The sequence below is a fragment of the Adiantum capillus-veneris genome, chromosome 6 (genome assembly GCF_014529385.1).
Source record: "Adiantum capillus-veneris isolate H3 chromosome 6, ASM1452938v2, whole genome shotgun sequence".
Taxonomy (NCBI): Eukaryota; Viridiplantae; Streptophyta; class Polypodiopsida; order Polypodiales; family Pteridaceae; genus Adiantum; species Adiantum capillus-veneris.
This window is the reverse complement of record NC_140936.1, coordinates 10,462,865-10,534,953: the sequence shown is the minus strand read 5'-3', so window position 1 is coordinate 10,534,953 and position 72,089 is coordinate 10,462,865. Positions and strand designations below refer to the sequence as shown.

Below are 72,089 nucleotides of genomic sequence, written 5' to 3'. Positions count from 1 at the left end.
CAAACTTGCTAGGAACCATCTTCTCACTAGGATATACTTACCTATAAGTCTAATCTCACCAGATTTTAACCCTAGTTATCTCGAATACAGTCGCGATAGACTCACATGTCATAATCTAAAAGTCTGTGAAACCTAAGTCTATGAGTATCTGTGCATAGCTAATCTCTCCCTCATTTCATAAAGTACTTGATTGTTGAAAACAGACACTGTTTGTGCTACTTACAAGCAAAACAAGCTCGTGGAAGGATCGATCGTGAACAGCTCGAAGATGTGAATGCGTAGCGTGGGCACGTAGCTCTTGGAAAGGCTACCGCGATGGTGTGGTCGCTTCGTGAATCCGGTGAGGGAGATGCGCGTAGCGAAGAGGATAAGATCACACTCTCTCTCCCTCTCTCTCTCTCTCAGACTCGTACGACACAGGATTAATCATTCAAATGTTATTTAAAAAATGGTTATAAGGTGACCTTTATACTCTAGTCACCTTAGCTCAAAATGTACATGGGGTTATAATTGAGTTCTACTCATCATAATTACAAAGTGGAAATGCATCTAGGTCCCGATCGACTAATTAATCTTTACATAATCCAGACAAGTGGATCAAAATGATAAGACGTCTTTGACATAAAAATGGGAATTTGATAGGCTTTACAAGGTGGACTCATTACAAAAGTTGGACAAGTTGGGCTCCAACACTCCCCCCCTCCTAGTTCATGTCTACCACAACATGACTGGGCTTTGTCTTCAATGTCTTTGTCTTTCTTCCTAGTTTATTTGATGTAGAAACGCATCGTATCTCATAGATTCGCTCGCCATTAATGGGCCAAATTTTTTTGACTTGTACATGAAGAAGCCGGTGTAAAATGCTTCTTTGAATGTCTGGAGATGGTAGCTAGGCAAAAACATGAGCCGTCTGAAGTATGCGTACAAAAATAGCTCTGTAGCTGGCCCACTTAAATCATATGATAGCTCCGATATGTTTCTTTTCGTATTCATGAACTCTGAACTCCAGCTCTTTGAAAACGCTGTGAGACAGGCCAAAAACGTCCGAGCTATTTTACAAAGCATTTTGCAGGACAGGTCGGGAGAGCCTCCGAATTTCGCAATGGCGCCCTGAAGGGTTTTCACCATGTAAGAACCGGATATTCTCTCTCCTTCGGCCGGTCCTGGCAAAACTGGATAGTTCAGCCATGTGGGATTTCTGCTTTGTAAGGCTTTATGTTGGCTGTAAGTATAAGTTCTCGGTGTTGGGCAAAACGTTCTATCATCTCTGAGCTCAGGTGGTGCATTGACTAAGTGGATTAGGTTGTTAGGATGATCCAAAATCCACTGATGCCTCCACTTTGGCTGGCTATCTACGATTCTGCTTTGCTGTTCCTGAACCTGTAATTCTCCTTCAAATAGTGGCACTTGTTCTTCCTTTGCTAGCTGCCGTTGATGTGTTAGTGTTTCATATTTCAGTAGAGCATAGGGTAACATCGGGGCATTCCACTCTTCCCGTAGCTCTGTTGTTGTCTTGCCTGATCTGGAGAGTCCTTGTAGCATCTCCTTCTCTAGTTTCATGGCCTTGTACCACATCATCTCTGATTGCTTTTCCATTTCTTCGGCCAGCTTCTATTCTTCAAATTTTGTGACTGAATCTTCGTCTTCTTCTTGGTTGTTGGATCCAGCTTGATCATTCTGTGTATCTGGGGCCCCATGGTCCTCTGATCCTTCCTCATAGTCATCATCACCCCCATATAGTTCTGCCAGTCCAGCAATATCCGTGGCCGCTTGCACCAGGTGCACCCGCACCTGCCCTTGGGGTTTCTTTGCAGTTTGGAGACTTGCAATTTGTGCAGCCATTGTTCGATTATTGATTTGGAATGTTTGAAATTCCATCTCCTTTTGGGTTGCAGCCTCTTCTAACTCTTTTACTCTGTTGTGCAAATGTTCATTTTCTTCCTTGATGGACTTGGAAACGAGGCTTTATATTTCACTGTCATGAGCTGGTCCTTATTGTTGTTCACTTTGTAAGTCCGAGATTTGCCTTTGCAATTGATACTCAGCTCTAAGCGCACTTTCAGCTATCATTAATCTATGTTTTCTTTCCAATTGCAGCTCTCTCTTCAGTGCTGCCACTTCTTCTTGCGGTTGGACCACCAGTGTTGCTGGTAGCAATGTTTTTTTTTCTTTGCTCTTTCTATCTCCCTTGCCTGTATGTCTGTTATACTACTCTCAAATCCTTCACTTCAATTTGTAAGTCATCGATTACGACTTGCAAATTTTTGACTGTCTCTAGGGCATCTTGCTTTTCTGCCATCAACCTCTGGATTTGTTCATCTCTGTCATTGACATCTTCAAGAAACACATTGATTGTATCTTCACAAACGGTATTGAAACTTTCTGACTCCTATAAATTTTCCTTGAGGAGGTTTCTGCTTTTGAGACCCAAGATCTCAGCATCTTTAATGCTGATCAGTTTAAGGTTGTCATCTCTTTGCTCCTGCAACTTCAGAACCTCTTGATGGGTTGTTTCCAATTTCCTTTTGTTTGTCCTGTTCTGATCGGCTAACAACCGTCTGTGCAGTCTCGTTTGGTTTAGTAGAGTCTCCATTGACTGTAAATCCAGGTTTATAGTAGCTTCCAACTCAATTTCTTGAGAGGAGGAAGCTTTTTCTCTTGTCAGATCTACCTCTATGTGCTTGCCTTTATCAATGTTTGATATTGTTCCAGTGTTTAGATGGCCATCTGTCCTTTCTTCTTCTTCTCCATTGGGTGGTGTAGGAACTCTCTCATCATGATGTGAGCTCTCTGCATGCGGAGGAGATTCAACAGGTGGAGTTGATTGCCTTTCACTTGTCTCTGGCCTTGGAGATGGAGGTGGTGTTTCCTCATCTCGTGTAGTTGGCCTCAATTGATCTCTCAAGGTTTGGAGATCCTCCTGTTCAAGTGGCAGTTCTAGCTCATCCGTAGCATTCCTCTCTTGGATGTATCTCTCAAACCAGTCCAACTCAAAAGCTGGGTTGTGTTTATTCTTTGTTCTTAATGTGTAAGTGCTACTAGAGGGTCTCCAAGTGGCGCCTACATCGCCTCGTAGAGATCTTTCTAGTACAAAGGCTTCTAGCATTCTTTCCATCTTTGCTACCTTCTGCAATCTGGTGTTGTTCTTCATTTCCGCTTTCCGCTTCTTTAATCTCAAGTCTTCTTCTTCAGCTTTTCTTTCTTCTTCCATCTTTTCCTGTGTACTTCTGGTGACTCTTTCCAGCCTGCGTCCTCCAATGGTGTTAGTAGAGTCCGGTACTCTCCTTTGTGGTCTGTCTTCAATATTCTCTCTTAACATCAGCCAGTCGTTCTGTTGAGGAGTAGGTGGTAGCTGATCTGCCGCTCCTATAGCACGGTATATCATTCTGGTGAGTACTTCTCCTCCTGCAATGTAATTTGTCTTGTCATGCTGTAGCCTTGTGACTTCCTCAAATAGATATGATGCATGATCTATATAGAAATCATGTGTCATTCCCATAGCCCAGGTCATTGTTGTTGAGATGACCCCGTGTGGTGTAGTGTATCTAGGCGGTCTCTTTCTGTAGCTCAACAAACATTGACTGTATACCTGTGTCAGTTCTCTTACTTTCGGGTTTGCTATGAGTTCAAAAGAAGGCAGTTTGGATCTTTGCAGGTAGACTGTTAGATTCTTCCTTCTTTCTCTCATGTTGGCTCCCTGATCAGACAATTTTAATGTTTCTTTGATGATTTCCTTGGTGATCTGAATCTTCATCATCTCATTATCCATGCGTGCAACCCTGCAAGTTCTGTCTTCTTGGATAGTCTCAATTAGTTGTTGTACCCTCTTGAAATCTATCCCCATAGGTGGTAGGGAAACAAAGTTCCATAAGCCAACTTTCTTCAGCCATGACCTTTGCGGTGATCTTTTTAGGTAGTTTTCTGCCTCCTTGGGGATCATTATTGTATCCACTAAATTTCCTTTGTCATCCACATAGGAACCTTGGTAGATTTGGAAAGCTACTGCCTGTTGCACTTCTGCACATATCCACGTGGCTGCTGGCTTTAATGAATTGGGTAGAAGTGTATAGGGTATTGCACCCTCCATTGCCAGGTTCTTGCCTTTTCTTTTTCCCAGAGAAGCGTCCATGGATCCTGTATTCACAAGTAACGGTTAATGTACAAACATAGTACTTCTTTTCTAAATTGATTATCATTTAAGCATGTATCTAGGTGAGCCTTCTTAATCCCAAGATGAGTTAAGGAAAAATGTTAGCAGATAGGCAAGCTCTTTCAGTGTCTGACTCTGACGGCTTCAAATTAACGTTGTTGATGAAGGAGAACATGTCCAAATGCCTTGAAATTTTGTATGGTGTATGTGCATAGGGCATGTAAGGTCACCCTATAGTAACAAATTGAAAATTAGCTCATTTGCAAATTCTGCCCGGTCTATCGCGATAGACAGGCTATCTTTTGACAGGAGATATATTTTCCACATGTGACTCCACCATTTGGTTCCTCATGTCTTGTACATGATCTGATCCCATTTCCATCTCAAGTGGATATCAAGTGACCCCCTTTTGGATCAACTTTCATTTTTTTTCAGATTCCCTCCAAGGAGATGTTGGTCTATCTCCCTCATTTTGTGTTGTTTTGGGCTCAAACTTAGTGGGTAGCCCTCTTGCATCATGCTGAAGGCAACTGTTGATTCTATTTTTTTATCAGATGGCCCTGTGTCATTCTGCTTAGTCTATCGCGATAGACTAGGACTTAGTGTCATTTTGTTATATTTTGGCTCTGTAGTCATTTGTATGCCTTCTCCTAGTTGATGTAAGGTCCCTTGACCCCTCACATGTGAATTTTAATTGTCTACCCTTGAGGTGTCCTGTTCTGACTCTGAGCTGCTGTCAAGTCTATCTCTTCTTGTCATATGAGTCCATCTTGTCTCGAAATTGGTGTACTGCCTCCATATGCTTCCCCAAGTCTATCCTTGTGATAATTTTTGAAACGTCTCCCCCCAAAGATAGAGTAGTCGGTCTATCGCGATAGACTCAGTTATTTGGTCAAGATAGAGCAAATTTGCACTTTGATTTGATATCTGGGGTCATTAGTCCTTGTTAGTACCCTTTATGAAGTCACAATCAAAATTTTACGTGTCTAAGTGTACGAGCAATCCTATCGCGATAGACTCAACATCTAGTCATTTTTACAAGTTTTTTGATGTTAGTTGACCACAATGGTGTTAGTAGGCTCTCCTATACACACACATTAAGTTTTAACCAATTTGGAAAAGTGTACTCCCTGTTTGCAGCACTTAGTTGTTTCTGGAGTCGGAGTAGACCACTTAGGTGATGGTCGCCGTTCTTTTTGGTCATTGTATGACTCAAGCTGACTTTCCTTTCCTTTTGACCTTCTGTCAAAGCAGTCGGTTGTTCTTTTGGTGCTTACATCACCAAGAATGACCATTTGGACGTCTTTCTGGCCTGTTGCTATCGTTTGCCCTCGTGGAAGAGCTTTTTCTTGAGTGGCCACATTCCAACTCGTAGTTGACCTCTTTTGGATGTACCCTGTCAAATTTGGTGTCATTTGGTCACTTGGTCGGCCCGTTAGAGTATCGTGACGCTTTGCGCAGTTTTTGTCAGATAGGGACTTTAGGCTCAGTTTTGACTGAATTTTTCATGGTCTAACCATTCAGTTGGTTTGTCGAAGTTATTGGCTTGCTACCTATGAGTTTTGGCTCATTTCCGATCACTTTGGGTCAGTTGCCCTTCTGCAGGCCCTGTGAAATTAGGGTTTTTTGGGAGGCTTCCTTCGTGCTTTCCAAGGTCATAGGCTTGATCCCTAAGCTGTAGGCATTGTGCCTTTCAATTTTGGTTCCATTTGGTGGCCTCTAGGTCTTCCTAACAACCGGTCTACAGTATGTGTGCACAGGTTGTGATGGTGGTGTTGGCAAGATTTTGCGACTAAGTGAAGTAAACAACACTTAGAGTCAGTGTTGACAAGCATACCTCTCATATCTAATGTAGATCTGGTGACCGTACGCGATGGATGATCTCCTGGAAGTCTCAGATGTTGTAGGGAGCTCTCTCTCTCTCTCACAATGGAAAATGACTCAAATGAGAGATTTCTAGCCTAGCCCCCCTATATGTAATCGAGACTCCGACACGAAATTTTCCCATCTTTTACCTGTGGCCATAACTTTTTGCGAGATGCAGTTTAGGCTCGCAAATTTCCTGATTTGGACCTCGTTTGCTCCAGTTCTACAATTTTTGCAGATTTCTCCTTTTGGAGGTCTCGTCATGACGGTGGTCATTTTTGCCCTGTCAAATTCGCACTCCATATTTTTTCTGTGTCTTCTTTACCTCGCTCTGATCAGGCGTCTCTTCTGTTGTGTTTTTATCTAGATTATGGATTTTTTTTAAATTTTCTGCTAGAAAATGGCTAAAATAAAGCAAATAAATCCCAAAATAACCCGAAAATAGCAATTCTAACCTATAAAAATATCAATAAATAGCAAAACCCTTTGTAGCTCACTTTTCTCTCGTCTATGTACATTCTCGCTCTCAATAGTCAACCTTGGCCTATTTTTTGCTACTTTTTGACGGTTTTTGGCCAGTTTTGACTCGCTTTATAGTATATACTCATCCCTAGGGGCTCATATATGATCATTTGGTCCCCAATTTTGATTGATTACGAAGGAATATTCTTTTCCCAAAAATTACACAATAAAACGCAAAAATGGTTGAAAAAACAATAACAAACATTGCCCTCTAATATATGTTGTGAGTTCGCATTTGGAATGCCTCCCCCCCTCCTGGTTGGAGTCCTCCCGAACGACAGGGTATCGTCAAGGGTATGTGATGTGCATAGGCGTGAACTCGTGCTAATGCAGACCTCGTAAGGTAGCCCTATATGCATGCACAGTCAATGCATTTAGAAAAAATTTATGCGGTGTAAGAGGAAGGTATAAGCGATTCGCTTATTGCCATTCATTGTTGAGGTTTCCTGTGGTAGCCTGAGTTGGCTGGCAGATTTTCTTGGCGATAAGAAGTTGTAATTATGCCGCTGTTTGTTTGATGGTTTTCCAAGGTTTTTGAACTTGTGTTTGTGCTTCCGTTGAAGTCGATATTGTTGTATTCTTTGTTGCATGTTCTGGTTGAACATTCTTTCGTTTCCATATCTTTTTGATGACTTTGGTTGTACAGATCCTCGTGGTTGTTGTTGTGGATGTTGCGTGTTTCCGCGTGATGGCTGTATGATCTAGCTTGTCATTGACAGTTGTAGACAAATGTTCGTTGGTCTTCTTCGGCATCCATACCTGTGTTGTTGGCTCATTCTGAATGGGTAATTTTGGACACCATACCAATATAGTCCGTTGCGGATTTTGTTTGTTAATAATTGTTCTTTGAAGCTTTGCTGGCTTTTGGTGTTTTGTCCTTTCTTATGTCAACTCCTTTATAGGAATTAAGCTGTCTTGCTTGAGCCAAACTTGATATTTCCGCCCTTGATGAAATTGTGTCTCGGCTAGATCTGTACGTCGTACCCAAACTTGTCTGGTTCCCTGCATGATTGTTGGTTTTTGATAATACATTTCTTATTGTTGTTGATTAATGCGTTGCGGATGTATTGACTCCTGTCTCCACATTGACATATATCTATCATATGATAAGAAGGGTTCTGAAAAGTTTTGATTTCTGAACAATGCTTCATTAGTATCCAAATCAATGAAAACCCTGTTAGCTTTCATCCACGACACTGCTAAGATACACGGCGTTGTTGATCTAATTGGTGGCAACACATGGAACTTATGAGTGTACTTGTGCCCCTGCACTGTGATTGGTAACATAATAGACCACAACGTGGTCACCTCATCACCCGATGCTACTTTCAACCTGTGTGTATCTAGAAATTTCGTCATTGGTCCAAGTTTCTGAAAGAGCTCAAAGCTGATGACACTCAACTTTGCCCCAGTGTCAAGCAATGCATAGATTTTGACTTGTTTTGTGCCTGCATATGCTTTTATGTAAGGACTACACCACGTATTTTATAAATTGTCAATGGTGCTCTCGTCCTGAGCCATCAAGTCTGTGATTGTCTTTGCTAATTCTTCGCTTAGTATATCCGCTTCGATTGTTTGGAATGTTGAAAGAGGATATTATTCAATCATCATTGGTGTGACCATGTTTATTGTCCTTAGAAACTGCTTTTGCTTAGCAATGCGTTCCTTGGCTTCTTGTTGTGCTTCGTCCTAAATTCGTTGTTGTTCCTGTCTATAGGCTTTGCCGTAATGCAATTGAAACAACATTCCAAGAGTTAGAGATAGATGATACTTTTTCAAACGACACCCATTTCTTTTCCATCTAGTGTCGACAGTTTTATTGCTCCGCTAGACGAGATTTCTTGGATCAAATAAGGCCCCATTCCTCTTTTCTTTAGCTTCTTGGCATGCTGTTTAAGGGTGTATACCAAGACATAGTCGCCCGTTTTAAAGTCCTTGTTTTTGACATGTTTGTCAAAAAACTCTTTCTGTTGTCTTTTTTTTTTGCATAAATGGTTGCTACTGCATTGAGTCGTAACTCATCTAATTTTTCAAGGTCATCTAACCGTTCTGAAAGCTCATGGCCCGTCCAGTCCAACTGTTTAGCTACCCTTAGTGTGGGAATCAGAAATTCAATAGGCAATATTGCATTTAACCCATACACCATATTAAACGGTGTAGCATTGAGGGTTGTTTTATATGCAATTCGATAAGCCCACAATGCTGAATATAGCATTTGATCCCAGTCCGTCCTTGTTTCACTAACCAGTTTCGTAAGAACTGTACACAATATTTTGTTGGTCGCTTCCACTTGGCCATTGGCTTGTGGATGATAGGGTGCAGATTTGCGATGAATTACCATAAACTCAGTCAAGAGATGTTCGATAACTTCATTTACAAAGTGTGTCTCTCTATCACTCACCAGTTCAATTGGAAGGCCATATCGTGTAAACACATATTCATATAAGAATTGTGTCGTGGTTCTAGCATCTGCTTTCGTTGTGGCTTTTGCTTCCACCCATTTGGTCATATAATCAGTGGCCACTATGATGTATTGTGCTTGTGAACGATAAGCTGGTGGAGTAATAGGACCAACAAAGTCCAATCCCCATTTAGCGAATTCTCGAGCTCTCATCATTGGTCTTAAAGGCATGTCATCTCTTTTAGCTGGCACCTTAGTGCATTGACATTCATCACACCTTTTCACGAATTCTTCTGCATCTTGAATCATGGTCGTCGGCCACCATATGCCTGCAACCATAATGATTTTTACGGTTCTCTCCGCTGAAAAATGACTTCCTGATATGCCTGCATGAGCTTGCTCCAATAATGGAAAGTAGTCATTTTCATGAGGAACTAATCTCAACTGGTCATCAGTTCCTCTTTTATACAATTAGTCATTAATGACGGTGTACCTATTCGCTTCGATTTGTAAAGCCTTTTGTCTGGCTTTAGACCAATCTCCTGGTAGCTCCTTAGTAGTCAAATATTCCCCAATAGCATGACTCCATGCGGGTGCTATTGTCACTTGGTATAATGTGGCATAATCCACAGTGGTATTGGATGTGCAAAATTTGCACTTCTTGATGTAATTAGCTACATCGCCTGCCATTCCAGGCCAATACACTCCAAGTCTTCTTAATCGTTCATAGGTCATTTGATTTCCTCGATGGAATCCCCCTGTCTGTGTATGGGCCTCCTCTAGATACGCGTCTTACTCCTCTGGGCCTATACACAACCTTAGAGTTCCATCGTTTCCATGATGATACATTCTTCCCGCAAGCATTGTGTAATTTTGTGCTTGTCTAACGTCTTCCACCGTGTGTCTGTCGTCAAGATTCATTCATTTGTCAACAACGGAATAATCTGCTCTGACCATTTTGGTACCATCTCTATATTAAACAGGTATGCGTCTGGGAGATCATCATCTACACCAGTAGCCTTTTCGCCATGTAGTAATCGAGAAAGGTGGTCTGCTCTTTGATGAGTTTTTCCTTTCTTTACTACTACCGTAAAATCAAACTCCAGCAACACAATGAACCATCTTACAATTCGTCCCGTGTTACAAGGTTTGTTTCCTAAGTACAACAGTGTCTGATGATCCACAAAAAATGTGAATTTGTTCGCAAGCAAATAATGACGAAATTTCTTTACCGCATATATCATACCCAATCCTTCTCTTTCAATGGTGGTATAATTCTTCTCTGCACTGTTGAGTTGTCTACTAGCATAACTGATGGGAAAATCTGTATTACCCTCCCTTGGTTGTGCTAATATACAACCTATTGCAAATACCAAAGCATCTACATGTACATGGAAAATCTTTGACCAATCTGGTGCTTTTAGAATTGGTGCAGATACCAGTACATCTTTTAGTCTCTAGAATGACTCCTCACATTCGTCGGTCCATATGAAGATCATGATTAGACTATACAAGGGTTTTGCTATTACAGCATACATGTAGATAAAACGTCGGTAGTATCCACAATGTCTCATAAATGATTGTACCTCTCGTACAGTGTTTGGTCTTGGCAATTCTATGATCACCTTTACCTTGTCTTCATCAGTGGTAATTCCATTAGCCGATACTATGTGGCCTAGGATCTTACCTTGTCGTACCATGAATACACATTTTTCTGGGTTGAGGCAAATCCTATACGTTCTGCATTTCTCGAATACCTTTCTAAGATGATCTATATGGTCTTCTCTCAATAGAGAATAGACACACAAGTCATCCATGTAAATATCCAAGAATATTCGCAAGTATTCTTTAAAAGCATGTGTCATTAATCTCTTAAATGTGGATGGAACATTGGTCAAGCCAAATGGCATTACCTTAAACGCATATATGCCCCATTTTGTTGCAAACGCTGTTTTGTATTGATCTTCTAGTTTGACCCCCAATTGGTTATAACCAGAGAATCCGTCCATAAAGCTATAGGCCTGCTTGCCTGCTACTCGTTCCAGAACGTGTTCCGTGATAGGGAGAGGATAATTGTCCCTTATTGTTGCTGCATTTACCTTCCTGAAATTCACACACACTCGTAATTTTCCGTTTTTCTTAGGTACCACCACGATCAGCGACACCCCGTCTGTGTGCTCTATCTCATAAATAAATTCAGCCTCCATAAGTTTGTCTATCTCTTCCTTGATCCTTTTGGCGAATGTCTCATTGTACGTGTATGGGCGTTGTTTGCTTGGCTTTGCATCTGACTTCAGAGGGATTGAATGTTCACAAATGTTAGGATCCATCCCCTTCAGATCTTTGTATGACCAGGCAAATACATCACGAAATTCTTTAAGCGTTTTGATCAGTAAGTCCTCTTCTTCCTGGCTTAGATCAGTAGCAATGTAAGCAGGTCAAGGACTTTCTCCCAGCTCTGCTAGGTCTATTTTCTTGGCGTTCTCTAGCCCATCATAGGACTCGTTGGATTTAGGCTCTCTCATCGGTTGTTGGACCACCAATTTTCTTTCTTGAATGGTGTACTTATAATAGTGAGGAGGTACATCTATCTTTTTACTCCCATCACTAGCGTTCGATCCATCACTACTTTCCATTTCAGTTGTCCATACATTTTTCAGCTTTTGTTTCAAATCATTGTATTTCTTTTTCCGCTCAACTTTCGTTATAATTGGATCTCCAAGACATCTAATATTTCTATTGCAACTCCTTTTTTTGCCTTGCTGGTTTTCTTAAGTTTCAACAGTCTTGCCTTAAAACCTGGGTCTTCAGCAACCTTAAGAAATCTTCCTGACACTTTATCCTTAGCACAATCAACAGCATGAATGTTCATAAGGAAATGTTTCTTACTCCTGAACTCAGGCATAGGTCTAAGCCTAGTTGCTAGACTGTTATGGTGTCGCCTACTCTTGTATCTTTTTTGGCGTCTCACACTTTGGTTCGGGAAGTTGTAAAAGACGTCGTTGTCTTGATCCTGATGGTCATCTTCCTCCATATTTTCTGTCTTCTCGTCATCCGCATTATCTTCGTTTTCACATTGATCAGAAGAATCATAAAATTCTTCTTCATCTTGCTCGATGTTTTTTGTGGGATTGTCCACATAACCCACTATCTTAATATCAAGTTTCGTTTCCGTTTGATTAACCCTCTTATTCTCGGTGTCTCCTTCGTTCTCGTCTTCCTCCACAATTTTGCTCAACATGTAGTATGGTACGATATCGTAGCCATTCTCGTCACAAAATTTTGTGGGAGTGACTTCATTGACGCATACATCTAATGTAGCCAAAATTTGAGACCATTCTAGGGGTTCGAGCTTCTCTTCAGGGAAGGGTTCTCGTATATAGGCATCGTCTTTCAATACCCTCTCTAGTGTCCTTTCATTGTGGTCGAATTCACTACATTGAGACGCTCCACACATCCATATCTCCTTTTTCTTACAGAACCACGCTGGGACTTCTGATCCACTAATGGTGGCTGAGTCGAATTCTTCCACAGGTGTTCTCGTGACATCATGGTAGCTATGATTCCTCATATTTACACTTGTAGTGGTTTCAGCATGTCTTAGATACAAATAATCATACCCCCAGTCCTGCACCATCTTGAGTTGCCTCATGAACGGCCTACCAAGGATAATTTCATAATTGTTTTTCTTGCCGAAATCTACTATGGCATATGTATGTTCGTACTCTATGCCACATGAAGATACCACAATTGCCTCAAGCAATCCTATAGGCCTTTCTATGTGCCCATCCGCTAGTTGCAATTTCATTCTAGTTGTTCGTATTGCCGGTTTTTCCCATTTTTCCCATAGTAATTTGGTAGCAATGGCAATGCCAGCTCCACTATCAAGTATGGCCTTAGTCTCTATGCCGTTATACTCGACTGGTAGAGTTGTGTTGCCCACTTCCGTCCACATTTTCCCACTTCCGTCCACATGCTTGGCCTAATTTTTAACAATTCTGCCAATGTGATTGTACACTTGACCGGAGTGGACAACAAGTCTGTCAAAATTTTAGTGTCCAATTGATTTGACCCTCCTATCCTTTGAGAAGGTACCCTTAGAATTTCTGACCTTGTCTCGTAGTCTCCCATGTATGGCGGCAAAGTTTTGAGTGATGCTAGTCTGCTATCTTCGGATGCAACTGAACCATCATCCCCTTGAAATGATTTAGCGTCTAGATCCCATGGAGGCTTATTCAAGTTCAACTCCGAGAAAGGCGCTGACTCGACTATTTTTGTCTCATATTTTTCTTGAGCTTTTCTCACCGTTTCCCATAGCTCTTCAGGTCAATTTTCTTTCACAATGGGTGTATATGGTGGAAAATCTTTCAGTGATTCATCAGTGCTATTAGGCACGATTCTTGCATCCTCTACATCAGGCAAGGATTTAACGTTTTCTATCTTGTCAGGTACCCTTTGTTTAGTTTTGATAGGTGTTTCATTGTTTGGTGGTTTGATTATTCTATCTCTCACTTCCATAGGTGGAGGCTCTAGTAAGGCTTGTGCAGTTTCAATCAACTGCTTGCACATCTCTAGTATCTGTTTTTCTATCTCTGGATATGGATATGTCATCCACCTTTACTCTAGAGTCTATTTGTTCTTCAATCTTGCTTCATATGCTTGCAAGATTGCATCTAAGGGTTCATTGACCTTATCTACCAATACAGACCCTCCTGAGCTTGCACTCCTTGGTCCCTCCGTCGATTTTAGAGAGTCAGACTCTCTTTGCTGTTTAAGTTGCTCTCGAGCCATTGTTAGCTCAGCTTCTACAGCTTTCTCTTTTCGCTCTTCGTTCTTTCCAAGGATTATCACGACTGACACTAGACTTGTCAGTCTTGATTTCCTCTTGATTTTCATCGTTACTATTGGCTGATTGTCATCTTTCCTTGTTTGGGCTCTCATCAAATCCTTAACAGGAATCGTTGTTTCGTTTTCTGACCCTCCACTAAAAGGCAGTGCTCCCAGCATATTCAAAGTAGTCTTTGATCCTTTGCTTAGGATCTTAGGGAAATCAGGAATCAAGTGAGTAATTCCACACTCGGTGCAATATGCATTGACCCTGATGATTTCATCATGAGGACAGTCTCTCAGCCAATGGTCTCCACCACACTTGTAGCATGGTCCCTTAGGCTGTTGAGGTGCTCCTTGAGCTCCTCTTTGTTGGTGTGCATGCCTCTGCCCGCTCATGCCTCCGTTCTCTATGAACAACAATGTTCATTCATCCAAGCTATATCTTCCTTCTCCCGCTACCTGTGCAGCAGTTGGTGGTCCTGTATTTCCTATCATGCTCCATGGTTCTAGTGTGGAGTTTTCTTCCGGTGGATAATAGACAGGATTTATAGCATATCCATTGGGATCTTCGTAGTATGCATGCATAGGCACCAAAGCCTTCTCTTCAGATTCTGTTACTGTTGGTGTGTATCCTATGCCGATTGGTCGTAATCCTAGTAGAGGTGGCTGTTGTCCCAACACTGGTTGTGGTCTTTCTACACCTACAGGTCCTGGTAAGTTGCCTACTTGATACCTAGGCATCGGTGGAACTTGAGGAGATGCCACCTGAGCTTGGGGAGCGTAAGGTCTCTCTCTCACATATCCCTTATTATAATAACATTCCTCCATCCCATGGTTTGTCCATTTTTGTTCAATAGCACACCACTTGGGTTGTTTAGCCTGGGGTTTGGTGTACAAGTTAAATCTTTTTTAGCACTTCCTCTACAAGCTACTCCTGGTTTATAGCTACTTCACCTTTCGGTGCTGTCTTAGAAGACTTGCTTCCGCTCTGTTGTGAAGATGAATCGTCGTCAAGATCCTTGAACTCACCCTCTTTGTAGACCGCACAATTGTCCACAAGGTAAAGAGCCTCCTTAGTTAACTCATTTAACGTCGTGCTCCTCTTCATATGCAAGTCCTTCTGGACTTCTGCATTCCTCAGTCCTTGGATAAATATAAGCATAAATCTGGATTGAGTTGGCAGTTCTTCCACACGGTAGAACTTAACATATCTTTTTAGTCTTAGGGCTGCCTTTCGCACAGATTCTCCGTCTTTCTGTTTGAATTTATGGATTTGTGAGACCGTATTATGAGCTATCCCCCTTTGTGAGAATTCCTCGATAAACTCGTCAAACACCTCCTCCATAGACTCGAAGTCTCTACGCTCCACAGAGTCAAACCAAGTAGTTGCATCATCCTCTAAGGTTAATCCAAACCCTGCAAATTGTGTAGGGAAGTCTAACATCTCTTCAGCTCTAATTACACGCAAAAAGGTTTCTACATGATCTCTCGGATCCCTGTTTTCCGTGTATTTCTTGTTTACCCATTTTTGCACTTGAGAAGGTCTAATTCTACGATGGTCTACAAATCTCATCATTGGATCTCCACATCCTAGTCGATATACCTCCTCTGGTCTTCTGTAGTGGCCAGGTTCCTCTCCCAGTGGTGCTCCTAAGCCATAATTTCTAACAGTTCTTGCAAGAGATGGTTCATCTCTCCGAACTCGTTCTAAGGGTGGTCTTCCAGGCTCTGTTGACACTTGAGTCTTTGGCTTACTCTCGTGCAGCTTGATAACCATCTCGGTTTCGGTCTTGTTCTAATGTAGCACTCTATCGAAGCCATGCCTGCAATGATGGCTGGGTTGCTGGTTGGCTTTGGTTGTTAAATGGTTGTTAAATGTCTGCTGTCGGGTAGAATGTGAGGTCGCGTCATAATCTTCTGAAAAGGGATTTGTCGACTTACTAGGGGTGTGGTGGCTCTTGGCACTTCTTCTGGGGCATATGTTGATGCTTCTGGAATTGTTGCCTTTTCTACCTCCTCTGGGAGAATAGGTTTGTATTCTCGCCCGTACCTATCAACAAAAACGATATCCTTCCCCATAGCAATTTCATAAGAGAATAAGTAAAGAACCTTGTCTTTGCTTAATTCGCTTGGGTAGGGTTCTTTGCAACAAAAGTAAGAGACTATTCCCTCGCTCTCGTGCTTATAAATTCCCACATTCTCATTATAGGTTGAGATCCTGGTTTTTTTCTTATCATACATAAAAAGCGTTCCAAGTCGATCAATGTTTGGTGGCGGTTCTTGAGTTTCTGAAACCATTTTTTCTTTTGCCACATTATCTCCATATCTGTTGTAATCCTCAGGGTTACTAACTATCAGATAGTGGTTCCCCTTTTCGTCTCGGAATCTATCTCCATCATCATAGACTCGAATTATCTCCAGTCTCTGAGCCGGTCTTTCTTCAATACAAATACACTTGCGTCCTCGATAGTCAGAATAAACTAAGGCTCCCCTCAAGTTTGTTCCTTCTAAGAAGATTATAGTGAACTTGGTATCGTTTAAAGGATTTAGGGAGGTGCTTCCCCCTAGCATTGGTCCTTCTCCGTAGAAACCTCCTGGCTGTTGACTCCCCATCATGAAGAAGAACTTGTCCGACGAAGTGTCAGTATCACTACCCTCCTCAATGATCGGTGCTAATGGGTCTAGTCTTGTTTGAGTTACACTCTTTTCAGTGGACGCGGTGATTACTTGACTTTTGACACTTTTAGCTCCTGACGTAAAAAATGCTCCTGACCTTAAATACATAAGAATGAAAGCTGGGTTGCAAACTTAAAGCTTACCTAGACTCCTTCTTGTGCGGCTCTGTGATGATCTCCTTCTGGGATCTACACAAGTATGGTTAGTCTGTTCACAAGGGTTTTCCTTGAACCAGGAAAAATCTTTCAATTATGTACAACAACCACTTTTTATTTTATTTTATTTTTTAATGACAACTGGTCAGTCTTCTTGTGGTCCAATTTCAAATGTGGAATGATGGCTGGGATCTATGTGAAGAGTATGTCCTAGCAGTATAGTCACAATTTGCAAAAATTGTCTGAATCACCCCTTTCTGAGTCTATCGCGATAGACTGACAGATTACTCAGCATAAGCCAATTTAAAATTGTGACTTTACCTTTGAGTTCCCCTTACTCTCTACAGTCTATCCCTCAAGTTTTATGAAGTTTGGACACTTGGTTTGGGTTTTGGGCCAATTTCAGTGTTTTTGTTAGAGCCTGATTCTCTATTTGGGCCTTAGATTCACTTTCAGTGATCTAAACACCTTGAAATTTGGTGTGTATGCTATTTAGGCTCTGCTTAAGCTCTCCCTAGGAGGAATTTGAAAAATAAGGTCCTTAGCCCCTACTTCCCGAGTCTATCGCGATAAACTCAACAAGTTCTCCAGTGTTGGCCTTTTTCACAAGTTATCTCCACAGTTGGTTCCCCCACTCCCTGTATAGTGCATTGACAAGTTTGTGCACTGTTTGGACATTTGGTCAAAGCCTTCTTGCCCCTGTCTCTGAATTCAGACTCTAAAACACCAGTTTTGAAGTTTTGTGGTCAAGATGGTGTTCAAATTCACTCAATTTTTGTGAGCACCCTTGTAGTGATGTGTTAAACCTGTGGTATGAAGGGTTTTTTCCAGTTGTTGGTCTATCTCAAAATTCACTAGTCTATCGCGATAGACTCACCAGAGAGCAATTGGGATGTGATTTTTTTACTGTTTTTGGACAGTTGTGTCCCCTATGCCCATATAAGTCTATCCTATGAGTTTCACTGAATTTGGACTTATTTTGACCTTGGACTCAAGCACTTGACAAATTTCACTTTTCTATGGCAATTCACAACTCAAATGCACTTAAAGTGATGTAAATTTGATGACACTTCATCTTAAGCTTGTGAATATCAGTTGTACCACATGACACAATCAATTTACCCCAAACTAGTGGTTATATCTCTTCTTGGCCTCTCTAGGTTCACTTAGTGTTTTCTTATGACAATCACTTGTTTCTTTTTGTTGGTTTTGGTCGCAGTTTTAACGTTTTCTCAAGCGTTGGATCATAAATCCAAATGTCTACTCTTTTCACCCCCTTAAAGAGTATATGGTGTGGGTTTTGCTTTCAAGGCAAGCAAACAGCCTTATTGTTTCTTCTTTTTGTTTGTTTTGCATTTTTACAGCGTTTTTCTACACTATTTCTACACAACCATAACAAGCACTCAAAACCATAAAACCATAGCTCCACATTATCCTACCTAACTAAATCTAACTAGTCACAGACCCTCGGCAAGACACAGGCTTCCTGGCTATCCACTAGACCTCAGGATACCCTATCCTGGATCTTGTTCTAAAAGTTTAAGCTCTCTCTAGTCAAAACTAAAGTAAGCTAGCCATCACACGAGTGATGTAGATCTCCCTACTTAAGGTCTTGTGTCCCCGACAGCGGCGCCAATGTTTTAGGGCAAACTACTCCCCTGTTCATGCTCACAAGCACGACACAGACAACATACTTATCATCCGATGACACGACTAACCCGTAGGTGCACAGAGGCAATCTCGTTAGCTTGTCAGGCTGAGACCAACCTACACATAGGCACTTCTATGATGCATCAATCAATAACCCTTGTTGACTGCAACCCACTATATCCCTAAACGCTCATAACACCGTTTACACATCAAATGAACTCGGGATCGCTTCAAACTTGCTAGGCACCATCCTCTCACTAGGATATACTTACCTATAAGTCTAATCTCACCAGATTTTAACCCTAGTTATCTCGAATACAATCGCGATAGACTCACAGGTCATAATCTAAAAGTATGCAAAACCTATGTCTATGAGTATCTGTGCATAGCTAATCTCTCCATCATTCCATAAAGTACTTGATTGTTGAAAACAGACACTGTTTGTGTTACTTACAAGCAAAACAAGCTTGTGGAAGGATCGCTCGCGAGCAGCTCGAAGATGCGAATGCGTGACATGGACGTGTAGCTCTTGGAGAGGCTACCGCGATGGTGTGGTCGCTTCGTAAATCCGGTGAGAGAGATGCACGTAGCGAAGAGGATAAGATCACACTCTCTCTCCCTCTCTCTAAGACTCGTGCGACATAGGATTAATCATTCAAATGTTATTTAAAAAAATGGTTTTAAGGTGACCTTTATACTTTAGTCACCTTAGCTCAAAATGTACATGGGGTTTTAATTGAGTTCTACTCATCATAATTACAAAGTGGAAACGCATTTGGGTCCCGATCGACTAATTAATCTTTACATAATCCAAACAAGTGGATCAAAATGATAAGACGTCTTTGACATAAAAATGAGAATTTGATAGGCTTTACAAGGTGGGCTCATTACAAAAGTTGGACAAGTTGGGCTCCAACAATAGCTCTAGCATAACATAGAAGGTTTAAATGTGAACTTTTTCTTACATATTCAGAAAAGGTTGGCGCAAGTGTTTACTTGTGGAATGCAACGAGAGATGGTCATTTTTGGCTAGGACTGAAAACCGTTGGTCTATGTTTTGAGTTCGGGTTCATTCATTGCCATGGAAATTGAATTGAATGGGAGTGAGTCCCGACCAGGTGGTGGAAATCGGCTTAGTCCGGGTAGGCTTCATGCCGGCGAAAAAAGGAGAAAGAAAAATAGATCCATGAAGAGGTCAAGATAAGGAAGGAGGGTGTGATTTAATTAAGGAACTCTTCTAATTGTTTGGTAAAAAAGAACCTAAGTCGGCTATTCCGCAATTGTCCTCATCAGCCACGGACCTTCTACTTCTCAGATTATTGATTTAAAAAGAATTTAAAATATATTATTTTTGTAAATCTTTCCCACACAAAATTTAAAAAAATAAGAATTGAAAATTGTGTCAAGGCGTCGCCTCCACACGGGACGCAAGAGATAGGATACCCAAGTCATAGGACGAAAATAGGGATATGTTTGGAGAAGTATATGTGATTTCTTGAAAGATAACTATATAATTTTACTAACACTAACGAAAAAGGAAAGTAAAATATTCTATAAAAAAAAAAGGTGGGAACAACCTGACAAATACACACTTTCAATGGTATGCAACAGTTTGCATATTGTTTTCAAATGCTTGAAATGTATCCTTGGTTTGACATGTTTGAAATACTGTTTTTTGGTATCATAGTACTACCTTGGAAAGGTGCATTTACTAAACAATTCAGTGGGAGGATGGATTCACAGAGGGTTAATTGTTGGTCAAAAAGTTGAACTCAATTTTATGTTTTTCATTAAGTTTAATCAAAACTGGAAAAGGGATCTCAATCTACGGAATGAGATTAAGCTTGTGAATGAGGGTTTTGTGTAGTTATTAAATATAATCATCTTAAGGGAACGCTCGAACGGCTGTGCTCGGTTATACTTGAGAAAAAAGCGTCAATAACCTTAAACCAAGGGTCAATTAGAGAACTCCCACCAGTTGACCCTAGAAGGTTGAATTTGAATTTACTCTGATGATTTTGATTGGAAAGTTGGATCGATAAGCAAAAGTGCTTCGAGACTAAGGAATCCATATAAGAGAAGTGAATGATTATCACCCTCTTGAGTTGACACCGAAGAGCAGGAGTCGTTTTGTCTTGGTATCAGTCTTAAGCGGGAGGGATGTCGAAGATCACGGTGTATCTATTTGGAGATGGTACCGCCAGTGGTCCCTAGCATGGCCCTCACACTTATAAATTTTTAGTTGTTAAAGCATTGACAAAGATTGAGACATTACAGTTCACTATGACAATCTCTCCACTCATTTGTGAATGTTTTCCATCACCTACATCGCTATTTTGCCTCATCATGTCAACTATATTCCAAACAAAATTCGCTTCCAAATCCAAGTCCATTAAAACAAAAAGGTTCCTTTCTCTTTCGTTTTGACTCTCTTTTTTCTTTTAAAAATGCAAAAGCCAAAATCAACAATCTAAAAATCCCAAATCAGCCTTAAATTAAAAGCTCTCTCTCATTGCTACATTTTTCTATCCCTTTTCCCCTCCCTAGAGTAATGAATATGACATTATTAGAAGCATCAATCTACAATAAATTATAAAATCTCATTTTCTCTCTCTACAAAGATATAAGAGCAAAAAAGGTCAAGTGAGAAGAAAAGAAGAAGCCGACTAGAATTTGGTTCCAAGAGACATCACTAATCCAGACGACAAGTCAAAGAAATAGTAATTTTTGAGAAACCAAAGACAAACATGCAAAGAAGTGTTTACTCATTCTATTTTTTAGATAACAATATATTTGCTCTTTGTGTCCCAATTCAATGCGAAGGCAGCTAACGAAGCACTGTAGTTGTTTTGGGGCCCCAGCGGGGACGGGCGGGGGCCGAGGGGGCAATGAAATGGATATCTCAGAAAGCGGGAGTATGAAGGAGCGGTTTAGATGGGGTGTGTTTTTTTCGGGTGAATGCATATCCCACTTAAGGAGCATTCCATCTCCTGTGCCCAAAGCTACTACCCAACAGAAAATGTGGCTGTTTTGTCTCGCATGGCAGCTTCATCAGCGGCAGCCAATCGTTTTTGAAACACGTCCCACTCGTAATGGCATCTGTCGCGCACCTGCCATGGTCATATCACCCAAATTTATCCAGTTCTTTTGCTTTCTTGATTGTGTGTTCTACTCACAAACATAATGAACAGCAAAAGAGAGAAGCATACCCCTTCCCAAGGAGCTCTACCATTCACAGATTCTCCCTACAGTGAAAAAACATCCTTGCTTCAAATCATGATAAAATATCTCATTACATGGCAATGTGCACGTTCATGCAAAGTTCAAAATACAATGAGCGTAGAAGCCTCAACAAGGGATGGAAATGGCAACAAGACCCAACAGTGCTGCCGTAGCCGCATATTTTAGGACCCAGGCTCAATACCCAGCGGCATCGTTCAAGTAGCAGTTGTATCTCCACAAAAAAAAAAAAAGGAGAAAAGGGCTTACCTGAGAACCCAAGGAGGGCACAAACTTGTGGACTATCCATTGAGCATCCACAACCCCAACCTTCTCAAATGCAGGCTGCAAAACTTTCTCATGTTATTTAGATGGAGAAAACAAGGCTCAAGGGCTCGATGTCTTAGGCCTCCATTGAGGATAGGAAACATACCTTGACACACCTGCCCAACTCAAAATCCAAGCCCCATCCATGGATTAGATCATTCTGGAAAATAAAAAATGGTAAACATTGTTTTCGGATTATTAACCAGACACAGACCAAGTTTGAAGGTGTGATATCGTACCTGGATAAGATGCCACACACATTTCCATGCCGACTTTGAGAACACCGGGGCCATAATCTCCACAAACCTGCACTAGCTCAGATTCTATGAGCTTTGGAAAGAGACGGCAAGCGCATATTGCTTGGGTAAGCACAAATTCACCTTTAAAGGAAATGCAAGGTATAGACTCATGTAGTCACCCATAAGAGAATATAACCATCAGATCCATTATGCATAGTATTGACTAATCCCACTAACGTCATCACTGCCTAATAGTGAGTGTAGAGCCTGGTACCAATATATGCTCTCTCTCTCTCTCTCTCTCTCTCTCTCTCTCTCTCTCTCTCTGGATAGTTTTCTACGACGCTAAAACAATCTCTCTCTCTCTCTCTCTCTCTCTCTCTCTCTCTCTCTCTCTCTCTCTCTCTCTCTCTCTCTCTCTGTGTGTGTGTGGGAGGCTTGGAGAGGATGGGTTCGCAGGTTCAGTTCCAGGAACCTCGGACAAAGTTATGGCTCTTTGATACTTTGGTAGCCGTTGTATGGGGTGCAGGTTTGGGGACCTTCTGTAGGCCACGATGGTTGGAAAAGTATGGAGAGGCCCTTGGTATCTATGATCTCTCGACTGATTAGAGCCAAGGCCTCCATACCACACGATATCATTCGACCGGAGCTAGCTACTCCCCTATGGAGATTGAGGCGCTTACCAGATCAGTCTCCTTTGTACACAGCCTATGGGATACTACTAGAGACAGATATGCTAGATTGGCCCTTGAGTCTTCCACACAATTAGCTCTACAGGGGGACACATCATGCTGGTATGCACAAATAATGTAACGTGCAGCGGATGTGAATGTTGAACTTTGCTCAAGATGACTGCTCCGAACTGTGCTCAAGGGTTCCTTTTACTTACGGAAGGGAGAGCCTTCCGTTCCTTTAGTGAGAGAGTGCAATGGACACAAACAAAGTGGTGAACACTGTGAATGAAGGTGCTGAGACTGAGAGATAGAGAGAGAAGAATACGACATCAGAATGTTGTCAAACCCTCCTCCGAAGGCCCCACTCTCTATGGAGAGAGCGGTCTATTGTTGATTGCACAAATCTCTACAATGCTTGGACTTGCCGATGATGTCGACGACGATGAGGACGACGACAAGACGGGCTGAAATCTGAAAACGCTACCGGCTGAAATCTGCAAATCTTTATCTGCTGAATTCTGACACTATGTCGTTGACGATGTCGATGGCGACGATGCGACGACGACGCGCTGAAAACGCAGATGCTGAAATCTGTGTTTTCCGGGCTGAAACTGCAAACTTCGATGGATCTGACCGTGCGGTGAGGATCTGCTGCAGGAAGGTGAGATCAGCGAGGTCTGGGACTTCTTCTGCGATGTCTGACTGCTGAAAACTGAAAACGCTGGTCTTACGGAGGTTCCGTCACGATGAATCTGCAAAACACCGAGGCTGATCTGCAAATAAAAAACGCTAGGACTAGTTCTGTCCTGCGGGAGAAATCTGCTAACGCTAGAGCTGATCTGCTGTGTTGCTGTGGAATCTGCTAACGCTAGGACTGATCTGCTATCTTGTTGTCACCGAGGCTGATCTGCAATGCAAACACCAGGGCTGATCTGTCATGCAAAAACGCTAGGCTTTCAGATGGGCTGAAAACGCTAGGTCTGTTGGTTGCGGGGAAGGTGGTCTTGCTGAGAAGGTTTCTGTTGAACGCAAAGTTCTTGCTGCCTCTTCTGCCAAAAAGTGCTAGCGCTAGGTTTGCTTATATACTTGGCTACTGAATTTGCCCTACCTAGTTCCCAACAAAAGTCACTTAAAAATAATAAGTGAAAAATGTCTAAAATAGGGAAAATAGGTCTATGCACTGTAAAAATGCTCCTGATGGATTCCTATGGAAATCTGATGATCATGCTGTGTGCAACCAGAGGATATGCATCTAATCTAAGTGCTTGGACATGCACGGTCTGCAAGCAGACTCACAAAAGTGCCAAAACACTTCCTATTCTAGAATGATTGAACTGAACTGAACCCTTGTCATGAAGTAGCTTGTTCACGTACACATAGGGTTAGATGTGCACGTGACAAATAAAATCATGGTTTCAGACACATGGCTTCACCATGGACAGGCTATCTCCTTTCCAGTACTCTCTTCAGGCACCCTCGATGTCTCTGACACAGGTGGAGATTGCTAGACTCATTCGTCATGACCTGATTCAGCTTGACACCAGGAGGACATGGATAGAGCCGGCACAAGAGTTGGACACGAAGATGGCTTTCTATAGAGAGCATCTTCTCCATCTCACAGGAGATGGGTTTGTGATTTGACCAACCTATATAGACACACATCTATCTCATGGTCTGCGTTGTGCCATTGGTTAGATACGCACATCCTCACATCAGCTCGAGATTGAGACTAGTAGATTCAGAGGGATACCAACAGATAACACAATATTCCGCTTATGTCATCTAGAGCCAAAGACAGAGCTACATTACATATGTCATTGCACAATGTACTATGAGATACGAGGCCGTTTCCATTGTCTATTCAGAGGGGGGTTCGGGCCTCTATCTAGGGTCATGAGTTATGAGGATCAGAGATGTCTTGGACTGTATCTACTTGAGTTACACAGGCATAGAGACACTTTACTGAGGAGAGTTGGAGAAGACGGTCCCAGAGACAAATTATAGATTTCTTTACACTAGATATTGGACAGCTAGAAGAGCAGCCACCATTGCAGAGCTCTGTCCGCACTCACACTACCACTACTGGCACTATCATAGACCGAACACTGGAACTAAGGATATCCACACAACCACGAGTAAGGAGAGGAGCTACACAGCATCGATGGAGACTACAACAAAGGATTTGAGCCATACTTTCTCGGTGTCCAGAGTACAAATGAGGATGGATCCTCGCCATTGCCCCCCCCTTCTTCCATTGTACTACACCTTCTGTACCTTTTGTATTAGCTGGCGCATCTATAGAGTCCCACCTTGTAGTAGTTGTATTTTGTTTTAGATCCTTTTTTGTATCCGGACATGGTGTCAGATTCACTATGTTGTAACAGCTTGGTCTCATAGGTCATTTTGGCTTTTTGAAGACGTTAATATATCATTCATTTCATTTCTCTCTCGTATTGTTCATATTGTTCGGAGAGATGAGCAGGCTAGATATATGTGGGTCAAAGTGAGAGCGGAGATAGGGAGGCCTCTCTACATTGCAATATGTTATTTTGCTCCCAGCACATCTCATTATGCATCACCTAGGTGGCAGTCACCCTACATGATATTGGATGAGGACATATGGGAGTTCTCTAGGGATCGTAGTTGCCACGGAGTTTCGAAACGTTTCGTTTGAAACGAGTTTCAGAAGTTTCGAAACGGTTTCGTCCGAGAAAGAAACGCCAAAACAAAAGTTTCGTGCAAACTAAAGAAATGTACGTAAGTTTCAGTGGTATAAGCTGAGATCTATGTTTTAAGCATTACCTTACAATTAGACATGAAAAAGAGGGAGAGTAGGACTAACTTTCATATTAGAAGCAAGACAGAAGCTACATTCATGACATTGAGGATTTCATGACCGAAACAAAGAGCAAGAGGCTTCAAGGTTTACATGTAACATGAGCCTTGACTTTACCTTTGAAACGTCCAAACTCATACAGAAACGTTTCGTACGTTTCACGAGTGAAGAAACGAGTTTCTTGGCAACACTGCTAAGGATGGAGATGCCATTCTTCTGGGAGACTTTAATGCCAAGACAAGCCAGTCTCAGACAGCTTTCTACGATACCTCAGAGAAAATGTTGAGAGAATTGGACATCAGTGAAATGGGATTGGCCAGGTTTTCGTAGGATGAAGAGCACACTAGATATGGGAGATATCTGACAGATTTGGGAGCTTCACATGGACTGACCATCTTGAATGGCCTCCAGAGATTTCCAGCATCAAGTGGATTCATTTGTTTTCCTCATAGACATGGGGCTAGCACAATGGATTATGTTTTGGCTCAGCTCAGTTTCATACCAGTTATAGTCGGGCCCACGCCTATTGGGGTAGCAGTAGATCTTCCCTCCTCACGTTTTACCGTCTCATTCCAGTTCAGCATAGCTCGACTGGCACAGACATCTACGCATACCAGATGCACTTTTACTTCGGAGACTCATTCTGTCTACTTAGATGGTATCTACAGATGCCTATGCACAGAGGATCTAGGGAGACCTCTTAAGGGAGCTCACTTACATAGCAACAAAGACACTACAAGATGCAACAGCAGTGGCATACCCACACAGTGAGCCTAGGCAGCGACGACGTTCTGGGAGCATACCCCAAAATAACTGGTATGATGAGAAGTGCACAGAGACCAGAGCCCGACTTCAAAGGGAGGTACTTCTAGGAGTCATTACTCACAGGCAATCACGGATTGCTTCTCGGCGTTTGGTACACCGGAAGAAGAGGGCGTTTCTAGCTCGACTAGAGCAGGATTTATATCATATATACCTAGATGAATCCAGGATAAGCCCAGATTCACCCTTAAAAGGAAAGTGCAAGGTATAGACCCATGGTAGTCACCCACAAGACAATATAACCATCAGCTCCATCATGCATAGTATTGACTAAATACCACGTCATCCCCACTAACGTCGTCAGTGCCCAATGGTGGGTGTAGAACTAGGTACTAACATATGCTCCCAAACACAACACACGCCACACACGCACACACATGAGCTCAGCGTAGTGAGTTTCTGTCATGACTCCAGAGATCAAGGGCCAACTCAGCCATAATGAAGCCTAGCACTAAAAGAATCATTAAATCGGAAAAATTAGCACAAAACTGATTTATATCAGTTGCTTAAAGGATTCAGGCAAGGCATGGTGACTCTTCCATGAGCACACTCCCCCACCAGTCATCACTTCTACGGAGGTGTATGCATCATCCCTCTACACAATCTCAAGGCAGCCACCTTTTCCAGATCTGCCAGAGCCATGCCCACACACGTGCTTTCTTTACCGCTCAGATGTTAAAGAAAGCCATTGACAGGATGAAGACCAGGAGAGCATATGATCACGATGGCCTGGTAGCAGAGTGTTTTATACATGCCAAAGATCTTCTTACAGAGCTTCTAGCAGTAATGTTCAATCGTGCCATGTGCAAAGGCCTACCTGATACTTAGAGTTTGTCCACTATCGTACTATCTTCAAGTCAGGGGACCCTATGGAGCCTAGCAACTACCGCACTATCATGATTGGACACACATTGGCACGGTTGTACGCATCCATGCTTGTGCAGCAGTTGAGTAGATGGGCAGAGAGAGGGTGTACGGGCATCAGGACAGGCGGGTCGTCACCCTGGTGGCTGACTGTCACAAAGTGATGATGTGGCAATATCCTAGCAGAGGGACTTTTAAAGTTGTTCCAACTTATGGACCACTTTCCAATGATGCCCAAGGGACACTAGCCCAGCAAATCACGTGGAGGCTGCTGACGTGGATAGCTGTACGGACGCCCAAGAAACGTGCTAATTGGTTGACGTGGCAGGCCGTACGACGACCTAATGGGTCAATTGCTTCAAAGCGTGAGGATATGTGTGTTTGAGGACAGATCAAACGGGCGTCCACCTGGCTGGACACATAGCCGGACACCACATTTGTAAATCCTAATTCTAGAGTAGCAGGTCAATTCCCTGAGTTGTAATGATGTCATGATAATTGTAAAGGTCTGTGTGAGCCGCCCCACTTGCCATTTAGAATGCCTTAGGTATAAAGGTCAATAACTTTAATGTGAAAGGAGGCTTATCTTTAGAAGAAGAAGGAGCTCAAAAAACGTACGCTCAAGCTACGAGCTGCTCCAACCTTGTAATCAACTTTACTAATGATTAGGTAATCCGTTTTCGATTCCAAAACTTGCATTGTGTTCCTTTTTCTTTGCTCTTTAAATTAAGTGTAAGCATTGTGTCACGTGACACATCCCAACCCTATGTGTCCGTGGACAAGCTACACCACAGCAGGGTTCAGTTAGTTCAGTCAAGTCTAGATTAGCAGTGATCTGGCACTTTTGTGAGTCTATTCGTAGACCGTGCATGCCCAGTCACTTAGCATAGATGCATATCCTCCGGTTGCACACAGCATGATCATCGGAATTCCCATCAGAATCCATTAGCATCAGTTAGGGGAATTTTCCAAATGCATTTAGCCTATTTTCCTATTTTTTGGTTATTTTCACTTATTATTTTTAAGTGACTTTCCAACAAAAGTAGGTAGGGCAATTTTGCTAAGTTAATATATAAGCAAATCCAAGTTAGCACTTTCTCGCATAAGAGGCAGCAGGAGCTTCCTGCTCAACAGGCAACTTCTCACCAGTACCCCCCCCCTTATGACCCCTTAGCACCAACCATCTCCCCATACCTCGTGTTTTCTCCCACAATTTCACAGCATCAGCATCGCCATTGAAGTCCCCCCTTCTGGCGTTAGTTCCCTAGAAGATCAGCCCCATCCTTGGCGTGTTTCCCCGTGACCAACTCACCTCAGCCCTTGGCATTTTTGTCCCTGCAAACTCAGCGTTTTTGCAGCCAACTACTAACGCTAGGATTGCTGCCATGCCAGCGTTTTTGATAGGTTCTCAGCCTTTAGCCAAGTAGCAGATCAACCCCAGATTGGTTGCAGATGTTCCCCTATTTTTAGCCATAAAAACGCAGCCAAAATAGTCATTTTCAGCCACCGAAACAGTCCCGAAATTCAGCAGTAAGAAGATCTCAGATTTCAGCCATCAAGTCGCCGTCGTCATCACCGTCGTCGTCATCGGCATACTCCCATTGCATCAGTCCATTGCATTCGAATTGTACACCTTTGTGCAATCAAAGTAGACCACTCTCGCCGACGAGAGGGGGGCCTTCGGAGGAGGGTTTTACAACCTCTCGGTGTCCTATCTCTTCTCTCTCCTTCTCTCAGTCTCATTCACTTGCACGCACAATATCCACTCACTTCGTTCGTGATCATAGCACTCTCCATAAGACGGAAAGCTCTCTCTTTCCCTAAGAACTAAAAGAAACCTTGAGCAATAAAGATCACTAATCTTGAGAAAATACAACATTCATTCCGCTGCACCTTACATTGGTATCAGAGCTTTGGAAGTGTTCTGCATTACTCAAGGAAAGAACCACAGGAACCACAAGAATTTTTTTTGCTTGTTGCGGTCGCACGAACCCAAGTTTACTTGGGCGTGGCGATTCCTAATCGTGTTTTGTTGAAGAGTGACAGGAATCCCAAGAAAGAAGGGCTTGTCCAGCCTCCCCTTGTGTCTCTTTTCACTCATTGAGAGCGGACTGTGCACTTAGCAGCCGGCCAATCGACGTGAGGTGGGAAAAAGCAACATTGGTGTGAGCGCAAGGCCGCCAAGGGGTGCGCCCACAGAAAAGGGTAGAACTCGGGTGAAGAGAAGATCCTTCTCCAACGCAATTTGCAAGCGAGAGAAAACCTCAAGAACCTAAAGAACCCAAGACCCTCAAGACTCAAGAACCTCAAGAACCCAAGGTTCTCACGAATCAAGGACCTCAAGAACCTCAAGACCCTCAAGAACCCAAGTTCCTCGCGAGCTTAAGACCCCAAGATCATAGTGCATGGTCATCACCCGAAGTGGAATGGATACTTCGCATATAGGTGATGAGCATGAGAGAGGCGATGAAGACTCGTCCCCACCCGGAGATGATTTCTTCAACCCTCCCCCTTCTCCATCTACGCCACCAAGTGCCCCAAACCCTATGGAGGAAATGGTCAAGCAAATGATGGCCATGATGGATAGACAAGAAGCAAGTCGCCTTGCTCAGGAACGTGAGCGCATTGCTCTTGCCGCAAAACAAGAAGAAAATCGACTTGCTTTCGAACGCGAGCACGATGAACGAGAAGCTCAAAGGGAGATTCGTCATCAAGAATTTATTTCCCACATCCTAGCTTCGAAGACCGAACCACCCAAAGATCGTGGGAGTTCGTCAAGTGGCGCAAGCCACGACGCGGATTCCAATCATCCAGTCACAGAAAAGTTGACTTTCAGTAAGTAAGACAAGATGGATGCTACGCTTATTCATTCTTGGTTGCATCAATTTAATGCTTATTTTGCGACAGCTAAGAAGACAGGAAATAGCAAAGTTCTGACGGCAGCTATGTACCTTGCCGGTGACGCCATCAATTGGTACCACGCATGGCAAGAGGCATAGCTAGCCACGCACCTACAGGCAACCGATGATTTCACGCCCCTCTCTTTTAGTTGGGCTGATTTCCAAGACAAGCTCAAGGCGCGGTTTATACCACCTTAGTACCTCGCACGATTGAAGGATGATTGGCGCGCTCTCAAGCAAAATGGTATGCCGGTTATGTCTTTTTCTAATCGTGTTTTGCAGCTAGGTCCAATTACGCATGTCGGATGATGAGCGCAAAGAGGCTTTTCTCTTTGGATTGGACGAGTATATCAAGTACGATGTCGAGGTATTCAATCCAATCGATCTCAACAAGGCGGTAGCGATTGCTCTCGCACAGGAGATGAAGCACAACAAGGAAAAGCCTAAGGAGAACAAGACTTCCACAAGTACCTCGCAGACTTCTCAGAACCCTCAGAACGGTAAGAACGGTAAGAATGATAACTCTTCTAACCAATCTACCAACAGTATCTCATCAAAGAATTCTTCCAATGAATCTAAGGGTAAGGCTAACACAACTGCTAAACCTAAGCATGAAAAGGTAGCACAAGGAATTGTAGGAGGATACATCACGTCGGAAGAACAAAGCACGTATTCTAAAGAAGGTCGTTGTTTTCATTGTCACATTAAGGGTCACATAAAACGAACATGTCCTAAGCTTGAATCGAATGAATCTAAAGAACCCACAGCACCCACTACATCTTTCAATGCAACGAATGATAACACGATTGTGCCCAAAGTTTCTCAGGACTCTCCCATTGATGATTCTCTCATTAAATGTTATGGTCGTACGTCGGGGCACCGTTTTGTCATATTGTTTGACCCAGGTAGTATGCATGATGTGATCAGTTCCTCTCTTGTTGAGAGAGCCCCCCTCGAAGTTAGTCCGAGATCTCCTATCGAGGTCTCTGGCTTTCGTCCTGGTATGGACGCTCTCATCACAGAGGAGTGCCTTGATGTGTTGTTTGCAATTCAACAGACTGCCTTCACTAGAAGATTTGTTGTTTCTCCTCTCTCAGGATGTGATATGATTTTGGGCATTCAATGGTTTCGTGATAATGACGCTCTCATGAAATTTACAGCTAACACTATAACTCTCAATGCCGACAGTGATTCTCCTATTGTCATTCATGGAGAGGACACTGCTCCTTCTCCATCTCTCATTGCTAATATGCAAGACAAGGTTGAAAGGATTCGGGATAAGAAGATTCTCTCAATCTCTTTTTCTCCACAGCATGATACACATGATTTGGATGACAATGACAAGCGTGATGATTTGCATGATCAAGATGTGATTTCTCACAAGCATGATGAGTTGCATGAAGAAGATGTGATTGTTCACAAGGATGACGTGTTAGTGGATGCTTTTCCTAGCGAAGCTAACCTCGTTGCAGATTCGATCAATCACGAAGATCCGATATTGGCTTTCGAGTCGAGGTCCAAAGAACCCCCACAGGACGATTCGATCATTCAGGACGAATCAATCTTGGCTCTCGAGCCTTGGTCCAAAGAACCCTCACAGGAAGTATTGTGTGTTCGCATGATTGATACGCATGCGTTGTTCGAGTGTTTCATTCGTGACGGTTTCCTGTATTTTAGTCAGCATCGTTATGTGATCCCTTTTCCTAGGCATGACATATTGTATGTTGAGCACGTTTCTCTCATGGATGAGCACGAATGTATGCGGATTGTTCATGAAAACTTGAAAAGTTTGCATATAAGGAAGTCACATTCCATGTCTCTTCCTTGGCATGACACAGTTTTCGAAAGAGCACATGATAGTATGAGCACCAAACATGGGCATTTTCATTGTGATTTGCCACAGTTGATTGATTTCGATCAAACAGACACGATTCGATCTCATTGTTTGCATGTGTTTGATGAACAGTTTGTTACTCCGTCTCTATGTTCATCTACATTGCATACACAGTCTTTAGCGAAGACAAGATTTTTTCCTTTCACTTTACATGGAATGGGATGTTCATGGTTTTGTGTTGGAAATGGTTTCAGGAATTTTCAGCCATGGAGATTCTTGAAGAAGAAAGAAGCAGGTCTCTACACGAAGTTGAAGCAAGGAAGGAGCCACAGAAGACTTTGTGTCGCTTTCGACGCGGCCCAAAGAAGCAAGCATTGCAGACCTTTATGAAGTTCAAGTACCGCACGACCCACACATCAGAGTGGGCCGGCGAAGAGTCCCTTCCAGGATTCCGGATGTTGTTGGCGATCTCCCTCGACGCCATACAGTTCGGTACCAGTACCTCACTTTCGAAAGGAGGGGATGTCACGTGACACATCCCAACCCTATGTGTCCGTGGACAAGCTACACCACAGCAGGGTTCAGCTACACCACAGGAGGGTTCAGACAGTTCAGTCAAGTCTAGATTAGCAGTTATCTGGCACTTTTGTGAGTCTATTCGTAGACCGTGCATGCCCAGTCACTTAGCATAGATGCATATCCTCCGGTTGCACACAGCATGATCATCGGAATTCCGATCAGAATTCATTAGCATCAGTTAGGGGAATTTCCAGTGCATTTAGCCTATTTTCCTATTTTTTGGTTATTTTCACTTATTATTTTTAAGTGACTTTCCAACAAAAGTAGGTAAGGCAATTTTGCTCAGTTAATATATAAGCAAACCCAAGTTAGCACTTTCTGGCAGAAGAGGTAGCAGGAGCTTCCCGCTCAATAGGCAACTTCTCAGCAGTATCCCTCCTCATGAACCCCTAGCACCAACCATCTCCCCATACCTGGTGTTTTCTCCCACAGTTTCACAGCATCAGCATCGCCATTGAAGTCCCCCCTTCTGGCGTGTTTCCCCGCGATCAACTCACCTCAGCCCTTGGCGTTTTTGTCCCTGCAAACTCAGCGTTTTTGCAGCCAACTACTAACGCTAGGATTGCTGCCATGCCAGCGTTTTTGATCAGCAAATTCAGCATTGAAGAAAACGCAGGTTCTCAGCCTTTAGCCAAGTAGCAGATCAACCCCAGATTGGTTGCAGATGTTCCCCCATTTTCAGCCATAAAAACGCAGCCAAAACAGTCATTTTCAGCCACCGAAACAGTCCCGAAATTCAGCAGTTAGAAGATCTCAGATTTCAGCCATCACGTCGCCGTCGTCATCGGCATAGTCCCATTGCATCAGTCCATAGCATTCACATTGTACACCTTTGTGCAATCAAAGTAGACCACTCTCGCCGACGAGTGGGGCCTTCGGAGGAGGGTTTTACAACCTCTCGGTGTCGTATCTCTTCTCTCTCCTTCTCTCAGTCTCATTCACTTGCACGCACAATATCCACTCACTTTGTTCGTGATCATAGCACTCTCCATAAGACGGAAAGCTCTCTCTTTCCCTAAGAACTAAAAGGAACCTTGAGCGATAAAGATCACTAATCTTGAAAAAATACAACATTCATTCCGCTGCACCTTACACATTGTCAGTTTTGTTGTGGTTCACGACTACGCGTCTATGAGCCTTAATTGCATTTGAGTGCTTAAATCACTGTTTGTAGTCGTTTTGACCATAGGAGAGTGTTCTTAGACTATAGGACGACCTTTCTGGATAGTTCTGTTGCAGTTTTCAGAACCTTTTTCATGATGGATCGTGATTTTGGTACCTTGTCAGATTGCGACCAGACTTGGTAGGATTGTGTCCCTAGGTGTCCAAGACCTCCTCCTAAAGTTTCGTTGCATTTCGAGTCCGTTCGAGTGTCGAAATGACGTGATGACCTAGAGCTGTGAGAAAGGACATAGGTAGATTTCCCTAATCTTTGGGTGTTGGTTTGCTTGTCGAGTTAGTGTGTTTGCTTGTTAAGGTTCACTTCTTGAGATTGACAATCTCAAAGAGTCTCCGTGTCCCATCCGAGTCACTTTCCCCGAGTATTGACATTATGTTAGTGCCAGAAAGCTATGCTGCAGATGTTCGTCGCGGCGACCCGCAAACATTGGCGCAGCTGCCGGGGATATGATTCTTAGATGGTGACTGACCTAGTGCATATTTAGAGCGTTCTTTTTTGAAGATTTGTCTCTCCATTCCATTTACACTTTAGCAGTGAAGCAGCTAGACATGGGTTTTGGTGCTTGGTAGAGTCTAGAAGTCGAGGACTTGCTAGATCTATTCTTGAGAAGTAAAGAGGGTTGTGAGTGAGATAGCCAAAAGCATTTCATTCTCCGATTTTCTCTATGCTTTCAGAGTGCTGTACCGTTTTCCGTTTCGACTTTATTTTGTACCGTTCAACTTCTTTTTTTTTCATGTTTCATTTCAGTACTTAGGAGTAGGGTAAGTAGAAACTACCACCATCAAATTTGGGCTAAAAGATTGAAGACAAAAAGGGTGAAAACCATATTTTGATCGAAATGACCATAACTCTGAAATTCTGAAAATTTGATGGTAGAGACCTCAAAAGCGACCCAAATTCAAAAATTTGTGGATCAAGGGCAGCAGTAGACTCTCTAGAAGCAATCTGGAAAGTCAGTGCAAAATCTATGGAGGAACATGGATCGCGATCCATGTACCCCAGAGACCATTTTTTGGTGAAAAGTGATCAGTGACATTGAGCATCATTGGGAAACTGCTCTGATCAACTTTGCTTGAAAGAAAAACTCAAAAATCACATCAGAATTGATTGTTAGGGCAAAACAACAAAATAGGCATTGCAGACACAAAAGTTAGGTTTTTTCAACTTTCTGGGATCCAAATTCAAAAAGGGGTGAGATTTGGCTTCTACAGGGCATAAAGAACCAGCAGAATAAAATTCATGAAAAAATAATGTTAAACATGGATCGTGATCCATGTACCTTTTTGACATTTTGGGCTGATATTTGACAAGTATATTCCTGATAACTAGTGGAACAACTTTGCCAAAAAAGACCATGTCAAAAAATAGAAAAAAGTTGATCAAAACACCAAAATTCTGCCAGATAGCCAAAAACCGCAGGACAGACATGAAAACTTGCTTTTGAATGACAAAAACTAGTCCAAATCCAAAACTTTTGATACCATAGCATCTAGTAAACATGCTGATCCTGATGGTACCAAGAAATGTCAGTTTGGCTTCCAAACATGGATCGCGATCCATGTACCTCATTTGGAGATTTGAGCAATAGGTAGCTGGTATCATTTGGAGTAACTTTCCCAAAGGAACCATATGCAAAAAAGTTGTAAAAAGTGGTTAAAAGAGCCAAAAACAGTCCATTGTCAAAACTGTCACAGCGGACTATAGAAGTCAGTTTTGATTGGGCAAAACTGATCCAAATTCAAAAAGATTTATGGAGCAAGCTATAAATATCATAAGGTATCAACACACCAAAAATTCAGATCCAAAAGTAGTGGAACATGGATCGTGATCCATGTACCCTTGAAAAATTTTTGGACATATAACTTTTCCAGCCTGTAGTAGCAGAGACCATTTTGAACAAAAGTCCCCAAAGAAATTTCGTAAAAAAAGTTCAAAAAATGGGTGAAAAGAGCCAAAAACACTGCAAAGAGGAAGATCCTTAAACAGACCTGTGGATTGACTTTTGCCTAACCTAAACAAGTCCAAATCACACAAAAACCATATAGCAGGGATCAAGAGACCAAGGGCAAGCTGTGTGCCAAGTTCCAGTGCAATCTGACATATAGGTACATGGATCGCAATCCATGTTCCTTTGTCACAGATTGATACCATATTTGCACCATAGCTAGAGCCCATCACAAGGAATCTAGTGGTCTTTTCAAAACTAAATTTGGATATCAAAAACCAAACCAAAAGGCCAGAACTGCCAAGTACTCTGAGCAAGTGCCAGAATTGACCTAACTTTCAATCCAAAGGTCCATTTTCAAAAAAAATTGATACCATAGGACCTACTAATCATGTTGATTGTGATGGTACCAGAAAAAGTCAATTTAGGCTCCAAACATGGATCGCGATCCATGTACCCATAGTGACAGCTTGACTTGAAATTTTCCAGATCAGTAGGGTATACATAAGGAAACATATCTCCAAGTCCAATTTTAGAAAAAATTGAGCAAATTTGGATCAGAGAGAAAACCGCAGTGCAGACCTAGTATTGGCTATTTGACCTATCAAACCAAGTCAAAAGCCAAAAAGATTTGAGATTTAACCCGTGGACATAGTCAGGAACAAATTCCTAAGAGGACAAGTCCAGATGTGGTTGAACATGGATCGCGATCCATGTACCTCAACCTCAAAATTTGCTGAAAATTGGTATATAGCCTGCACATGACCTTGTCTACACACAGCCAAAATTTGAAAAAATTTGGGGAAAAAATTTTGACAGGGAATATGGATCGCGATCCATGTACCTCTCAGCATAGTGGCGATATCTGACTTAGTGATCTTGTACACATACTTGAATACATCCCAAATCTCAAGTTTGAGCTAAAATTACCTTCGCAAGGCCAAGATACAAGCTAAAGTTCTTGTGTTCTAGTCCTGAGACTGTTTTGAGTGTTGTGTCAAGTGCAGTTCATTAAAATTGCTCTTACTTTTGATAAACAACTCCAAAGTGAGTCAGGTATAGCTAGGAAGAAAGCTTGGTTTTAGAGGTGAATTTTACCAGGTTTCCTAAATCCAAACTTTTAGGGTACCCCAAGACTAGTTTCAAGAGACCAAAAAGTCAGACCTTACCATAGGCAAAAAGGGATAAGTTGCAATAAGCCAAGTTGGGCTTGTCAAGTACTATCTTGAGAGATTTGAGTGAGCCTTGACTATGACAAATCATCCATCACCAAGGTTCTCTACTCCATTCAGAGACATGAAAAACGCAACAATGCCTTCAACAATAGGATTGGGAGAATACCTAGAGGAGATGCATCCTCTCATCAACAAACCAAACATAAGATTCATCAAAGCCAATGAATCCATGAGAGTGCTTACAAATTACGCTCATGAGGGCTTGTATAGGTTCACAAACGGGGATCCATATATCTTCTACAAGTGTGAAGAGCCGTATCCTGGAGAGTTGACCACCCATAAGAGCCTTTATGCATTCACGTATATAGATGCCCACGGAGTGCAAGTTTTGATGGTAAACAAGTATGGTCGTGAGTACAAACTTATCGATCCAATTAACCTAGAGAGATACACATACAAGGGGACTCCGATTCCTACTTACTTTCAACCAAAAACGATGCCAAAGCACACATCTGAGAGGATTCCACCGGGATTTTCTCCAAAACGAGAGGAGAGCACGAGAGACGTTTTTCCAAGAGACCACGAATTGGTTAGATTGGTGGCTGGACCACAACGTTTATGACCACATCAAGTGGCTGACAAAGTATAGTGGGTCAGGGGATCCATATGCTGATGTCTCTCTCTTCAAACAAGTGTTGAGAGCTGAAAAGATTGCAGATTTCCATACTCAGTATGAGGGATTTGGATTGACATTAGAAAGAACAGCTTTGACTTGGTTCCAAGGACTAAACAGAGATGATTTCCTAAACATAGCACAACTCTTAGAAGATTTTGTAGAGGAGTTCTCAAAAAGGGTAATCAAACACAACACAGTGTCACACATCTACACTTTCAAGCAAAAAATGAACAAGAGAGTGAAGGAAGCTCTGCTTCGCTTCAAGCAGTACATAGACAGATGTCCTATGAGAGAGCTACCACAAGATGAGAGACTATCAGTTCTCTTCATAGAGGGCTTGAGGAATGAAACTCTCAAAAAGGACCTACATCTAAATGGATGCACAATGTTTGAGCAAGTCACTAGAGAAGCTCTATATCTAGTTGACAATTGTAAGGCCTACGGAGAGGTGACTGAAGATACAGACAACACGACTAGTAGTGCCTCATCTCCGAAGAGCGAACCAACAACAAAGAGAGATGTTCAAACTCCTTGGGAACCAATCATTGAACAAGTGGTCCAGGGAGTGATAAGAAGAATAAACGAAGGCTACAAACAGAACTTGAATGTACGACATCCTCAATTGAGGATATGTAATACTTGTGGAGGGGATCACCCCACTCCATGTTGTAGCACTCAACCAAAGATGCAACAAATGCTAGGACAGCAAGCACCTCTTCTGAATGATGGTAAAGTAGTAGTCAACTAAGCTCAACCAACGTATGTGCCACAACCCACGAGAAATCAGTACTCCATGGATGCGCATACGCTCATGTTCATAGCCAATCATGAGTATGGGTCAAAGAATATTCTTACCAGGCAAGAACAACCATTGGCTGGATCACCAGCTACTATGAAACAAAAAGGTCCATGCTATGAGTGTGGAGGTGATCATTGGGCAAGAGGTTGTCCAAACAAGGATCCACAAATCGAATTATTCGTATTTTGTGAACGTTGTGGAATAGACCATATACGCCAACACTACTAAAAATCCAAACTACAGAGGGAAAGCAACAACGAACGTTGTAGGCGTAATGCCTTCTTCAAGCGGATTCGAGGTAGAACCCACCATTCCTTTAAACGTGATGACTCGAGCTCAAGCTCAAGAAGCTGCCAAAAACAAACCAGCTGAAGAAGCCACATTGCCTGTTCAAACAGAAATTGAGAACATACCGGTGAGAACTTTCGGAATAAGATCATAGAAAGCCAAACTAAACAAAATGAAAGTGAAGAGGCTGAAGGAGAAAACAGCTTTGGAAACTGAACTGCACCAAACCAAAGAACAACTTAAACATGAGCAAGAAAGCAAGAAAAACGCAAAGGGACCTAAAGAGTCAAAGACTAACTCGGGAGGTTCAGTCTTGGTCGACAAAGTCTCTGAACCTTTGGATGTGATCTTGAAATCTTATGATGCTAGGTTAAAGACCAATTAAACCCAAGAGGATAGATGGCTGACGTATCCTCATCCAAGGTATGAAAAGGAGAGGTTGCAAATGTGCAAGGAGCTCATCCAACAGACACAAGCTCTTATGGAACCACATGTTCCAGATGCTCCAAAAACGGAGGTGCTAATCCGCGATAAAGTCCAAGAATTGGAGAGCCAAGGTATTGTAAACAGAGACCAGGAAGAGCCGGGAGTTGAGGCACCTTTAGATACAAGGGAAGGAGCCAATACCACAGATGGGGTGGGCTCACAAGCAGTGATGCTTGTTTCGGAGGTAGAAGAACCGTGGCCACAATCCTTGTAGGAATCGCGATCAGAAACCGAAAAGATGGTAGTGCTACTTTACAGTCAGCACCTATCCCTGAGATAAACATGGATCACGAATTCTTCCCACGGGATATACGATCTTTATATGGGGATGCCGGGTCTGTCGCATCTGAAGAGAGCAAACCACGCTCTCTAAAGACTTTGCCATCTTTTATAGGAGAACACAAGACAAAATCGGAGGTTAAAACGGTACCTTCTCAATGGAAAGCCACACCAAAAATGATGGATACCAAGAGCTTGCATGAATTGATGTCTTCTCCTATACAATGCACACTTTATCTCTCACAGCTACTAAAAATTAAACCGCATCTATTGGGCCAAATGGGCAAAAACCTGGAAAAGATGGGCTTGAAAATCCCTTCACATAACCAGCTTGCGGACAAAAACATGGATGACACCATGCCTAAAAAGCCACAGACAAAGCCAGTACCAGTGAATAAGGTGGGTGACTACTCTGAAGGAGAAGAAGGAAACACCACCTAACCACTTGAGTACAAAGGAGTAAAGACGGTTGCTATATTAGATAGTGAGGTAGGAATTTCCATTGCAACCAAAGAAAAATGAAAAAAATGGGAAAAGCCTGCTCTTATGAAAACTCAAACGAAACTGCAATTAGCGGATGGATACGTAGAGAAACCGATTGGAATATTAGAACAAATCATTGTATCCTTGTGAGGCATAGAGTATGAGCATACCTTTGCCATAATGAATTTTGACGAGAGCAGCAACTTTGATATTATATTGAGCAGACCATTCATGCGTCAGCTCAAAATGGTACAAGACTGGGGCTATGACTATATCTACTTGAGACACAAAGAGGTCACAACAAAAATCAGTGTCAAAGATCATAATTATAGAGATGTAGACAAACCCGGTGAAGAATTAAACTCCACAATTGATTTGGAAAGCAAAGCACATATTTGGATATACGGAGCTCCTGATAGTGGAAGTCTTGTAAAGGAAGATTGCATCTTAGAGCGTTCAGTAGAAGATGAGGCATATATACCAGAGCCATTTCCAGAACAGTTATTTGAACCCTTTGGATGGGATCATATACTGGCGACTCTTTATGTCTGCGTGAATGAGGTGACCCTGACTAAATTTTGCGATAAAGATGAATATGATATAACTCCCGTATTTTCGATAAAGGTGTTGAAAGAAGCTAATGAAGTTTGTGAGTGTGAAAGCAGAAAATGTGAGACGGATAGCTACATCATGGAGCATGATGCCAAAGTGCAAATGAAGGAAGCAGAGCAACCACGATAATATATCATCATTGACATACCTGAAGACTCGACAAAATCTGTTTCAAAGAAGCCGACTATAGAAAAAGAGCAAATGAAAGCAGAAGAAACGGAAAAGTTTCTAAGTTCAACGCCAAATGTTCAAAAATGAAGATCAAAAGAAAAACAGTGACAAGGAAGAAGATCGATTGTCTCCTACGATGATCAAATTCAACATATGTGGAGAAACAGGACTCAAAATCACATGTTTGGCAGTGATAAATCCAAAAGCGACAAAGAATCTAATGACTTATGGAACGTGGATCATGATGGGAAAGCCACCAATCACCAAGCTAGAGAAGATAGTGTATACAAGTTCAAAAATATGGATTCCTAGCTTTGGCATGGCAGAAGCCATACTCAAGTTGCGTACTAGGGAGTATAAGGATACTTTCCAGATAATCGACTCCCATCACATCAAGGAGAGTCTAGTTCTGACAGAAAGCTAGAGAAATCTCTTCTTTCAACAACAACCAAAAGCTTCAACAACAACATCATCAAAATCCCCAAAAGCTTCTCAAATCCATGCAGAGAAGAAATCGCCAACTAAAGGAGTACGAGCGGAAGTGCGACGCGAGAGAGAGTGCAAGAAGAAGAGCACGACGATATGGTGAACTCGCTCTACTGTAATGTGTAGAGCATAGTGAGTTCTTATTAGGTTTTTACAAAAGAACATGTGTACATACCTGGCGGCCCGCCCACTTACCTGGGCGACCACATTGGGCTTTATACCCCAACAACCTCCCACTTAAAGTCCAATGTGGTACTTTAAGTGTGAGAGAAGCTACTATACAAGCTAATACACAAGAGATGTAGAGAAGTGATGTACTACCCTACACCTAACTGCTTGCGAAAATGCGCAAAGCTCTCTGAGGAAAGTCCTTTTGTAAGTAGATCAGCAAGATTTTCTATGGTGTGAACTTTGACAAGCTGAAGTTGCTTATCCTCGAGCATTTCTCTGATGAAATGATACTTCACATCCACATGCTTTGTCTTTGAGTGATAAACTGGATTGCGAGCCAATTGTATAGCACTTTGACTATCACAATATAACACAGGCATCTCTTCTTTGATTCCCAAATCTGTTACTAGTCGATTAAGCCAAATTGATTCTTTGCATGCCTCTGATGCTGCAACATATTCAGCCTCTGTAGTAGACTGAGTAACACAATCTTGTAATCTAGAACGCCATGATACTGCTCCACCAGCCAATGTAAAGACATACCCTGACGTAGACCTTCGGTTGTCTAAGTCACCTGCATAATCTGAGTCTGTAAAACCCTTTACACTTAGCTCCTGACTCCCATAGCATATGCACATACTCTTTGTAGCTTTCAGGTATCTTAATATTCCTTTCACTGCCTCCCAATGTTTCTTGCCTGGGTTTGACATGTATCGACTTACTACTCCCACTGCAAATGCAATGTCTGGGCGAGTAGCAATCATTGCATACATCAAACTACCCACTACAGACGCATATGGAATCTTATCCATTTCAGCCTGTTCTTCCTCAGACATAGGACAATCTTGTTTGCTAAGTTTCACATATGGTGGCAATGGAACACTCAATGCCAATTCATCCATTTTGCTCCATTCATCTTCGTCCATCTCCTTGAGCTTTATAGGTTTTATCTGCTTCTTTTGTACCAACACGTGTCAAATCTGCTTCTTCCACAATGGGAAATTGGTTCCATCCAGCTTCTTGATATTGTAAAGAGCAGTGTCCTGTGATCCAGCCATAGCTACGCTTCACAGTAGTTTACTTTCCTGGGAAAAATTCAGCAAAGTTTCCCCTGTAAACTAACCTCTGAACCAATATCAACCTGTCAAATGAACCAAGAAAGCTTCAGATTCTGCATAAATTTCGGCAGAGTCTCCTTTGTAAAATGGCTCTGGTGTACTCAAAAAACAGACCAAAAACAGCTCAAAAAACCTAACACTGTAAGCTATGGGTAAACCTGTCCTGTACCTGTACTGTCTCTCACTGTCCTGTCACTGTCCTGTAAGCATAGACTGCGACAATGCCTCAACGGCAGTAAAGCAAAGATGCAATCCCAACTGTCTAACTCACAGTCAATACATCAGCACTTGCAGACATAGGCCGAAACCCCAAATTTGCAGAGTCGGATCTGCACCCGCCGAGACCACGTAGTCGAAAATGGCCTGCGCAGAACTTTGTCGAAGCCGAACGGTGGCCGAGATGACCTCAGAATGAAATTCTGAGAACACCAAGCCCTTTACCTTCAACAAGCCTACATCAAACTTTCCACGAAGCCTCTACATCAAGAGCCAAACCATCGCCAATGCAATGGAAACCAAAGAAAAAGTTTATCAACCCAAGTTTCCATCACAAAAAAGCATCCAGAAGAAGCCAAAGACTGCCAACCAAGTGTTGGTATCCAAAGAGCACATCCAAGTGAAAGACCCAGTTTGGATACAGAAGATACAAGTTGAACCTCAATAACAAAAGGTGACAGGGTGGGTAGCATCAAACGAGTCAATCACTGCTCAAGGCTATTTCCAAGGAAACATTAATGTTTGGACCCAAAAGCCTAAAGTAACAGCCTGGATCTACTTGCCTCAACCAATCTACAAAGAGCAAGACGAGCTATAAACGCAAGACAAACAACTAAATCAGGAGAAAGAACTACCACAAAAGGCAAAAGCAAAAATCAAAGCAACAAGGAATGCGACAAGTTTGGTACCAAAGTCGACCTCGGCCAAGCTACCCAACACAAACAGGTGAAGCAACAGATGATTCCAGTCAAGCTACTCGAAGCACAAAGATTTTATGAAGGTAACACACAAATATGGTTACCAAAAATTGTAGCTCAACCTGAAACAACAAAGATCAATCAAGAAGCACAAGGATCTACCCAAAGACACACAATCAATAGGAAGAGCCAACAGCCAGTCACCACTGTTAGTGCTAAGAACTCTAGATGGATACCTCGTCTTCAGCTACAAAATCAAGGCTTCTACAAAGGAAATCATCAAATTTTGATACCGAAGCCTAGTGTCCATCAAATTATAGAAGACGGTAAAATGCCAAAGACGATCATGCAAGGACCAAAGACAAGGTGGGTTCCAAAATTGCTAGTAGAAACTCAATCACAAAGAGCCCACACACATCAAAAATCGCTTCTAATGGGAGATAAAGCAAAGGCTACATCAGTCCCTACAAGAGCTGAAGGACTTGTTTCACAAAGCACTGTAAACATACTACAATTAGATGGCGCTCTGAGTAAGATCTTCCGTCCATTTGAAGACTGACAACATATATTGATCATGGAAGATCTACAAGTCAACAGGAGCCAAAATTTGCCAACCTACTTGACAAAATGGTGGCATCCAAAGACCAACATAATGAAAAAGGCCTAAATTTCAAGAGCTTATGGAATTGGGTTTCTGGCCTTGAACAGGTAAGTCCAAGTCGCCATTGAAAATACATGGCATAAAGTCAGAGTCGGGCAGCTAAGCCACTAAATGAGCGAGGCGTTAGTCCCAAACCTTCGTGTAATATCCTCTATGGTCTAAGCGTCTTAGTTATTCTAGGTACTGCTCAAGCTGGAAGAGTTGAGCATAATTACATTGTGTCGCTCATGCTGGTACAAGTGAGCATAAGAGTAAAAGTCATTGTAGTATAGTGGTAAGTGAAGGAGGAAGTCCAAAAAGACACTCACGTACTCAACACAATGAGGTATGAGTGGAGAAGCTTCTACATCGAAAACCCTTCTTAGAAATGTGGAAGCTATTGAGACGTCCTTTGATATCACATGTGCTACATTTGTTCCTTGAAGCACCTATCAACTCCATTTCTTACACTACATGGTTTTGTTTGACAAATTTCTCGTATGCATATAGAGTGTCACATAATTGGCACGTGCATTAAACACTCTTCCTTTGTTTCTCCCAAGCACTCACCTTGCATGACAGGTACTTCAAGTCCAAAGGATCAACTCCAATAAGAGAGTATACCAAAGGCAGTTTTATCCCACCGAGTTTTTTCCCTTTGGTCATCCAGGTTTTAGACCCTAATTTAGAATCACATCATCTTCTTGTATATATTCCTTCTACATCAGCAATAAAGAAATGGCTACCTAAATCAATCGACAACAACTTGGAGCAAAAATTGCAAATCTCCATATGCTTATTAAGAGCATCTTTTCTCTTCAAGGGCAACAACAAAGCTCCAACCAAAAATGGCAAGTTAAAGAATGGCCTACAATAACAAGCAATGACAAATTTCGCAAGAGAGTCATCAACAACAATCAAAAGTAGCTCACACAGTGCTTCAACATTGGTGACCTATTGCAGACAACTCAAATTATAGTGGACATGGAAAGTATACCCCTCATAAAGTCCACGCCACAAAGAGGATTGGCAAGTTAAAGAATGGCCTACAATAACAAGCAATGACAAATTTCGCAAGAGAGTCATCAACAACAATCAAAAGTAGCTCACACAGTGCTTCAACATTGGTGACCTATTGCAAACAACTCAAATTATAGTGGACATGGAAAGCATACCCCTCATAAAGTCCACGCCACAAAGAGGATTGGTTCTATAAACTCAAAAACATTAGAATCCTTCTTCATGGTGGCCAAGACTGGCAACAGAGAGAAGACTGCACAATGAGAAGCGAAGTTATCTCAACAATCAAAGATCCAGTCATGTATCAGCAACACAGCAGATATGAAGAACTCAAGGAAGGGGGGAGTGTCATCAACGCCAAAGCTCTTCTGAAGCTAAAGACCAACCTTGAAGACAAAGATTCAACGATCAATGGAAAGACGAAGAATGTCATACAAAGACAACGGACAAACAATGATAATTTCAGCACCAAAATAGCTCCCCACAACCAAACATAAGGAGTTCCATAGTGCTGAAGTTAGTGAAGTACTGCAAGTCAATGACAAAGACATAAACATCAAAAGATCTCCACGGCAGATATGAATCACTCTAGGAAGAGGAGAGTGTCATCAACGAGAAAGCACTTCCCAAGCTGAAGACCAACCTTCAAGACAAAGCTAGCTGAAGACCAACCTTGAAGACAAAGCTGAAGAAACCCTATGACAAGATTGCACAAGGTCGTGTCAAGGGACTACATGAATTAGGAAGGGGGGAATGTTTGAGGACAGATCAAATGGACGTCCACCTGGCCAGACATGTAGCCAGACACCACATTTCTACTCTATTAATTGTCCGAGCTAGTGTAGTGATACTCTATGTAAATCTTAATTCTAAAGTAGCAGGTCAATTCCCTGAGTTGTAATGATGTCATGATAATTGTAAAGGTCCGTGTGAGCCGGCTACTGGCCATTTAGAATGCCCTAGGTATAAAGGTCAATAACTTAATGTGAAAGGAGGCTTATCTTTAGAAGAAGAACAAGCTCAAAAAACGTACGCTCAAGCTACGAGCTGCTTCAACCTTGCAATCGACTTTACTAATGATTGGGTAATCCGTTTTCGATCCAAAAATTGCATTGTGTTCCTCTTTCTTTGCTCTTTAAATTAAGTGTACACATTGTCAGTTTTGTTGTGGTTCGCGACTACACGTCTGTGAGCCTTAATTGCAGATTTGAGTGCTTAAATCATTGTTTTTAGTCGTTTTGACCATAGGAGAGTGTTCTTAGACCATAGGACAACCTTTCTGGATAGTTTTGTTACAGTTTTCAGAACCTTTTTCATGGATCACATTTGGAATAGTGAAGCCATCAAAATTCCTTTCAAGTGCTTTCCTATGCTTTCAAAAAATCAGAGCAAGGGCTCCTCAACCATCAGAGTTAAGTCAAGAAATTATTATTCCATGATTGTTAGGAAGCGAAACCACCATTCTATCATTATCAAGAGTGCTAAAAGCTAAGCTAAGTTCCAATATCCAGTCTAGTGCACAAAAAGTCAGACGATCCATCATGTGGAGTTTTTTTCTTTTAACCAAACCAATTAAGGTCAAGCGATAAAGTGCAAAATTATACCAGCAAGGAATTGGTGAAAACCCTTTTCCCTATGAACCAAATAACAGAAGCCAAGTCAAATATACCAGAGCAATAATCCCAACAGTAGCCATATTTCAAAAAAAAAACAAAATGCTAGAACCATTCCTGGAAGCGTACCCAGGTTTTTAGTACCAAGTATCATGTATCATGTCCAGTAAGAAAGCATCAGGAGTCCAGAACCAGTCAGTAAAGCTTTATTGTTCACAGTTAAGTACAAGAACCAAAACCATCCCTCTTTATTGTAACAATAACCAAAGCCAAAAATCCCATTACAGAGTACTGTCAAACCCATGAATATGAATTAGGGCCAAGCAAAATGAGAAAATCAGATTTTCAACAGTAGACCTGTGAAGAAGAAGGTCCCTCCACATCTCCATCTAGTAAAAACAAAGAAGCAGTCCAAACTTCCCACAGAGCAACAAGACAGCACCACCAAAATTCCTCTCACTTTCTTTCTTGGTAGACAGAAATTAAAAAATCCAAAGGCTAAGTGAGGGATAGAGATCCCTCACCTTATGTAGAGGCAGGGAGCAAGAAGAAGCTGGCAACCACCACCTCACCATGCCTAGCCATAGCACGTCTCTGGCACCAGACTGGTACCGGTAATTCAAGACTCTGCCACAAAGAGCTACGAGCTAGAGCAAGTAGAGTACTAAAGCCCAGCAACTGTTGACAGTAGAACCAGCAGCATACCTTGATAGTAGTGAAAGAGAAGATGCCAAGAGCCACACCCTAACCATCAGAGATTCCATTGAAGGAGGGAGGCAACCCAATGCACATGGTAAGAGGAAACCAATTAAAGTGGGAAAATCTTTAGAGGGGGTTCCCACCTCATCTTCATGACCAAAGGAGGTTAATTCAGCAGAAGGGAAAACCATTTCATACAAGCCAAATAAAGGCAGGAGGTTTTATTATTATTTGTAGAAATGTGTAGGGTTCAGATCACCCATTTGAACCAAGGAGAGCTAGATTTTGAAGACAAGCTATACCCCAAGGGATTATAAGTTTCACTCAAGTTTCCAGTATCAGTCCTATCCAAGACCAAAAAGTAAACAATCTTTGAGAGGACAAGGTAGGTTAAAAAAACCATGTTTACCAGTATACGTGTGTGTGAGTGTGTTTATAAATCCCACCAACTTGCAACGGCACATACCCAGTACATGGAGGCTTGTGAGGATCTTTACATCTTCCAAAGCTCTCAGAAGTTTCTCTGTAAAAAGAAACAACTTGGCACAATCAGCCAGAGGATGCATAATGTAGCTTGTGAAAGACAGTCAACACTCTTTAGTAAATACATTTTTGAACAGAAAGTGGATTAGAGGGATGAAAAGACATGTTATTCTTTGATAAGATTATTGATGGTTGCATTATTTGTGCTATTTGGGCAAATCATCATAAGATTTCAAACCATTATTTTCTTTACCATTGATAATTGTGCTCGATAACGTAGGAACTTGGAAGTTAGCATATGCAATGTGCATGTAGTTCTTGAGAGACGAATTAGTGACAGGCCAATTATAAACAATTTGCTTACACATCAATAAAGGCCAAGCCAACAGAGGAGGTGAGGGTGAAAAAGTGATGCATGAACCACCCATGTCATAAGGTATCACAACAACAAGGAGACAGAAGTCTTTTCTCGACACTAATTCAACAAGCGTCTTGAGAAAGTTGTAGAAGAGGGGTGGCAGCTCATGTGCAAGAAGGAACAATTTACACATCCATGTTGTAAAAGCCAAGAGATCCATGCCAAGAGCACAATAGTAAAAAGGTTTATAGAGAGGATGACATCTTGAACTCATGACCCCAGGGGAGTCACTAGGGATTACCATATGGTAACATGTGAGTGTCAGGAAGGGGGGTTTATATAAGAGAGGTAATGTGCATTTTACAAAGCACGGTCCCATATAGGGGGGTTAAAGTGGGGCATTTCATGCACACAGGTGGCATCCCCTTATAACTACTAGTGAATCTAGGAATCGCTTCATGGGGTGTTTTTGAAACTTAAATTGGCAAGCATGATATTCTCACTCCTATGTATTACATGACCACATGGTTTTAAGGAAGTTCCAACCGAGTCGATAATTGCATATTTGGGAAGTCAGTGATCAAACAACTAGGTAGTCGATCTTGCAGATGTCATGGGTGGCACATTGTGGTTCTGGAGGGGGTCACCTCAAGCATGCAGTTTTCAGCCCAGCAGGGCATCCTCTCTGGGCAGCCCTCTGCCATGTATGTATGTATGTATGTAAGCCCAGCAGGGCCCCCTCTCTGGGCAGCCCTTTGCCATGCTTTTCCGGCCATGTAGGGGGGGGGGGGGACAGATCTGCGTTTCTGCAGCCCCTCCCCTAGCGTTTTTGGCAGGCAGCATGTGAGTGTTTTTGGCTTCAGCAGTAGGGAGCATGCCAACATAGGCAGAAAATCCAGCCTTGCGTTTCCTCTTCATGACATCCTTGTTATGCAATCTCACAAAGATGCACTGCATCTCTTCGATGGTGCAAGCCTAGGAGAGGAGAGATATTTAGCTCTCTAGAGGGCAAACCATAGATGGCTAGCCTTGAGGAATGTAGATCTTTCCCTCCAAATCACTCCAGATTTGGGTTGGTGTCAGAAGGAAGAGGATATGAGGGTTGGATACCTTTGTCGAGTCCGTGTCAGTGGTCTCGTGTGCAGGAGCGCACTTGTGTGTACCTTGGGTCTATCCACTGGGGTGTGTTAGATCTATGCCGGACCACACTCTTTTCTCCACAGTTGCCTTGTTCATGCATTTGGCATTTCAGGTATTCTCTAGTTTTAGAGGATCTTTTCGGAGTCAAGGTGTCCATCAGATCGGAGGCCAGTTCTTGTCTTCATCGCATCTTCCGCGGCCTATTCTGACACGTTCAGCATAGATATGCAATGCCCAGTGTATGAAAACAATAGTCTATTCAAATGTAAAGTCAACTCCTTTGTATTTCGAATTGCAAGAGTATAGTCCCTTCATATGTGATGTTATTGTTTTTAAGAAAACATTCTTTATTTATTTCTTTATAAATTTATTGTTTATGTATAAGATATATAGTATGTACACACTTGTGCATGTGTATTTGACACATCCATGTCCATCTAATAGAGGTATGGGCTATGCATTTTCTTAGCAATTGACCTTTATAGTACTATTTTTTTATAATGTTTACATGGAATTTGGATAGTTATGAGGTGTTTTGTGTTTGAGGAAGGCAGCATTTTTAGAATGAGAAGGGTATCACGGCCCTTGGAAGTGACTGCCTCCATCCTAGTACCTGTGCACCTCTGAATTGAATCGGCGCATTGTCATCCTCCAAGTCAGCTTTTTGCTGGGTTCCAATGCAGGCTGAGATATCTCAAGGCCATGTTTTCTTACCAGTTCTATGTACCTGTTGAAAGAAGACCAGAATGAGTCGCCAGAATGAGTTGCCAGAGACTTTTTCTCGAGCAATAGGTTCGCAAATAACATACATCTCAGCATCAAAACTGTCCAATCCAAGGTCTTCATCCCATAGAAATATGTACTCATATGGTGCCACAACATCAGGATGTAGAAAACGCTTCGCAAACCACCTATCCAGTTTATAGAAACAGTTTTGAGCATTGACTAATGTGAAAAGATAAAACAAGCAGACCCATTAAGCTCTACAAGGATGGCTATAAAGAGGCACTGACCACTTTGATTGCTTTCTTGCACTAATATGAATGACATTTTGGGCCCATTCATAATGTGCCCACTCACTTGCACGGCCATCATAATGGAAAAGCACAACTGTCCAGTTCTTGGAAAACTAATCAAGAAAAAAATGCATTAGGCAAGGAAAAGTTCTGAGGCATTCTAAAGTAAAGGTAAGAATGTGCTACCTTCGAAATTGCCGCATTGATGATTTCTCTTTGATCGAAACCCACAGTAAAGGTCAGCAAATATCTTGGTGTAATTGGTAAGTCCTACAAACAAAGCCATTTCCCGATTTTTAAATAGTCTGTCAATTGACTGCAGATAGGTTCTTTAAGGACACAAGTTGTCACAACATGGAAAGAAGGATATATTAAAGTCTCTTAAATGCCAAAATGAGCCATGAGACCAAAACAAGGTACATGGCCAACAAATTTATTATCTTTTGATTATCATCAAGCCCTTCTCTACTAAGTGAATGAGCCATGCAATATTGGTCGATTAGTCAGATGGTTCATCACATTGTTGGAATTCAACTTTACTATCACTGTATTATGGTACTGATGTGTGTGACCACACTTAGGACTGCCGGGGCACTATTTAACATGTAACACATTTAAGGATTGACACATTACAACCAAGCCCTTTGAAAAAGCAACAGCAATGAACAAAATTTTAAGTGCAGAAGATCATTACTTGAAGTGCTTTCAATGGATTCATCATGAGACGATTGAGCTGATTTCCCGACACTTCTACCAGCCCATTCCATCATACTCCTCTAGCCGATAATGCCAACTTCTTCCACTTTGACAAAAAGGTTCATATGTGCAAATACATACAGGAGTTAACCTCAGGTAGATATTCTTGAGCTCACGTCTAAACCCTGAAGCCTATAACTCTAATTTTACTTCACGACTAAACTCCACCAATGCATTTATGTGCTGTCAACTGCTATCTGAGTTGCTATTAACCTTCAATATAACCTGAAGTCTAGTAACTTACTAGGTCCTTCATTAGTACCTCCTTTATTGAATTGTTATTTCTAATACCCCATGAAAAATAGCGTCCATCGATATTGCAAACTGAACACATCTTATTGGAATATCAGTCAACAATGGCCTTCATCTTAAGTGTAATATATGGTATCCAAGCTACCCCTTGAACTGCCTCTTCTCGTCACTGGATAAAAACTACCACAAGTATGACAATCGAAGATTCATGTTATGGTTCTTCATGCCAACAGTAACAAAACATGACAAGTCCCTGCTTAACAAGGAGGCCGGAGGTGGTCTATAAGAGCACACACTAAACACTTGTGCACTGTTTTGAAGCAGGAAGTAGCTCAAACATAGCAAGATTCCTTCTATAAATTAAGAGCACTACTAAATCCTGTTACTTTATTTTCTAAATCACCTACTGCATGGCAGATACAATAAACACCACTGCTGTATCAATTTTTTCTTAGTGTGATACCTAGGATTTCCTTAAGCTAAGTTTAAACACACCTCTTCAGGCTTACCCCACAATCTTCGCATATAGAAGTCTGTTTCAGGGACTACAATTCTCGATGGTAGAAGCTCTGCACCTGGTGAATAGTTTCTGTAGATAACCTGCATCAAAAAAGAAAGCACATGTCACCACCTAAAAACAGTGATAGGTCAACTTACTGAGACAGAGCTCTCTTTTTGTGCAAGTCTAGCTGCCATGAGTATACCTTCAAACTGCACATTTTGCGGCTCTAAGGCACACCATATGATAAATGTGCACAACTGAAACAATTAGAAGGGGAAGAAAAAAAATGGGAGATTGATTGCAAGCCACAGATTTCATTAAACGTTAAGTCGCCCCAGCATGCAACAGCAAATCTGATGCAACATGTTCCATCTCTTTTCGCAGTTGAGCAGGATGCTTAGGATCAATTTCCATTTCAGAATGTTCAGCAATGATGGGCACCCTTGTTACCATATACATGTGGTAGTGATGTGTGTGAACACACTAGGACCGCCGGGGCATTTTTTCCCTCTTTAGGAGGTTTTTTTCCCCGTGCATTGTATATACGCCCATCACTCTAGGGCTATCTATCTTTCCATTGCGCACTAAGTAACACACTCTCTATTGTGTGCCTTGAGCTTCCTTCGTCTTCTCCAAGCTGTGTGTGTTTCTCTGCAACCCTAATTCCAACAATTGGTATCAGAGCAGGTCACGTCCTCCCGGGCTTAGTCGCCAGCTGCTCCAGCACACGCCTGCTCACTTTTTCCGATTTCAGTGAGCTTTGGCGAGCGTTCGCAGGTCGACAAATATTTTGGGAAAGCTCAAAGAGCTTGGTCTGCTCAGAATTTTGATTTGGGCTCATTTCGGCCTCCGTTTCCACTACGGGCAGTACTGCACAGGCTATTTCGTCATTTTGTGCAGATTTTCTGTCAGTGCCGTTTTCTGCATAACAGGTGCCTTATAGTCTTCTACGGTTTGTGCTATATAGCACAAGTTGTTCCCGCTCCATTTCTCCTATTTTCGGGCAGTTTTCACATCAGGTGCAGCATTTACCATGGCTGACAACAACAACACAGATGTGTTCAAGATGTTTGCTGCTGAGGACAGGTTGGATGGGGACAACTACCCTATGTGGGCTTATATGATGCAACATGTTCTTGTGTCAAAAGGTGTCTGGAACATTGTGCAGGGCATTGATGTACGTCCTGGTTTTGAAGATGTTGAGGATGTTGCAGGTCTTGCTGCAAGGATTGCAGCTGTTAGAGTTGTTTTGCCTACAGCAGAACAAGCTCGTTGGGATGTTAAGGATGCGCAGGCTCATGCATTGATTGCGTTGTCTGTGAAGCGCACCATTATTCCTCACATCCGTTCAGCAAAATCTGCAAAACAGGCTTGGGATATTCTAGCAAGTCTTTATGCAAGCCGCAATGAGGCTAAAATTGCTTTGCTGCGTAAAGAGCTAGAGTCGAAGATTATGCATGAGGAAGATGATATGGACACTTTCCTTGCTAGTGTCAAGGATATCAATGAGCAACTCATTTCTGCAGGTGAAGTCATTTCTGACAGTTCCCTTGTGCAGACTGTTTTTGATGCCTTACCAGATTCCTACCAGACTTTTGCTAGTACTTGGAGACTGATGACCCAAGGAAATCCTGAAGTTGTCAAGTTTGATGCATTATGCACATTGCTGTTGCAAGAGTCACTTTCTAGAAAAAACAGGACTAGGCAGCGTGCAGTTGAACAGGCTTTTATTGCTTCTCAAAGAAAGGGTGGTAACAGTAATGCAGCCACTTCTTATGGTTCTGCTGCGAGTGGCAAAAATTCTGTTCCTAATGCTTCTACTAGCAGCACTTCGTCTGGCAATTCTGGTGATAAGGGCAAAAAGAAGATGCGTTGCCATTATTGTAAAGCCAATGATCACTTGATCAAGTCGTGTCCTAAGTTGAAGGCCAAAGAGGCTAAGAAGAAAGAGGGTGGTTCCACTGCAAATGCTGGTTCCACTACAAATGCAGCCATTGTTGAGTCTTCTGTGAAAGGAGATTGTGATGCTGATGTTGATGCAGAATGGGCTTTTAGCGCAGAGTGCACTTACAATCCTGCTGTCCATGATGCATGCTTGTCAGTTGCTGCAGATTCACATGTGTGGTATTTCGACAGTGGTGCTACAAAGCACATTACCTCACATCGTGAATTGTTTACCTCTCTCGAGTCTGTCCCTCATGGGAATTCAGTCACTTGTGCCAACAACGCCTCTTATCCAGTTCAGGGAGTTGGAAAGATTGTGCTCACTGCTGCTAATGGCAGTTCCTTCACACTTGTTGATACACTTTATGTACCTGGGATCAAGAAGAATCTATTGTCTGTATCTGCACTTGCTAGACTTGGACTTGTAGTCAAATTTGTGGATGACAGATGTACAGTTCATGATCTCAGTTTTGGTGATGAAATTGTTGCATCTGGGCTTTTGTGCCGTGGGCTGTATAAGCTCACTTTGTATGACAAGTGTGGACAAAATTTTGCAAATGCTGTTGCAGATTCAAGGGCTATTTCAGATGCAAAACTTTGGCATGCACGTTTTGGTCATCTGAATTTTGCCAGTTTGCTGCGTTTGCAGAAATCTGATATGGTTGCTTCTTTGCCGCCTCTTGAAGCACCTATCAAACATGTTTGTGAAGGCTGTATTCTGGGTAAAATGCAGCGTTCTAAGTTTCCAAAGGATGGTTCAGTTAGGGCCACATGCAGGTTGCAGCTTGTGCATAGTGACGTTTGTGGGCCCATGCAAACTCCGTCCTTGGGCAATTACCTGTACTTCGTGACTTTCATTGATGATTACTCCAGGCATGCGTGGGTATTTCCGCTTAAAGCGAAGTCCGAAGTTTTTATGTGCTTCAAACAATTTTTGGCTATGGCTGAAAATGTCTCAAAATGTACTATGGGCACCCTCCGTTCCGATCGAGGGGGGGAGTATATGTCTCATGAATTTAATGCATTTCTGGCTAGTCGTGGGATAAAACACCAATGTACAGTGCCTTATACACCTCAGCAAAATGGTGTTGCTGAGAGGAAAAACAGGTCACTAACGGAAATGGCACGATGTATGGTCAAAAGTCAAGCTTTGCCGCATTCTTTTTGGCTTGAGGCCATCATGTGTGCCACTTATGTACTTAACAGGTGTCCTACGAAAGCTTTGCAGTCTATTACTCCATATGAAGCATGGTATGATAGAAAACCTTCTATTGAGCACATGCGTGTTTTTGGCTGTTTGGCATATGCTTTGGTGCCACAAGTGCAGCGCAGAAAATTGGATGATAAGGCTGTCAAATGTATTTTTGTTGGTTATAGTGCTGAAAGCAAAGGTTACAGGTTGTATCATCCACAAACAAAACGTATTTTGGTTTCACGGGATGTAGTGTTTGTGGAAGATTCTGTTCAACCCTTGCTGTCATGTACTAGAGACAGTAATGTAAGCTCACAGGACATCTATGACACTTTGTTGCCTCTTTTCAGTGGTGGAAATACGAATGTAAGTTCCAATGAGGCAAATGTACAGCCTATGGGGGTTTCTGAAAATGTTTTAGAACAGCCTATTACTGATGCAGATGTACATGATGTACTTGATGAGGAAAGGGCTGAAAATGAGCAGGCTAGAGGTATGCCAAAATGGCTGGTGCACACTTTGCGTGACAGTAAATTGGATGCACCTTTATCTAGTCGTACTCGTTCAGGCTCTCGCCATGCATCTTATGCATCAGATTGTTATGCTTTGGCTGTGTCTAGTTTACATGATGTTGAGGAGCCTCTGTCTTTTGATGAAGCACAGAATTCAGAAAATTGGATTGCTGCCATGAAATCAGAATATGATGCACTTATAGAGAATGACACATGGACTTTATGTGATTTGCCTCCTGGCAAAAAGGCCATTGGTACGAAGTGGGTTTACAAGTTGAAACGCAAGCCGGATGGTGAGATCGATCGCCATAAGGCTCGACTTGTTGCAAAGGGTTATGCACAACAAAAAGGCATAGATTATGAAGAGACTTTTGCTCCCACTTGTCGTATGACTACTGTGCGTTTTCTATGTGCATTGGCAGCTCATTTTGGTTGGGATGTACATCAATCAGACATTGTTACTGCTTTCTTGAATGGTGACATATTTGAGGAAGTTTATGTAACGCAGCCTCGCGGTTTTGTCATAAAAGGACAAGAGGACAAAGTGTGCAAATGTAAGAAGGCTTTGTATGGGTTGAAGCAATCTCCTCGTGCTTGGTATGAGAAAGCTGACACTCATTTGGTTAAACGAGGCTTTCGTAACAGTCCAACAGAAAGCACATTGTATGTAAAGCGTGAGGATGATGTATTTCTCATTGTGGTTCTTTATGTTGATGATTTGCTGATCACTGGACCAAATGAGAGACATATTGCTGAATTTAAGGCTGATTTGAATGCTACTTTCAAGATGAAAGATTTGGGGCTGTTGCATCATTACTTGGGTATACAGTTTAAGCAGTGTGATGGTGGTATTGCCTTGTGTCAGAAAAGTTACATAGAGACATTGCTATGTAAGTTTGGACTTGAGGATTGCAAACCTATTGCCACTCCCATGGAAACAGGTTTGAAGTTGAGTCTACATGATGCTGGCGATCCTGCTGATGTCACTCTTTACCAAACTGCTGTTGGCTGCCTCATTTATGTATGCAACACGAGGCCAGATATTCAGTTTGCAGTCTCGCAGGTCAGCAGATTTATGCATAGCCCAGGGTCTAAGCATTGGCAGGCTGTCAAGAGGATTTTCCGCTACCTTAGTGGCACTTTACATCTTGGCTTGTTTTATCCCAAGGGGGGATCATTGCCGCCAGACTTACATGCTTTTTCGGACTCAGATTGGGCTGGTTGTTTTGACACGCGAGTGTCCACAAGTGGTTTTTGTTTCATGCTTGGCAGTTCATGTATATCATGGTTGAGCAAGAAGCAACCTACTGTGGCCACTTCGAGTTGTGAGGCTGAGTACAGGGCAGTCTTCACAGCTACGGTTGAGTGTGTATGGCTCAGACGCCTTATGGCTGACTTGGGTGTTGGACAGGACACTGCCAACACTATCTACACTGACAGTCAGAGCGCATTGGCAGTTGCGAGGAACCCAGTTTTTCATGCTCGCACAAAGCACATTGAGGTGCATTACCACTATGTCAGGGAGAGGCTCTCAGCAGGAGAGATCAGCTTGGCTTATGTGCCAACACAGGACAACCTTGCAGATCTTTTCACAAAGGCATTGTCTCGTGAGAAGCTTGAAGCTTTCCGCAAAGCTTTGGGCTTACTCCCCTTTGTGGACTGATCCTGTCCTCAGGGCATGGCACTTCCCTTTACTCATGTGCCAGCTCTCGTTCACCGCATCACTCCAGGGGGGATTTGTTACCATATACATGTGGTAGTGATGTGTGTGAACACACTAGGACCGCCGGGGCATTTTTTCCCTCTTTAGGAGGTTTTTTCCCCCGTGCATTGTATATACGCCCATCACTCTAGGGCTATCTATCTTTCCATTGCGCACTAAGTAACACACTCTCTATTGTGTGCCTTGAGCTTCCTTCGTCTTCTCCAAGCTGTGTGTGTTTCTCTGCAACCCTAATTCCAACAACCCTTTCTTAAGTGCCTCAAATCGTTGACTTTTCTGAGGGTTTCACCTTCAGGGAAACCTTCTGTTGGGGCAGTTCTTTAAGTATTGTCCCTAGTATTGTTCTTTCTCATCATTGAATAATTTCTAGTGTCTGCAGCCTGCCAATTCTGTAGCACCTAGAAGAGGCTGTCAAATTCAGAACTTGGAACTTTTCAAGACTGCCAGTTTGCACAAAGAATACTGACATGTGGATAGCAGAAGATGCACCTAACCTTGTATGTGCTAATACAAAGATAAGTGATGCCATAGAATAATGGACGTATATACTAGCTGAGGGAGAAAAACCTCCAAGTGAGGGAAAAAAGTGCCCAGATGGTCCTAAATGTGCTCACACACATCACTCTGGCCCATAGAGGAGAGACAAATCCTCAACTCACAACACAAGGCCCTTGCATAGCAACAGAGGGCACCTCCATAGCAAAACCTCCACCCTTCACCATAGGCTGCCCAAGCATGGAGCTCCATCTGTGTTGAAACTTCCACCTCACTCATGAACAAAAGAGCTAAGAGAAGTTTAGTTTTACTCATGTTTTTTAGGTACTTATTCACTTTCTCAAGTCTCGACACTTCTATGTACAAAAACAGCAAATACAAGCTACCCACATGGAATGAACTGGAGCTTGAGACCAATTCCAAAGTTAGATTGTTAGGTGCAGCAGAATTGAAATGGTGAAGATCTACACTTCACAAATTTTTACTTCTTTCCTTGCATTAATGATTGTTTCTTAGCATGAATGATGGTTCCTTTTATTATCCTAAAGAGAGAGAATGAGAGAGAAATGAAATGAAATGAAATGTTATATTAACGTCTTCAAAAGGCCAAAATGACCTATGAGACCAGAGCGTTACAATGGGGTGGATCTGATACAAAGTCAGAGTAACAAAATGACAAAATGACAAAATAAAAAATAAAATAAAATGACGAGAGAGAGAGAGAGAGAGAGGCACCCGATGGGGTCCCAACCAACCCTCTCAAGGGCCCCCCACACCCCTCCGACGAGGAAGGGGCTGAAAACTGAAAACGATGTCTGATCTGCTAAGGTTCCACTAGTGCTAGGGCTGAAATTGCAAATCGCTGGCTGATCTGCTGCCAAAAACAATAGGACTGATCTGGAGCCAAAAACGCTAGCTGGCCTTTTGTAGAAGCGCCAAGGCTGATCTTGCGCTAGTAACTTTGATGCAAAACGCTAGAGGGACTTGCTCCCTTTATAGGTGAAACTTGCAAGTTATAAGCCTCTTAAGGCTTAGGTAGGGAAAAACCCCTGTCAAATTCTTATAAAATAAATCATAAAAATGATTTATTGATAAGTTTGACCAGGGCTAAGTTTCTCAGTGAAATTGTCACACATTTGCCGATCCAGGAATCCAATTGATGCACGGAATGGCTCATTGGATTCCTCTAACCTAAAACTACATGCACGCCATGCCAGATGCCACCATAGTGTAACAATATCTGTCAAAACTCCTGCACAATCCATTTATGCAAGACGGTTCTAAAACTAGAAAACCTAATCTAATGGACTCATTCGGTCATGCAAGTCTTGCAACAATCCTCCTAGGATTCTAGACACTTCTATCTAGGAATAGGTGCAAAATTGGCTATGAAAGTCGATGAAGCATGTCCATGGCACACAAAGCCATGTGCACGTGACATAGACTCAGAGTGACTCAACAGAAATCTAAGTATCAAGTTTGACTGAAGTTTCAGACCTCAGATGTCACGTGATCAAATGGCACAGAATCAGACAAAGAGTAAGCCTGATTACTGGACAGACACATAGCTATTCTAGCGTTAGACTCAAAGTGACTGAACTAGAAATCTGAGTATCAAGTCTAGTTGAAGGTTCAAACTTCAAATGTCAAATGATCAAATGGAACATGATCAGATAAAGCGTAAGCCAAATTACTGGACCGACAGATTCAGATGAACTTGGTACCAGACATCAGATAAATGATTGAAATGAATAGACAAGTTCAGATTATGAGACACGGAATAAGAGGAAACTCAGAATCTAGTTCAATAATACAATGGTACAAGACTTTGGGAATAATTGACTGACAACCTGAAATCAGGTTCCAGCTTAAAGTACCAAAAATACAAAGGATCAGCTCTGACTACTCGTAAGCTCTCCCAGGCTCTCCTGAGTGATAAAGTGTAAGAATCGTTAGCGGGTCCTATTTATAGGTGCTGCGACTCGGATTCTAATTGATGGTTGTTCCACTAGTGTACAGTATAGAGCTGTTGCTACGCCTTTGAGTGGAACAGCCACTCAAGGGAGCTTTCCCACGGCTATCACCTCAAGATTTGAAACCCTCATCTCTTGGCCTAAAGCAAGATTTTTCTCATGTGCCTCAAGGCTTTTATGTTTGTACCAAGCACTCACTTTTGTAGGGTTTCTCTACCACTTGAGCAAATCTCTACAGAAGCCTCTTACCTGCAAGCACTTATGACACATGCTTTCAAATCCAAAACATATGTCCTACATGTTCTCAAAGGCACTTTACACACTTTGTACACAAGAATTAGACACTGCCTTGCAAAAACAAGGTAAGACCTTTCTCATCATGAGCACACACATAAGCACAAAAATCGAAATGTATGCGTGCTATGCACCATCGGTTACAAAAATTGGATCCTCTACAAATCGGACCAAAGCACAACATCGACATATGCATGAAGATAAAGAAGAAGCCAACAACATGAAGACGAAGACAACAACAACCAACGAACAACCTGTTGCAGATTTGTGTGGGGGAGAAATTCCTCCAAACTACAAACAATAGTAACCTTGTGAATCTGTGTGCACTCAGCTGTGTGTTACCCTCATTTGTGTTAGGGAAGCTTGTGTGACCTTGTGTGCTTACCCTTTTGTGCCAGGGAAGGTTTGTGTGTACCTACACCCTAATGCGTGAGGAGAAGTTTGTGTATCTACACCCAATTGAGATAGAGGAGGCAAATTTGTGTAACTCCATTCTCATTTGTGTTTGAGGGGAGGCAATTTGTGTGAGTGTAGTATGTGCAACAAAACCCTTATCTGTGTGAAACCTGTGTGTAAGCCATGTGAACCAAAATACATGAAGTCCTTGTACAACCCCAAGTGTGGCTTAAGAGGGCGATTGTAAGGGTAAGCCCAACTTGTGGCACCATGTGGGTAAGCCCTCTAGCCACCTAGGAAGAGATAATTGATGACATGGTCCAATAGCAAGAGGATGAAACCCATCTAGCGAATGATTGTAAAGCACCAAGCCTATATAGAGGCTACTTTCTAATCAAACAATTGCACTTTAACTCTTATCAATTGTGTCTATACTCTCTCTCTATGCTCTTGCTCTTGGTGTAATTCTAACCCTAATCCTTATCTCCCTAATCCTAACCCTAATACCATGGTTAAGCTAAGGCTTCATCGTCCATAGCCTAATGCTAATCATCGGTGATTAGGGAGTTCGCTTCCTCAACCACTAACCCATCAAATTTGATTCAATGTCTGGATAAAAAGAAAGAAAGAAACTAACTAAACAGAAACACTACTAGAGCTGTAAAAGGTGAGTATCAAGGGCTTGAGAGGTATATATACAAAAAGTGGGTGTGTATATCATAGAACAGTTACAAAATGGTGTATATATGTCTCAGAATCCAGAGATGGCTTGCATTGGTCCCTACATGATCATGTCAATGTACTCCATGATGAGAGCCTGCACTAGGCGTCTACCATGTCTAGGGTTTTGTTGCACATAACACAAAAGATATTGCACTCACACAAATTGCCACCCCTCAAACACAAACGAGGATGAAGTTTGCCTCCCCTATCACAGTTGGGTGTAGGCACACAAACTTCTCCTCACGCATCAGGGTGTACGTAAACACAATAGCTTCATTTGTGATAGGGAAGCTTTGTGTGACCTTGTGTGCTTGCCCTTTTGTGCCAGGGAAGGGTAACACACAAGTGAGTGCACACAGATTCACAGGGTTATTGTTGTTTGTAGTTTGGAGGAATTTCTCCCCCACCCAAATCTCCAACAAGTTGTTTGCTTGTTGTCGTTGTCTTCGTCTTCATGTTGTTGGTACCACTAGAGTAATGCTAATGCAAAATGGGCTGAAAAATGAGCACAAAGAAGCACAATAACTGAATTTACACACACACACAATTATTAGGATGCCGCTAATCAAAAGCTCACTAAGTTTTCGTTGTCTTCGTCTTCATGTTGTTGGCTTCTTCTTTATCTTCATGCATATGTCAATGTTGTGCTTTGGTCCGATTTGTAGAGGATACAATCTTTGTAACCGCCGATGGTGCATAGCACACATACATTTCGATTTTTGTGCTTATGTGTGTGCTCATGATAAGAAAGGTCTTACCTTGTTTTTGCGAGGCAGTGTCTAATTCTTGTGTACAAGTCTGTAAAGTGCCTTTGAGCACATGTAGGACATACGTTTTGGATTTGCAAGAATGTGTCATAAGCGCTTGCGGGTAAGAGGCTTTTGTAGATCCGGGAGCACTTTGCACACACACAACTTGCACATGCAAATGGGAAATACCACTAGAGTAATGCTAATGCAAAGTGTGCTGAAAAATGAGCACAAAGAAGCACAATAACTGAATTTGCACACACATGCAATTATTAGGATGCCGCTAATCAAAAGCTCACTAATCAAGAAGGGTACTGACTCATTGGTATTGCGAAGAACATGCCCAAGCTTAATTAGCAACACTAGTGATTAAGGAGAGGGAGAGGTTAATTAAGCCTAGATACGAACCGTCAGCTCTGATACCACTTGATGGGTTAGCAGTTGAGGAAGTGAACTCCCTAATCACCGATGATTAGATTAGGCTATGGAGAGTGAAGCCTTAGATTAACCATGGTGCTAGATTACACTAAGAACAAGAGCATAGAAAGAGAGTATAGACACAATTGATAAGAGTCAAAGTGCAATTGTTTGATTAGAAAGTAGCCTCTATATAGGCTTGGTGCTTTACAACCATTCGCTAGATTGGTTTCATCCTCTTGCTATTGGACCATGTCATCAATTATCTCTTCTTAGGTGGCTAGAGGGCTTTCCCACATGGTGCCACAAGTTGGACTTACCCTTACAAGATTCACCAAGATGTAACTCTCTGGTCTCATAGGTCAATATAGCCTTTAGAAGACATTAATATAACATTTCATTTCATCTCTCTCTCTCTCTCTCTCACCCAAGTGTGGTAGATTGGTTTATGCCAAATAACAAGTCTTGAGTTCAACTCCTCGTCGGCTAGATCTTTAAGGTCTCATGGGATAGTTTTCTACGACGTTAAAACTCTCTTCTTGTGTGTGGGTGGGTGTGTGGGTGTATGTGCGCGCTAATAAAAAGGGGAAAATGGTATAGCCTTTCTATCACCCAAGTGTGGTATATTGGTTATGCCATTTCCCTCTTGAATAACAGGTCTTGAGTTCAACTCCTCGTCGGCTAGATCTTTAAGGTCTTTTGGGATAGTTTCCTAAGACGTTAAAACTCTCTTCTTCTCGGATGTGTGGGTGGGTGTGTATGTGTGTGCTAATAAAAGGAGGAAAATGGTATAAGCTTTCTATCACCCAAGTGTGGTAGATTGGTTATGCCATTTCCCTCTTGAATAACAGGTCTTGAGTTCAACTCCTCGTCGGCTAGATCTTTAAGGTCACTTGGGATAGTTTCCTACGACGTTAAAACTCTATTCTTCTTCTTCTTTTCTCTCTCTCTCTCTCTCTCTCTCTCTCTCTCTCTCTCTCTCTCTCTCTCTCTCTCTCTCTCTCTCTCTCTCTCTCTCTCACACACACACACACACACACACACACACACGTGTAAAGCTCATTTGTTTTCCTTTTTCACAAATGACTATCAGTCTCAATCCTCACTCGTCATTAGTTCATGGTAATCATAAATAGACTAAAATACTTATACTATATAGGCATTGAATGTAGACATTTATTAGACACTCTTTTCGATGGAAACTTTGAGAAAGAACAGTATGTAGACACACCACAGGAGGCTCGCACCGAGGACGGTGTGCGTCTGGAGCTGGAATCTGGATTGTGTTCGAACTGAATATACTGAGATATCCATACTGTACACCTTAAAATTTGAATACAAAGACAGAATGAGCAGTAGCTTCAATGATGCACTCTTAAGCATGAGAAATGAGACAAACTGCCTTTTGAACACAACAAATACATACACTGTATATTATGGCTATGAGAAAAAAAGGTATTTAAGCTTAGAAAGTACTTTTGTGGACATCATTCCCATATAGATCCCAAAAGATACGCCAATCAAAGCTGTCACAAGGAGCTTCATCACTTCATTGGGCTTCTTTCCGAACATGCTGCTCAGACTTATCAAATCACACTATGCACTAAGGTCAATAACTCAACAAGAGCGACGCTGTAAAACGTACAGGTGAAAGCTCTCTTGCTTTGATAAAAGACCTTTGTATCCTCTGCAGGACCTACACTCAAATGATGGGACCAATGGGCGGTATGTTGACAAAGTACATAATCATTTAGCTCACCTTTAGTCCTGAAGAATGGGAACACGATGAACAGCTATAATTAGCAACTATGACATGCTCTCATTGTTAATGATCGTGTGTTGCTATGAGTTCAGATTACCTTAGTCCAAAACCATCATACTTCTGGTCCTTCAAAAACATTTCGTACTCTCCCACCTCTTTGTTGAGTCCCAGTGTAGTTACACCATATGGATTTCCATGTTAGTTCTCAAGCCTAAACACTTTGCTGAAAGAAACAAGTCTCAGCATTGTTCAAACAAACCCATTTATGCACATATGCGCACTAGCATTCCCATGTTTTGCATTGTATATATGCGAACATACACAGACATGAACACGCTCTTAAGCCACACACCCGTGCATGTTAACACTTAATTGCCTTAGTACACGACAGGGACTCGTCTACCTTCCTTGAAGGAAGATTACTCGGAACTCAACCAGCGGCTGAAAATTTCATGATGTAGCAGCTTGTGGAAGAGCAGTACGCATGATCGTATCTGAGATACAATGCAAAATCAACCAATCAATATCTCTCTCTCTCTCTCTCTCTCTCTCTCTCTCTCTCTCTCTCTCTCTCTCTCTCTCTCTCTCTCTCTCTGCCAGAGCATTATCGTACCTCCGCTGAAGAAAAGCCACTGTCATATGAGAGCGCCGCGGATGTGTGTGTGTGTGTGTGTGTGTGTGTGTGTGTGTGTGTGTGAGAGAGAGAGAGAGAGAGAGAGAGAGAGAGAGAAGAGCACCCACAGAAGGCGCGTTCAACGTGGAGCGAGCATTGCATAACTTAGTTTGTGTTGACACTGTGCAACACAAACCGTTATTTTCAAAGATTCCGAACGATGAGAATTTACACTATTTGAGTGCGCTGGGGACCGGGGAGAGAGAAGAAGAAGAGTCGTATAGGAAACTATCAGACTACACTAAACTCACCATCATTTAGGGTATCTACTCTCTCTCTCTCTCTCATCGGGCCACGTTGTAGAGTACACACCATCGGAGCTCGCTGGTTGAAGGAAACGTTGTCACATGTCCAAGGGAGGGGGCCAGAATCCATCCCCCTTTTATAATAGTATAAACAGTATAGATGTTATATATAATGGGGGAAGAGATTCATGTCGCTCCTTCGGACACGTGGTGCAACTTCCTTGCTCCGATGAGTGTGGCCTACAGCCCAACGACACAGGCGATCAGCACGATCAGCACTCAAAGAGAGATAGAGAGAGAGTTAGTGCAAGCTGTCAAAGTACAATTTATTTCAGCCCACTGCAAAAGTATTGATTTCTTCGTGCGCTCTCTCTCTCTCTCTCTCTCTCTCTCTCTCTCTCTCTCTCTCTCTCTCTCTCTGTGTGTGTGTGTGTGTGTGTGTGTGTGTGTGTGTGTGTGTGTACGCACGCGTGCAAACTGGCATTTTCACTTTTTATCCATTTAGGTCCTCTCGAAGGCAGCAGTGAGGTCACAAAGTGTCATGACCCTATTCCAACTCGACTACATCCCCTACTCCAGCGTCTCCCCTATTTCCTCCAAGCATCACCACAGGCTTCGCATCATCAGCCATGGGTGCAACTAGATGGGCTCTCCTCCTCCTTGCATGTGCAGTTCTGTAGGTCTTCCTTCCCTGGTGAGCAAAAATCAAAATTACAAAAAATGCAAAAAATGCATAAAAATAATGCACACTAATAGGGGTGGGTCACACGTGTGAGGGCGTGCGTTGAGCTATCCGTTTGAATTATGTAGTGCAACATTGACAAGTACCGAGCGTTTACAATAGAGTAGGAAAGCTAGAGAGAGTGAGAGAGGCCTAAGCTAAGAAATGTAGGCTCTTTTTTTAGTGTTACTATATAAACTTACAATAGATTAGGAAAGCTAGAGAGAGTGAGAGAGGTCTAAGCTAAGAAATGTAGGGGCTCCTCTCTCTCTCTCTCTCTCTCTCTCTCTCTCTCTCTCTCTCTCTCTCTCTCTCTCTTTTCTTGCTCTTTTTTTAGTGTTACTATATAAACTTACAATAGATTAGGAAAGCTAGAGAGAGTGAGAGAGGTCTAAGCTAAGAAATGTAGGGGCTCCTCTCTCTCTCTCTCTCTCTCTCTCTCTCTCTCTCTCTCTCTCTCTCTCTCTCTCTCTCTCTCTCTCTCTCTCTCTAAGTAAGTGCATAAACTACTCAGAACAACCATTGGGCATAAACTACTCAAAACCAACTATCGTATGACCGCCAACTCAACGTCAAAAGCAAAAAGTCTGACCAGATACATATCCTATGGGCGAGGGTACCCTAAGAGGGGAACTCAAGCAACCTGTATCACCAAAGGTATCTCAACATTCAAGAATACTCTAGCTCAAATAAAACCTCACACGATGACCCTCCAAAGGCTAAGCAGACTCAAAATGACTAGCCACGGACTCAGAAAGGGCTCTTTCGGTTCTAGTCTCAGAAATGGCTGGGAAAACTGCCATAACGTGAAGCCAAAATGGCACCACAAAAGACGTACAAAGGTAGTAACCGCAACTCAACATATATGAGTGATCGCGCACGAACAGGTGCCAAGAACTGTTGCGTGAAGTAAAAAGGATCCTTATGGGGATATCTGCTCTCAAAAGAGCTCAATAGCACTATGCGTCCTCAAAAAGTATGCATCTGTCAATGTATTTGTCCGCAAAAAACTATTGTCAAAATGACTGCCAAAAGTGCCTGTGAAAGCATTGTGCATGTAAGTGTCTAAAGCCTACACACTGTGTGTAAATTGGCTCAAAAGCCCCCTATAAACCTACGTGTCGGTGTAGAATGGGAATGTCGGTGCCGATTTCCGCCGTTGGACGGAAATATACTCGTTGCTCGTTGCTCTGATACCACTTATGGGGTGAGGATCCGGAGAGTGCGGGATGCAAGAGAGGGAAGGACAAAAGGGGGAAAGAGAAGGAGACACAGTCTTGGTGGAGCTTATGAGAGGAAGAATTCTCAACACCTTCCTGTTTCCATTATATCCAAAGAATGTAAAGCTGGGCGGTGGGCGCCCAACCACCGGCCAGTGGCCTGAAACATAACATGTGTGTGTGTATGTGTGTGTGTGTGTGTGTGTGTGTGTGTGTGTGTGTGTGTGTGTGTGTGTGTGTGTGTGTGTGTGTGTGTGTGTGTGTGTGTGTGTGTGTGTGTGTGTGTGTGTGTGTAGCTATTATAATTTTAATAAATACACACCAACGAACAAGACATTCAAAAGATGACTGGCTGAAGATGTTTAGGCAAAGATTAGTACATAAACAACTCAGTCTTTGATTCATAACTGTATAGCATAATAAGAATGAAGTATCATTCCAAATGAGTTTATACAAGGGTATCAGAACTATCCAAGTTGAATCATCAAGTGTTTCCAAAGTCAGACTGCGGCAAGCTTAACCATTTTTAAGCCAAGATAGAGTTCTCACGTGCATCCATATAGTCAAGACAACAGATATGTTAGACTTGGCTATGTATGGTAGGCTTCAGAGAACCTATCGGTTGTTGTCCATGTCAAACTTAAAAAATTTAGACTAGCTACTGTCCAATACAAAGTAATCCTACCAAAATTGCTTCATATGTTAAAATAACCTTTTACTGTGAGAGGAAGTCGACAACTCCATATCATCTTATATAATTTCCCTAGTTTAAGCATTGTATGAAAAAAACCCAGGTTTAGGTCAACCAACAAAAACCTTAGTTAAACGAGTAATATTTTGCAATAGGCCTGCTTACCTATCAGCACCCATTTAAGCATCATAAAGAGATTGGTATCAAAACAGCAGCTAGATTGAATTGCCCAAGAAGTATCAGACAGAGTTAAAAAAATAGAGCTCATTCTCAATGGTAAAAAATGCTTTCAAGTCATCCCTTAATTAGTGCCACAACGAACCATCAATAAGGTATAACAACAAAAGTTTTTAGATAGATTTTTACTCAACCTTTAGTGAGAAGGCCCGAAGTATCTTTATCCAGATTTTAAGCCATAGTTGGCCAAAAAGATTCCAACCAGATGTAGTGAAAAAAGGACCAGTATTAAGCTAACAATCTAAGTATCAAGCTGAAGGTACAAAATCTGGCTGCAACCAATTATACTCAAACCAGACCAAATCAATATTCACTAGCTGTAGTGGAAATTGTATGTGAAAAACCACATATAAGCCCGACATCCAAGCAATAGGTGAGGTCGGATTTGTAAGTCAAAACAATCTCCCCCAAATCATAATACCATAACAAACTTAGGTATCTAAAGCACCAAATCATTTTCCATAAGTAGAGAGTGGGATTAGAAGACCAGATGTAGTGAAAAAAAGGACCATTACCCCCTGCTTAGTATAGAGATTTTTGTATGTCCAGATTTATCAAACCTGGACCAGATTAAAGGTATTAATCCAGTAATCAATGGTATGTTTTAGATTTATCACCTCAAGGCAAGCAAGACAAAGTCCAACAAGGTCAGCACAAAAAAGTGAGAGGATCTTGCAAAAAAAAAAAAGACAGCGCAGAACAGTATTAACCAGAGCTAGAGAAGTGCCAGCCATAGCCAGAGCCAGAACTGGCCAACCAGATGTAGTAAAAAAAGAACCAGTTTTAAGCTAATAGACTAAGTATCAAGCTGAATGTTTAGTGTTTTGTTAATGCAAGTAGCCTCCCCCCATGCCATACCATACACAGGTGGTAGAGCAAAAAAACCCAGATCAGTACTTCACAAGGCCAAATCAGAAATTAAGCCAATGCTTTTTTTATGAAAACTAATTTATGTATGAAGCCAAACCAGGAAAAAGCCAAACCAGGAAAAAGCCAAACCATGTTATAATCCTGCAAAACCATAGAGGCCAGTAAGAAGTGAAAGGATCTAGCAACAGTTTAGAGAAGAATTTGCCAGAGTAAAAGAAGTGTCAAAGAAGTGCCAGCCAGAGCTAGAGCCAGATCCATAGCCAGAGCACCAATGTTTCAGATTTTCTGCAAATTGAATATATCATACACAAAAAAACAACTGCAATATTCCAAATTCAGATTTTGGCAGCATAACTAGTAATGCCACTATTCTCACCATAACTATCAATTTTAATGCAAAGAAACACCAATTTTTCAAAAGTTTCAATGATAAGTTTCCTTGAATCTCCTCATAACCCACAAGAATATGAACCATCTAGTAATATTTCAGAGTATTAACCAGTGATCAGTTAGATCAGTCTCCCCATATTACCATAGTATACCACATTTAGGTAACAACCTGATCAGTAACCTATAGAATTGATCCCACTTGTGTCAAGAAACAAAAAACTAGAGTGAGTAAGTATGTAAATAGTACCAGGCAGGAAGCAAAAAGAAACCATCAATTGATGTGCAATTAATAGTGCCAAGTTTATCAAACATATGCTTTAGCTAAAGAAAATCCCAAATGTACAGTTTTGCCCAAAATTTTAGAGCATGTTCGATTTAGAGTTTTACTCCAAAACCCTGCAACATCGGATCAGGTATACCTTTTATTAACATTAGTAAAAGACTAAAAAAGCCAGTGTGGTAGAATGCTCAATAAACATTAATGGCGGTGAATAAAACCTTTGGAGTGAGCCCATCATCACAACAGCAGATTATTGTGAAGAAAAGGATCAAGCAGACCTAACCCTGTCTACACCAAGTCTAAGTGAGGGAGTTCCCCTCACCTTATATAGTGGAATAGGCTGCAGACACCGCAGTTATGTGAGTAATCCCATCGAGATGGTGAGCGGGCCCTAAGATGAGGAGTAATTATGAAAAAGACGAGCTGCAAGCCTGGTTAAGCCGTCAACATCATCAGAAAGGGAAGCACCACTCGTGGAGCCTATTGAGTGAAAGGAGGGAAGGGGAAAAATGGCGACAGGAAAAGCCTCGCGGCGGTGTTATGCCAGGAGGAGCCATAAAAGGAAGGGGAGTTTTTTTATGAAAAACTATTTACCTTTTAAGGTTAGCACATCAAGGGATAGTTCTCACTGATTCCTTATTCTAAGGGTTAAACCCACAAGGGAAAGCTCCCACTGAGTTAGGCTTTTAGTGGTACACATTCAGCCATGCTAATCAAAATAGCATAGTAGGCCAGCAACATTGAAATCAAATAACATTTCAGAGTATTCCTACCCAAGGTGGAGATCATTATGCTATGAGAAGGCTGCTTGTCAATACAGGAGGTGTATAGTAAAGCATATGGTAAACTTCCATATGGCAGCAACTTAAGTCTAAATTGAGTGCATACAGTTAGATGTCACAGTTTTTAGTCAGATAAGTGATTCAGATCACAATCAGAACCCCTTTAGATGCTATCATGGTCAGCTGTTGTGACAAAGTGTGTGTAGGAGGAATTCAACCATCAGAGCATAAAACAGCCAATCATCTATAGATAAAAAAGTCTAGCAATGGTATATTTATCATGTAACTTGGGCAATGTACAATCAAGGAAGAAAAAACAACAATTCCATTACACCACTTGCATGTGAGATATGGTAAGTCCTTCAAATGTTAACTGCCACCATCACAGCCAACAACAAAAGAGGAGTTAGAAGTGGAAGGCAGGTGTCATTAATGAAGGACACTTGTTATCGATGTCCACCATAGCTTAAGGCAAGAAATTTAACGGGGAAGTAATCCTATGATGAAAGCCCATACCTGATTGGGGAGCTCCATATTGAATTGGTTAGGGAAGTATGGCCCAATCACAAAGTCCTGCAAACTTAAGCTCTCAATATCCCACACTGCAACCTTCATATAGATTTGTAGAGTTTCCATTTTTGAAAAAGTAGGCGGGGGTGGTTTTTTCACGCAGAGTGGGGTGGTGGGAGCAAGGGGCGACGTGGGAGAGGTGGTAGGGTCACCTTCTTTGATGTAGTCTTTCTTCAATACCTGTCATGCAAGGTTGCATGTCAGCGTAGTGGTCTAGTGGAAGTGTGTAAAAGTGATTTGTGGTACTTCCTCTCTGGTAGACAAAAATCTCCCTTATGATATTAAAACCACTCACATTAAGCCTTAGTTTCCATAGGAAAACAAATCCAAGGTGTGTGTAGAAAAAACCTTCTCTTTTACACTAGGTCCAATTTGTTTGTAGGAGGGTCCACTAATGGGGGCACTAGGCCCCCATTAGGGACATAGTGCCCACCCTTTGAGGCATAAGTTTACTTTTTTGAAGTCTGTACATGATTGTGTGGATTCTAAGTATTGTTAGATGATTCTCCATAGTCTAATTCTCTCAAATCCATTCAGACAAAAGGCTTGTACAGGGGTTTATATATCAGAGCACTCTTGTTCTATAGAGTGGTTACAAAAGATGATGGGTTTGATTTGGGATAATATGACTTTGTGAGACCAGTTAGATGGTCTATTGCTACCTCTGTGGATAAACTTTAGAACATGGACGGGAACCACCATACTTTTGTCTCCCATGATGTACTTCAAGCTTCATGGTAAGAAAAGTTGTGCTGATACCTTTGCCTTCGAAAAAAATGGTATTGTTGTCATCTATGGATAGGCAGGGAGGATAAATGGGGTTGGTGATAGTGAAATACTTGGGTTTCTCATTGTTAACCCAAAGAATATCATCAAAGAACCTGAAGGGAGTTTTTAGATGGAGAAGGTGATGCCGATGCAGAGGATCTTTTAAGACAAAGTTAATGTAATTGTACTCCAATGCATGTAGGTAAAGGTTACACCAAATGGGAGAGCACGCCAATCCCATGGGGATTCCATTGATCTGCCTGTAGACCTTCCCATTACATTGGATGTACATATTGTTAATCAGCCAGGAGTTTAGTTCTAGGACTTGTCTTTTGTCAAAGGATAACTGATTTTTGTAAGGTTGTTGCGACCAGCTTCCACTTGTACATTTACTTGGGAAATTCTTAAATGAGATGAAAGGTCCACATTGATCAAAGACATAACTAATGAGGGAGTTCGTAATGGTAATGATTCCGATGCTGCGGAATGTTCTCATAGCACTTTTTGACATCAGCTGAGAATACAGAGTCTACTTTTCTTGGTAGATTTAGGATAACCTCATATAGTGAATCCACAACTCACCAAGATTGTAGCTTGATATTGCAACATAATAAGGCTTTTTGGTTGAGTGAGTGTGCCCTAATTTTTAGGCAAGG

General features: G+C 42.1%; 1 protein-coding gene across 12 annotated transcripts; it reads right to left on the bottom strand.

The window, feature by feature from the left end:
- Positions 1-20,994: 20,994 nt before the first annotated feature.
- LOC147455141 (uncharacterized) lies at positions 20,995-64,800 on the bottom strand. 12 transcript variants are annotated; one of them, XM_086513967.1, is made up of 17 exons: positions 64,600-64,796; positions 64,390-64,480; positions 64,084-64,209; positions 63,870-63,991; positions 63,701-63,750; positions 63,456-63,539; positions 51,800-51,904; positions 50,483-50,566; positions 50,294-50,409; positions 50,090-50,191; positions 49,894-50,007; positions 47,709-47,822; positions 22,036-22,102; positions 21,903-21,956; positions 21,740-21,814; positions 21,460-21,495; positions 20,995-21,360 (listed from the first exon to the last, which is right to left on the bottom strand). In XM_086513967.1, the coding sequence occupies exons 3-17, from the start codon at positions 64,122-64,124 to the stop codon at positions 21,256-21,258; spliced, it is 1,269 nt and encodes a 422-aa protein (XP_086370093.1). In that variant the 5' UTR covers positions 64,125-64,209; positions 64,390-64,480; positions 64,600-64,796; the 3' UTR covers positions 20,995-21,255. The 12 variants fall into 12 exon arrangements, 9 of the variants coding, with proteins under 9 accessions (XP_086370093.1, XP_086370095.1, XP_086370094.1 ...); XM_086513969.1 differs by having other exon boundaries at positions 63,459-63,539; XM_086513968.1 differs by having other exon boundaries at positions 64,084-64,141.
- Positions 64,801-72,089: the final 7,289 nt, after the last annotated feature.

Bases quoted from the DNA above. Each gene is read 5' to 3' on its own strand.
- LOC147455141 (XM_086513967.1), bottom strand. From the start codon at position 64,124: ATGTTTTTGAAGGACCAGAAGTATGATGGTTTTGGACTAAG. The intron at 21,496-21,739 runs GTAAGCCCTTTT...TTTTCACTGTAG, and splicing joins TGCCCTCCTTGGGTTCTCAG to GGAGAATCTGTGAATGGTAG. The intron at 21,361-21,459 runs GTATGCTTCTCT...TGACCATGGCAG, and splicing joins GTAGAGCTCCTTGGGAAGGG to GTGCGCGACAGATGCCATTA.